Genomic DNA, 72,089 nt, shown 5'->3' with positions numbered 1-72,089 from the left:
TTTTCTACACAAAATTTTGGATCAATATAATATGGCAGTGTCTCATGCTCGTTTTTGTGATACAGAAGGTTTCTTTAACTCTGCTCTTAGATTTAGAATCAAGCTTCGTCCAGTTCAGCATGAATTCTATTTTCCTGAAGATGTAATAAGAAATGAATATTCTCTCCATGAGCAAGAAATAAAGAAAGAAAAATAGAGAGTCTATTCAAAAGTTTTGGAATTCATTAATTATTTTGACAAAGATTACAGTCCTCTTAGTAATGCTGCAACCAATGCAGTTAAGATAAATAAGCTCATGAGTACTTTCTCTGAGATAATGGAAGTAATGAATGAGAAGAAACAACATTTTATTGATTCTTTTCTAGATAAAGCCAGAGAGGTCATGAGAAAATTGGGTTTCACCCCCAACATTGGAATGGGTCCACTGGTGGTACGAAAGAAGACAGGATATACTATTGTTCGGCAACAGATGCCCATTGTACACAAAGAAAAATAGATAGTTGAATCCACCAATACTGTCCTGAAAGAAAGACCCCCTGAACCTTCTCCCAAAAGAAGAAAAATAATAAGGGAGGAAGAATCCCCTGATGAAGGTTACTCACCTTCTCAAACCCCAATAAGAATTGAGGAAGAACAGCTCACCAATGAGCAATTCGAACAAATGGGGTCGCAAGGAGAAATGTTTGTTACACAAGCAGAAATTGATGAAGGGAACCCCCAAGAACCTCCTGTGCCAAGTTTTGAATTAACTATAGCAGATTTCAAAGGAAGGGAATTGGACCCTGTTTTGGAACAATCTAGTCAGCATTTTTTGTCCGATAATAGTTTTGTAAGATCTAGGGCTTTCCATCAGTTTGCATGGAGGGTAAACATGCACATTTTTGAGCAAAGGTGTAAGAATGTGAAAACAAAACATCCAGAAATGGATGAGACCTCCATTCAAAATCAAATAAAAGAACAAATGGTGCAAGAGTTCAAAAATATAACCCCTAATGAGGGTAGATAGATGGTAAAAAATGCTAATGTTTTATTATTGCCCAATTGGGATATTGCTGATGCATTAATTTTTAATTTTGTATCAAATAATTTAGGACTCTAGGATCCAAATAAAGAGGAATTCTTGGGTACAACATTCAACAATGATCAAGCTTCCCTTGTTATGTGGTCCCTGAGAAGAGGATCTAGGACTACTTTTTCACAGCCTGATGATTCAGGACTAACAGGGAGTATCATTGTAAGGAGAGTTGTTGATACTTCAAATGTACAGGCACCCCACATGAATGTGGATTATTCTAAATTTGCCTTGGCTACTGCAAAAAGAGAAGAGAAGGAAATGATTGATATGCACAATAAATATGAAATAGTGGTGGATGCTTATAATCAAGAGGTAAAAAGGAGAATTGAGCTGGAAAACAGGGTATCTCAATTGGAGAAGGTACTTGGAAAGAGGAAAGTGGGAGAATCCAGTACACTGAGAATTGCATATCCTCCACAGTCGTCTGTGGGATTAACCCCTATTATTGAGATATCTGACACCCCTGAAAGACCCCAATTCTATACTGCAGAGGAATTTGAAGCAGAAAAAACCAAATTACATGAGTGGCAGATAGAATTTAGAAATCAATAGGAAGAGAAATGGAAGCAGGGTGTAACATATTTGAGGGATAAAATACAATGGTCGACTTTTCATGATCAGTTGACAAGGATTGTAACCCTCATGGATGAGTTGAATAAAGAAAAGGATGGACTAGATTCTCTTGCACAGAAATGGAGACAGAGAAATAATGATTTTACAATTATATGTATATCTACAATCCAAATGCCTTATCATCAAGTTGAAAAGATTTTTGATTTATTGAATAAATTAGATAATTTTGAGAATGAAAGAGATTCTTTACAGAGAAAATTGATACTCTGTTTTTCAAAATATCTTGCTGAAAAATTCACCCTATTTCCTTGTGCTTTAGAATTTGTTGATACAGTAAAGGAAAAAGAAAAATGGAAAAAGGAAATGGATGAATTATTCGATAACAGAATAATAAACATCATCAGTGAGACTGGCCATTGGTTTTGGGCAAAGACAAACGAGGAGCTGGTAAAAGTACAATTTTATTATACTGCTATAAGAAAAGAAAATTATGATTTAGAGGAAAATGCAAATTCTTTAATAAAGATACAAAGAGAAACGCTAAGTTTTGATTGGCCAGATGATGATACTTTTAATAGATGGAAGAATCAGTTTAGTGAACAGATGTCAGGAGATAATGAGGAAGAAGATGTAAGAGTAATAGTTACTTTTGTAATCGGCAATGATGACATGGAAAATCCCCAGGTTAAAGTGAGTTTGCAGGTAATAGAAGATGATACATCACTTACAGACCTCATGGGTATGTACTCTAAATATGAAGAATGATTGTAAGATCAGATCACAACAACTAAGAAGCATAACAGAAAGGGACCCGCCAAGAAATGTTGTTGTAATTAACCTTTCTGTTATTTTTGTTTTTATCTTTCTTTAGAAGGACACCTGTCACCTTCTTTAGCCTGAAGCTTGTTGCATCTCACACTATTTAAGTGAGATCCCAAGGCTAAAGAATGGTCTGAATCCTATTTTTACTAAGTATTGTACTTAGTTCTATTTTTGGTCCAAACTTTTGGAAAGCAAGTTTGTAGTATACTTTTCTGTCAAAATTTCTGAGATATAGATGAATGTAGAAAGAACTGTGCTTCTTTTCTGGAGGTCTTTTTGGGTCTATTGTAAAGGATATACCATTTTCAAAGGAAATGAATGCAAAATTATGAACTGTCCCCATATCTGTTCTTTCTGAATTTTGTCTCCTTTTAAATACTTAGCTACCTTGATGTTGTGTGAGTAAAAGCTTATGCAATTGATTGCAATATAGTAAGGTTGTACATCCATTTGTTATTGTTGTTAATTCAATGGATTAAATAAAGGCTCTGATGAATGTGATGAGGTTGCTCAGGTGTTAAAAGGGTTTTTGAATGATAAATTCTGGTAAGAATTGCTGATAAGAATTTGTTGCAAAGCAACAAATTAGATCTAAGAATTTACTATATACTCTGAATCCCCAATGGATTAGGCACTGATCAAAAGCATTTCAGCCAAAAGAGAAGTATATTATGACTGGTTTTTTTAAAGTACATCATAAAATCAATTTTTACTTTTATTTCCTGTAAGATATTCGAAGTTGGCCAGCACTTGCCTGCATGGATTGTTTTAGTCTCATTTAGCCATTGCTGTTGGAAACATTTGCAGAGCTATAGAAGATTTCTTGGCCATATCTGTTCAAGGGATGTGTTTATCAATTCGGTAAGATTTACGTATATGTTTGAGGATTTAGAGATGAGAATCAAAATGAAACTAAGAATAATCCTCATACAATTGTTCCATCTTTGAACCATCCCCGGGTACACCCACCCTGGTTTTTACAAAGCCAAAAGAGTAGAAAACCGTCTAAGGTTTTGTTGAAGTTGGGTCCTAGTACTTTGCATATGCAAGTGATAATGAGAATTGGCTATTCTTTAGGTTGTGTATCTACTGATATCTAGGTATTAAGCCTTTTATCGCTTAGTAGTTTTAGCACTTTTTTAACATCATAATAAGACACCAAGAAAATGGCGACTCCGTTGGGGACCTGTCTAACACATCTATAAAAAGTACTGTAGTTGTTTTTAGTCTTACTGTGTACGTGTGTGTCGTGTGATGTTTATTTTGCCCGTGGTTATAAGGGAATCTTTAGTATCAAACCTTGAGGATTTAAAGGAGATATAGCCCAAGTACTTTTGTTACACACTGATGCATCCAGCTTATTCAAGTGTCTTATCTAACAAGTAAGAGTTGCAATCTTACAACATCAGTGATTGGTCTGTCTGTGCCATATTTTTGTTCCTACTTGTGTATTGTTTTCTTTTTGCCAGTAAAAGTGTTATTATATTTTTCCCAAAAGAGGGTGGCCACTCAGTCAAGGTTTTGAAGCTAGTGCTTAGTGTAACAAAAGAAGAATATGGCTGACAAGAGAAAGAACACAAGGGCTTACATGAGAGCCAATCCCGATGTATCAATGTATACTGATCTACCCCAAGGTGGTAGGAAGAACTAAAATAAAAAAAGAACAGATCCAAATCATACTTGGAAGCCTAGAGGTAATGCCTCTGTAAATTCCCATTATCAACCAATAATAGCAAGAGAGTCATCTTCGCTTAGCTCTGAATCCAAAAATACAAGACTCTTACGAGGTATTTTCAGTACCCCATTACCAGATGAGAGAGTTTTTCAAGAAAAAGACGTATCTACTATGGGAATTGCTTCATTAAGACCAGAGCCTGTAGCAGATATAAATTGTAGGCTAGGATTTAGGAGTTCATCTGATAACCCTTTTAATCCTAGAGTAGCCCCGTATATGGAACCAAACTTTATAGATCTAGATGACCCTGCTGATTCTGAGGCAACCTCTACTGACTCTAAAGAAGTGCAATCTGAAATAGGATTTTTGAAGAAATGGATTGCTGAGGAAGAATCTAAATGCATCCGCCTTGAAAAGGAGAGGGAGCGAGCCACTTTGGATGCAATAATAGAAAGAGATACTCTGCTAAGAAGGATGGCTGCTTTGAAAGAGCAAAATAAAAAATTAGAAGAGAATACCCCCACTCTCCATCAAGACATCTTTGGAGATGTTGATAATCTAAGAGCTAAAGTTCAACAACAGGAGAAACGCCTAAATCAAAGGCAAGAACCAATTATTGCTCAAGTTCAAGCTTATAAACCCATTCAAGTTGATCCGATAGAGCCCACTGGAACAGTTCCAGATAAAGGGAAAGGCGAGGCTATAGGAATCCAAATAAATGAGCCTCAAGCCATACCGAGCAAACCTATACAACCCTCCATATCTAAATTAGACCTAGATCTAGAGAAGGCTCGAAAGGAGAGGGAAGACCTTACAAAAGAACTTGAGAAGGTTGAAAATGAAGCTCAGGCTGCAGAAACCAGAAGGAAAATCCAATTCATAAAGTCTAATTCTGCATTGAATTCATGGCCTAGTTTGTCTATCCCACCTACAAATCCTGCACCAGTTACTGGTCCTATAATCCTGACTCAGAGAGTACCCCAATCTGCTCCTACTTCATCTTCCTATATTGGCACTCAAGTCCCATTTGTCCCACCATAGCTGTCCCAAGCTGCTCCCCTGAGTCAAGCTAATACGGCTAGTACTTCTAATGTTCCTGGTTTCTAGGAGAAACCTATATACCTCAAAAAATATAGACAAATATCATTTGCCAGTATTCCTGGTGCCCCCCATCCCATATCTTTTGATTTAAGGGATAAAGTGGTTAAGTTTTCTGGAAATAATGCTGTTACTGGTGAAGAACATTTGAGAATTTTCATTGACATGCTGAACGATTATGAAGTTGAACATGAGGACATGGTGATGAAATTATTTGTGCATTCACTCACAGAGGATGCAAGGGATTGGTTCAGGAGGTTTCCTGATGATAGTATTACTTCATGGAGTGATTTAGAGAAATTGTTCAAAGAGAAAAATGGGAACAATACTAATGCAGGATTCATGTTGAATGAGTTCAACAATATCAAAAAGAATCCAAATGAATTCACATTCGATTTCAATGTGAGATTTCAAAAGGGGATGTACAAACTTTTTCAGTTTATGAGGTTAAATGAAGATGTCTGTCTCACAACCTATTTCAATGCTTTTGATAGCAAAATGGCCTACCAACTAAGAGATAAGGATCCTAAAACTTTAAGAGATGCCTATAGAGTTTTAGTGAACATAGAAAATAATAGAAAGGCATCTGGCAAACTAGGGAGGAGGGATGATCCTAAGCTTTTCAATCCTAAGAATAATAATAAAAGGGAGGGTGACAAAACTCCCATAGGAAAAAAGCCTGAAGAACCTACTATAGGCCATGTTTTAGAAATGCTCAAGAAGATGAATCCCACTATTTTCAATAAGACAAATGTTACTAAGAGAACCCCTGTGAATAACAAAAATTTCAATAGACAGCCTAGGATGCAAAATTACCCTTACACCACTCAGTGGAAAGATGGTAAACCAGTTCCCAACCAGACCCAAAATATGAAAGATAAGGGTACTCCAGACCCCTTGCAAAGGAACACTGTAAATATGAATGATGATGTACCATGGTGCATTATATGCCAATCACCTCATTCTGCTAATTATTGTGTTGTTGCCCAGTCGTTCGCCCAAGCTCAAGGAGTGCAAGCAGAAGAAGAAACTGAAGAGAAAAACCATGATGATATAAGCTGCAATATGGTGAACACATGTGATGATTTGATAGATTCTGATTTAGAAGAACCTGAGAATGATGTTACTAGCCAGAGAATTTCTTACTAGTTACATCATCAGCAAATATTTTTAGATGATGAAGAGAATGATACAGATAAGGTATGCAATACATTTTCTGACATAGGTCTCACCAATCTAAGAATCCCCTCCAAGGAAGAAATTGATAGAATTACATCCGAAATGATTTTACAAGTCCATAGTAATTATAATTTGAGAAATAGAGCAATAAATAATGATGCAGGAAGGCCATCTAGTGTGTTCATCAAAGACACCACTCATAAGACAAATGATCAACACAAGAAAGTCAGTATAGATGTGCCTAAGATCAAGGAGAACAAGGGTCAGAAATGGGAACCAAAGAAGAAGGTTCAATTTCAGATAGGTGAAGCAAAAAAGACAGTAGTGCAACCAGAAAAATCAGAACCGAATGTTGTCAAGCAAAAAGTGGTGCTTACTACTCAAAAGACTCTGATTCCAGGTACTATTATAAAACCTACTATGGTTGAACCTGTTGATATGATTGCCATGTTATCTCAAATTACTGTGAAAGTGCCCTTGTCTGAGCTTTTTAGAATTGAAGAGCATAAGAATAAGGCTTTGTCATGGTTGGGTGGAATAGCAAACAACAATAATATTGATGATCAAGCTGTAGCCCAACAGACCCCATTAATAATAGAGGACAATGGTATTATATCCCAGATTCCTTAGATGTTTTTAGATGATTCATCAGTTGCATTCATAGAAGATATTGATCATTTTTTCCTTAGTCTAATCATAAAAGGGAAAACCTTAAAAAATTGTATGATAGACTCTGGAGCTTCCAACACTATAATGCCTTTCAAAGTAATGGAAGCCCTAAGATTGAAGGTAGATACTAAGCAAGGTAGATGCCGAGGGATGGATGCTAGAGAGGTTCCAGTAATAGGTACTATAAATGCCTTACCATTCAGACTGGCTGCATTTCCTGAGGTAGAATTAATCATGTCTGTCCTTGTGGTGGATATACCTCCACACTACAGGATGCTACTTTCCAGAAAATGGAGTGCTGCCATGGGGGGAAGCCTACAATGTGATCTTACTTATGCCACCTTCCATATAGGGGACAAAGTTGTTAGGGTAAATAGGGAACCAAGGGTTAACCACATCTTAGGTGAAGAAATTGACAAAGATACCACTTGTTTCCTAGACACTGAGATTAATGCTTTCAGGGCTGAATTAATTATTCAGGAAGTGGAAAACTTGCCTGCTATCATTGAAAATGAGGTTGAATGTTGCATGAATTCACCAAAATTATGGACAATTTTCTTTGATGGGGCTAGTTCTAAAGAGGGTGTAGGGGCAGGTGTAGTCTTTGTGTCCCCTGAAAATAACACCTTCAGGTATTCATTCACCTTGAAGTTTTCCTGCACTAATAACATCACTGAATATGAAGCATTGCTGCTAGGACTCAAAGTGGCCACACACCACAAAATTAAGAAATTGTGTGTCATAGGGGATTCTGAATTGATCATCTCTCAGATCAAAGGAACCTACTGCTCAAAAAATAGGAGATTAAAACAATATAGAAATGCAGTCTGGGATCAAATAGAATTCCTTGATGCATTTGGGATCTCATGGAGAGATAGGACCCAGAATAAAATGGCTGATCTTCTGGCCAATGTAGCTATCAAACCAAAAGAAATATCATTTGCAGGAATCTTCCAGATCGACGTCCAAAACAAACCTTCTATACCTGACAACATTGAAAATTGGTAGGTGTTTGAAGATGACAAAGATATTACAAATTTTTTGCTAAATGAAGACAAATACCATGGTCAGGAGATGGACTGCAATGGACTGATTGAAACCATAAATGGGAAAGAAACCATTTTTGGTCAAGAAATCATGCAATTAAAAACAAATAAGATGCCGAAGGGGTTGGTAGTCTTGGAGAATATTTTTGATAACCAAGACAGAGTAAAATCGGGAGTAGATGACCCCAAACCCCAGGAGCTAGAAGAAATGAATTTGGGAACGGATGAATTTCCTAAAAGGGTTTACATCGGCCAAGATCTGCCTGTTCAAATCAGAAAAGCATTGATTGACCTACTTAGAAAGTACAGGCATGTTTTTGCTTGGTCATATGATGACCTTAAAGCTTACAGGGAGGATCTTTTCCAGCATGTCATACCGTTGAAGGAAAATGTAAGAACTTTTAGGCAAAAACAGAGGCCAATCAATCCTACCCTTGCCCCAAAAATGCAGGAAGAACTGACAAAACTGAGAGATGGTGGAATAATCAAACCAATTAGGCATTCCACTTGGGTTTCAAACCTTGTTCTTGTGAGAAAAAAGAATGGAGATATTAGGCTTTGTGTTGATTTTAGAAATCTAAACATTGCATCTCTAAAAGATAATTATGGCTTACCTAATATGGAAGCCATGTTACAACAAGTGACCAGCTCTGAATTGATGTCAATGATGGATGGCTTTTCTGGATATAATCAAGTTCTGGTAAAAGAAAGTGAACAATTCAAAATAGCCTTCACAACCCCTTGGGGAACATATGTGTATGTAAGGATGCCTTTTGGCTTGATTAATGCAGGAGCTACTTTCCAAAGAGCCATGGATGTAGCATTTCACGAGTATATTGACAAATTTATGGTTGTGTACCAGGATGATCTTACAGCGTATTCTAACAAGGCTGAAGATCACTGCAAACACTTGGAAATTTTTATTATAAAAGCCCTGGAATATGGGGTATCTTTAAACCCAAAGAAATGCTCATTTGGGGTCATAGAAGGAAAGTTATTAGGACACATAGTGTCTAAGAATGGGGTAAAAATAGACCCAGAAAGGGCAATAGCTATTGATAAAGTCTCCAAACCTAAAAATGTGAAAGGTATACAGTCTCTTTTTGGCCAGGTTAATTTTTTGAGGAGGTTTGTTACCAATTTCGCTGAAATTAGTAGACCCATTTCAAAAATGCTCAAGAAAGGAGCTGTTATAGATTGGAATGGTGAACCTTCACAGGCATTCCAGGATATAAAAACTGCAATAAAGAATGCTCCAGTGTTGAGGACCCTAGATTATGCAAAACCCATGCATATTTTTTCTTTTGCATCATTCCATACTATAGCTGCAGTTTTATTACAGAAAAATCAAGAAGGGTATGAGCAGCCTATTGCCTTTTTCAGCAAATCCCTGTAGCATGCTGAGCTGAAGTATGAAATAAATAAAAAACAAGCATATGCTTTGGTAAAGGCTGTAAAAGCATTCAGAAGTTATTTGGTAGGTGCTACTATTATTGCTTTTGTACCTAGTGCTGCAGTTAAGGATATATTCTCTCAGCAGGAGGTGTCAGGAAGGAGATGTAGATGGATCAATAGAATCCAAGAATTTAACATTGATATGCTGATAACTAAGTTAGTAAGAGGTCAAGGTTTGGCCAAACTCATGGCCAAAACTAACCTAGAAGCTAATCAGATAAACCTGGTAAATGATGATCTCAGAGCTGACTTCTGCGACATGGGCCAGTGTGACTGGTACACCAATGTTATACATTACTTGCAATATATGGAAGTTCCTCCCCATCTGCCTGATAATGAAAAAAGGAATATTAAATTGCAAGCCATCAGGTATGTAATTGTTCAAAATAACTTATGGTGGAGAAACTTTGAGGGAGTTCTGTTGAAATGTGTTGACAGAGAAAGGGCAAAAGAGATTTTGAAAGAAATGCATGTTGGAGTACGTGGAGGACATTACATGGCCAAAACTACTACGCATAAGATAATGAGGGCTGGTTTCTGGTGGCTTGCTTTGTTCAAAGATGCTTAAGTTATTGTTAAGAAATGTGATCCTTGTCAGAGATTTGCTGGAAAGCTGAAATTCTCAGGAAATACTCCACTGAAGCCAGTTGAAACTCAAGCACCTTTTCAAAAATGGGGTCTGGACTTCATAGGAGAAATTTTTCCCAAGTCTAGCATTGGCTATTCTTGGATTCTGGTTGCTACTAACTACTTTACAAAATGGGTAGAGGCTATCCCTACCAGAAATGCAACAAGTAAAGTGGTAAATAATTTCATATTGAATAATATTATTTCTAGATTTGGATGTCCACAGAGAATTATCTCAAATAATGCTATGTGTTTTAGGTCTGAGGAGTTCATCAAGTTTTGTGATAAATATGGAATGACAAGAACATCATCTGCTCCATATCATCCACAAGGGAATGGACAAGCTGAGTCCACAAATAAAAGCCTGTTGAAAATCATTAAGAGAACCTTGGACGATAATAAAAGGGCATGGGATTCCAAGTTACAGTTGGCAATATGGGCTAACAGAGTAACTGTAAAGAAGGCAATTGGGATAGCTCCATTTGATTTAGTGTATGGAATTCAAGCTAGAATGCCCCAGAACAACTTTATGGGACTATACAATTACATCCAGTCATATGATGAAGATACTACTGATGAAATGAAAGAAAGAATGGATGAATTGGTAGGATTGATCGAAGCTAGAAGAGAAGCATCTCTGAGGAACCAAAAGTTGCAGTTGCAAGTCAAAACACTCTATGATAAAAGAACTGTAAACAAGAAATTTGAAAATGGAGACCTAGTCTTAATGTGGAACGCTAGAATTGAAGATAAAGGAAAACATGGCAAATTTGATCCCATTTGGTTAGGCCCATATCTCATTAAGAATGCTTGGGGTAAAGATTCTTACATAATCAAAGATATATTTGATAATATTCTTGAATTGCCAGTTCATGGACAGTTCTTAAAGAGGTATTTTTCTTGAAAAAATACTTATTTTTCTTCCATGAACAATAGTTTTAGGGTTTCCTGTCGTCCTGTTTTTTGTGAATTCTTGTACAGTCTGGGTTTTTTGTTTTTGTGTGTTGCTTTGTGCTCTCTGCAGAAGTTGTCACCTTATCAGATGTGTGGTCTGCTCTCCCATAGATTCTAAATTCTTTCATAGACTCAAGTAGTCTATCATCCCCAGACAGAGCCACTGTTGGTTTGACTTTTTGTGTAGTAAAAGTTTTCAGTTAAATCATAGAAAAGTCAAATTTTCTATTCCTAAGTGAAGCATAGGGTTTTGGATAAATCATCCATAAGAAATAATCGTCATATAAACCCTATATCATTTCTATTCATAAATTGTCGGGCACGAAATTTTGAATTTTCAAAAGAGACGAATATGTTGTCATATTCCTTTTCTTTTCTCCCGAGTTACCTTTCTTCCTATTTGTCCCAACCGTCAGATCTGACTAGATCTACCGTTCACGTTACCTCGCTATGACAAGTTGCATGCTTATTAAGTATAGCGAGATAATGAGTATTGAGTATTTATCGCGGCGGGACCGTAAAGTGAAGATGCGGCGATCAGAGATTTTCTTATTAAATGATTTATTGTGCAGGTACACTTTGCAAGTCACCGTCCAAAAAGGATAGGGACCCACTAGAATATCTGACATTAGAGCCAGAATGATGGTTTTTCTGGATGTTTCGCCACCTCGCTATCGGAAAATTTAGGCACTTCACCATTAGCGAAGTAGCGAGGCCATGTGAAAATCTGAAAATGATGACATTGCATCTTGCTTGTATCATAATTACACCAGGTGGCATGACCAGTCATAAATACCGTTGTCAGAATCAGTTTTAATTAACAGAAGTGATTGCTGGGTAACCCTTGCATTTTCCAACACAGAATCCTTTTAAGTGCTAGAGCTCACTACCTCGCTATCGAAAAATTCAGGTGCTTCACCGTTAGCGAGTTAGCAAGGCCTCGTAAAGTGGTAAAAGATCGGCAAGATCTTTGATGACGTGGAATGACAGATGACTATGATAAATTTTGACATGTGCCAACTATGCAAAAATCCGATTCTCATTAATACCTATCTAACTGAATGTACAAAAAATCTTGAACGTCAGCTTGAAGTGGATCAACGAAGCTTTCTACCTCGCTATGACAAGTTGCATGCTTGTTAAGCCATGCGACATAGCAAATATAAATAAGGAGATCTTGTGTTTCTTCTTCACCTTTGATTTGGTAAGTGATCAGCGGCTATCATCTCCTCGCTATGAAGAGTTGCAAGGGAGATAATTATAGCGACATAGCAAGTTGGGCCTGCCGCCTTCTTTCTTAAGAAGCCCTGTAGCATATCTTTCTATCATTTCTTGATCTGATCAACGATTGTTACCGCTTCGCCATGGCAAGGTGCTTGTTCTTTATGCATAACGAAGTAGCGACATGCTGACACGTGTTCTCCGTCGTCAGTGGGTCCAAATATAAGCGCCATCAAAGAAAGAATTCTGTACGTGGCAAGTTCTCATTGGGTAAAATGACTGACATGGCAAATATAACTCCTAGTTGTTCTCTCTGTACCGCATGATCGTAGGATCTTAGAAGATCGACGGCGCAGTTTTAAATGAAAAATGTAGTGCCACTCTCTGTATTAATTAGACAAGAAAGCTTTGTCTATGAGGAAAAACAGAGTATAATACAGAGATATTTCATCAGTTTCATTTCACGCGAGAAAAGATTTGGAGCCATTCTTGTGCAGAAGCCATTACTGAAAGAAAAGGGTGCCAAGGTTTGATAAAAATTGTCAAGTTGTCTGTTCGCGGAAAATTTGCAGGAATACAGAGGAGAACTGAGACAGAATTCAAGTAAGTAAAACTACCATAATCTTCGTGAGCTTTTAAGTTCTAAAAAGATAGCCCAAGATGCCTCTGAAGAAGGGATTTACAGGTGCAATAAACTACTTGGATAGAAATGTGCATGATGATTTGCTTGAGTTACTTCCTGAGTCTACTGTAGAAATGGTGCAAGTTAAGAGGTTAACCTCACTGAACCCTAGGCTAAGGATAGCTGATGGATTGTATGATAAGGGTAATTGGGTTCAGGATGCTCAAACTTTTCAAACTGGTTTGAGTTTATTCAAAAAATGGTTTGCGGAAAGGAAGTTATATGCCCCTCATGCCAATATATGGAATTTTGATCTTGGAAATCTTGTTGTCCCTAGTGTGTTTATGGATTTTGACCTGCTTGAAGCTATAGCAAAAAATTATGACCAAGCCACTAAGGTAGTGAGAAGAATGGATGGTGAGGCTTTAGTTACCATCAGTCCCGAGGAGATTAGGAAGGTTTTCAGTCTGGGACCTCTCACCATGTATCATGTGCCCATTAATTTGATAGAGTTAGAAAAAGAATATATATCCAAAAGGGATGTAGTTAGATAGGGTGCACTAAAAGCCCACATAGGCCGGATTGGAGGCCTCCCAACCATAACATCATCTTCTAAAGAACCATTCAAGAAATCATGCTTTAATGCCAGGGCAGTAGAGATATATAGGACCCTGTGCAGAGTCTTCGGAGAGGGCGTAGAAGACTTTATTCCGGTGAGCTTCATGTATATGATCACCCAAATCTCCTCTTTTGGTGTGGAAATAATTTTTGATTTTGCATCTTACTTGGCTAATGAGATTCACCAGGGATTGGTGGGGATTGCAAAGGGCAAGGTGGAAAAGGTTTGGGGTCAATACTCCTTATTGATGCATATGTTTCTTTTTAAAGGGGCCACTTATTTTGGTAAAGAAATAGTTTTAAATAGGGAACAAGAGGGGGAGGCACTACCAGTCCAATTATGGAGTGCAGACATGACTTGGGAAGCAGAAAATGCTAGCTTTGTTAGATTTGATAGGCACTTTGCCTCCAAACTAAGATGCCTCATATTGAGTGATAATCCTAGAATTCCTAAGGCGTTAATGCATCTTGTTAGGCCTATGGACAAACCCCATAATCTAAAAGTTTCACATAATTGGGGTGATATTATCCCATATTCAGTCTCAACTGTCATCAGGGTCTATGGATTCAAAGGAACACCCCATGTACTACCATATCAGGTACCTTTAAAGGTAGGGGTAGCTAAATTTTTGTGGCAGTTGGGAGGAGTGGAGGAGGCCTTTTTGCACAAAAGGGGGACAGGATCAATTTTTCCTACTTGCACTATAGCCCACTAGTTTGTGATAACTAAAGAAGGGTGGATTTTTCACCACAAAATTTTGGATCAATATAAGATGGCAGTGTCTCATGCTCGTTTTTGTGATACAGAAGGTTTCTTTAACTCTGCTCTTAGATTTAGAATCAAGCTTCGTCCAGTTCAGCATGAATTCTATTTTCCTGAAGATGTAATAAGAAATGAATACTCTCTCCATGAGCAAGAAATAAAGAAAGAAAAATGGAGAGTCTATTCAAAAGTTTTGGAATTCATTAATTGTTTTGACAAAGGTTACAGTCCTCTTAGTAATGCTGCAACCAATGCAGATAAGATAAATAAGCTCATGAGTACTTTCTCTGAGATAATGTAAGTAATGAATGAGAAGAAATAGCATTTTATTGATTCTTTTCAAGATAAAGCCAGAGAGGTCATGAGAAAATTGGGTTTCACCCCCAACATTGGAATGGGTCCACTGGTGGTATGAAAGAAGATAGGATATACTATTGTTCGGCAATAGATGCCCATTGTACACAAAGAAAAACAGATAGTTGAATGCACCAATACTGTCCTGGAAGAAAGACCCCTTGAACCTTCTCCCAAAAGAAGAAAAATAATAAGGGAGGAAGAATCCCCTGATGAAGGTTACTCACCTTCTCAAACCCCAATAAGAATTGAGGAAGAACAGCTCACCAATGAGCAATTCGAACAAATGGGGTCGCAAGGAGAAATTTTTGTTACACAAGCAGAAATTGATGAAGGGAACCCCCAGGAACCTCCTGTGCCAAGTTTTGAATTAACTATAGCAGATTTCAAAGGAAGGGAATTGGACCCTGTTTTGGAACAAGCCAGTCAACATTTTTTGTCTGATAACAGTTTTGTAAGATCTAGGGCTTTCCATCAGTTTGCGTGGAGGGTAAACATGCACATTTTTTAGCAAAGGTGTAAGAATGTGAAAACAGAACATCCAGAAATGGATGAGACCTCCATTCAAAATCAAATAAAGGAACAAATGGTGCAAGAGTTCAAAAATATAACCCCTGATGAGGATAGACAGATGGTAAAAAATGCTAATGTTTTATTATTGCCCAATTGGGATATTGTTGATGCATTAATTTTTAATTCTGTATCAAATAATTTAGGACTCTAGGATCCAAATAAAGAGGAATTCTTGGGTAAAACATTCAGCAATGATCAAGCTGCCCTTGTTATGTGGTCCCTGAGAAGAGGATCCAGGACTACTTCTTCACAGCCTGATGATTCAGGACTAACAGGGAGTATCATTGTAAGGAGAGTTGCTGATACTTCAAATGTACAGGCACCCCACATGAATGTGGATTATTCTAAATTTGCCTTGGCTACTGCAGAAAGAGAAGAGAAGGAAATGATTGATATGCACAATAAATATGAAATAGTGGTGGATGCTTATAATCAAGAGGAAAAAAGGAGAATTGAGCTGGAAAACAGGGTATCTCAATTGGAGAAGGTACTTGGAAAGAGGAAAGTGGGAGAATCCAGTACACTGAGAATTGCATATCCTCCACAGTCGTCTGTGGGATTAACCCCTATTATTGAGATACCTCACACCCCTGAAAGACCCCAATTCTATACTACAGAAGAATTTGAAGCAGAAAAAACCAAATTACATGAGTGGCAGATAGAATTTAGAAATCAACAGGAAGAGAAATGGAAGCAGGGTGTAACATATTTGAGGGATAAAATACAATGGTCAACTTTTTATGATTAGTTGACAAGGATTGTAACCCTCATGGATGAGTTGAATAAAGAAAAGGATGCACTAGATTCTCTTTCACAAAAATGGAGACAGAGAAATAATGATTTTACAATTATATGTATATCTATAGTCCAAATGTGTTATCATCAGGTTGAAAGATTTTTGATTTATTGAATAAATTAGATAATTTTGAGAATGAAAGAGATTCTTTACAGAGAAAATTGATACTCTGTTTTTCAAAATATCTTGCTGAAAAATTCACCCAATTTCCTTGTGCTTTAGAATCTGTTGATACAGTAAAGGAAAAAGAAAAATGGAAAAATGAAATGGATGAATTATTCGATAATAGAATAATAAACATCATCAGTGAGACTGGCCATTGGTTTTGGGCAAAGACAAACAAGGAGCTGGTAAAAGTACAATTTTATTATACTGCTATAAGAAAAGAATTTGATAATTTAGAGGAAAATGCAAATTCTTTAATAAAGATACAAAGAGAAACCCTAAGTTTTGATTGGCTAGATGATGATACTTTTAATAGATGGAAGAATCAGTTTAGTGAACAGATGTTAGGAGATAATGAGGAAGAAGATGTAAGAGTAATAGTTACTTTTGTAATCGGCAATGATGACATGGAAAATCCCCAGGTTAAAGTGAGTTTGCAGGTAACAGAAAATCATACATCACTTACAGACCTCATGGGTATGTACTCTAAAGATGAAGAATTATTGTAAGATCATATCACAACAACTAAGAAGCATAACAGAAAGGGACCCTCCAAGAAATGTTGTTGTAATTAACCTTTCTGTTATTTTTGTTTTTGTCTTTCTTTAGAAGGACACCTGTCACCTTCTTTAGCCTGAAGCTTGTTGCATCTCACACTATTTAAGTGAGATCCCAAGGCTAAAGAATGGTCTGAATCCTATTTTTACTAAGTATTGTAGTTAGTTCTATTTTTGGTCCAAACTTTTGGAAAGCAAGTTTGTAGTATACTTTTCTGTCAAAATTTCTGAGATATAGATGAATGTAGAAAGAACTGTGCTTCTTTTCTGAAGGTCTTTCTTGGTTTATTGTAAAAGATATACCATTTTCAAAGGAAATGAATGCAAAATTATGAACTGTCCCCATATCTGTTCTTTCTAAATTTTGTCTCCTTTTAAATACTTAGCTACCTTGATGTTGTGTGAGTAAAAGCTTATGAAATTGATTGCAATATAGTAAGGTTGTACATCCATTTGTTATTGTTGTTAATTCAATGGATTAAATAAAGGCTCTGATGAATGTGATGAGGTTTCTCAGGTGTTAAAAGGGTTTTTGAATGATAAATTCTGGTAAGAATTGCTGATAAGAATTTGTTGCAAAGCAACAAATTAGATCTAAGAATTTACTATATACTCTGAATCCCCAATGGATTAGGCACTGATCAAAAGTATTTCAGCCAAAAGAGAAGTATATTATGACTGGTTTTTTCAAAGTACATCATAAAATCAATTTTTACTTTTATTTCCTGTAAGATATTCGAAGTTGGCCAGCACTTGCCTGCATGGATCGTTTTAGCCTCATTTAGCCATTGTTGTTGGAAACATCTACAGAGCTATAGAAGATTTCTTGGCCATATCTATTCAAGGGATGTGTTTATCAATTCGGTAAGATTTACATATATGTTTGAGGATTTAGAGATGAGAATCAAAATGAAACTAAGAATAATTCTCATACAATTGTTCCATCTTTGAACCATCCTCGGGTACACCCGCCCTGGTTTTTACAGAGCCAAAAGAGTAGAAAACCGTCTAACATTTTTTTGAAGTTGGGTCCTAGTACTTTGCATATGCAAGTGATAATGAGAATTGGCTATTCTTTAGGTTGTGTATGTACTGATATCTAATAACTCAATAGAAAGACCTTTTTAGGAAAACAATCTGCTGAAAATGTTGAATCAACTTATTTTATCTCATCAATATAAAATAAACTTTAATTGAAAAGAACCACTCAATTTTAATTATCAAGATGATCCACATATTTGAAAATTAAAACCATCGAGTAGGCAAATTGATAAAACTAATTTCTCACAGCATCCAAGTATGAATTGGCAATTGCAAAATAAATAACAGACACAGCTAAAAGCTTAAACAATATCTTCAAAAACATTGATTTAAATAGGTAGATAATAGTATCCACTTAAAAAGCTTTTAACCATAAATCAAACTGTAGAGTTTCATTGTATCTGCAGATATTCTAAAATGTTACTTCTAACTTGGAATAAAATCACAAACAAAAATAGTTTTGTCTATCAATCTGCTAGATAATTCTAACTCCTTCACCATACTAATTATTAAATATATATAGGCATGGGGCTGGACCATTGCCAAAATTACCCCGCCAGGAGTTAAATTTTTTTTGCCAAAGTAACTGATAACTGAAATGCAAGAAACATGAAACTGAAAAGAAAAAGAAACTAAGCGATTAAGTGTAACCGCCTGTCTTGATCAGATAGCATTGTCCCCTATTGCCACGCCTTTCGCCATGTTCCACATTTTGTAGGTAGTTAAAAAGGCTGAGATAACAGATTGATGTGGCAAACCGATGTATGGGAACCTTTGCTTCCAAATTTCTTTCATCTTCTTCAATTTGGCAACCTTTTCCTCATGCATTTCCAAATGTTTCAGATTAATGATTAACATAGCCTCTGTATGTGCCACGTTGGAAAAGTCCTACTTAGTTGGTGCCTTCTTGTCTTGCCACTCCTGAAACTTCTTTTGAACTTCTTTGATTATTTCATCTGATTGGGCAACGGAGTCATCTTCTTTTCCCATGAACTATTTGGCAAACCACTTAAGATCATTTTGAATGATCTAGTGTATGACCTTAAGCTCTTGTAACGCTTCTTTAATTTCAGTTACTTCTTGTGTGAGTGCCTCATTTCTCCATTCAATGCAATATTTGATGACGTACAAGGCCTTATCATCTAGACCAGCTACAGGACATTCAGCCTAGAATTTCTGTAGGCCAAGCTCTTGCACATCTTCCAACCACATCACCACTTTTGCCCAGTTGTTCCTTTCTTTTTCATATCCTTCATTACTTGATTCCACCTTTTTGGTAATGTTTAATATCTCCTTTGAAGCATGATCCAAGTGACATATGTGCTTTACGGTATCATGTAGTACATCCTGAACCCATTCACCTGCTACTTTAGCTACTGCTTTGCACTTATGCAGATTCTCCAATGATTGTTGATTGGTTGTAGAGGATACATCAATAATGGCTGACATCTCATGGATTGGCTTTGCTTCAAGGTGCAAGATAGCGTTAATGTAGAGTGCCATATTTTTTATTGTTTCCTTCATTTCTTGCTTATCTTGTCCATCTTTCCATACTCTGTGCGCGATCTTTTTATTAGAAACTTCAAAGAATTCCATATCTACATCGCGGTTTGCTTTTCCCAAATCAACCTTTGTTATTTGGAAGTCTTGAGGCACTAGAGAATCATGAGAGCTTCCATTTGGTGGTGTAGCTATCTCAGCTGCCCATCGACCTGAACTTTTATTTAAATTGATTCTTGCCTCGATCCTTGCTTTTTTCTTTTTAGGTGCCTTACCAAGGCACTTACTAACCAAATTATCAATAGGCATAGATATTGGGACTATGCTCCTTTTCTTCTCCATTGATGTCTCTAGCCTTTGAGGGATAGCTTGATCTTTTAGGGTACCAGGGGGACATTTAACTAAGGAGAGATTACTTTCCTGGTTCTCGGTAGCGATTGGCAAATTTTGGGATTCAGGTACATTATCCACCATAGGTAGGTCTTCTGCTATCTCCAAGTCCACTGTTATGGTGTTCTTTCTTTTGACAGCTGATGCCTTCTTCGTTCTTGAGTGGGTTACTCTCCTTCCTTTTGGAGTTTCTTATTGAACTTGAAGTTGAAGTCTTTCAGGAATTGCTTCAACTTCAACTTCAGCTAGACCTACAACAGAATCAGGAACACCTAGATTAGTTTGCTTCTAGCAGTCCTTTTATCTTTGTTTTTTGAAAACTTCCTAGAAAGATCTGGAGTAGCCATGGCCTTTAACTTTATCCACTTGGCAGTTCTAGCTATTACATCTTTAGTATGGGAATAGACATCATTTTCTTCCTTCTTTTCCCAATCAATTTCAGGAATGGGCATGCATTCAATCTGGTCGATGTAAAATTGATCAAGCACCTCTTCAAAATCATCATCTTTTATTCCATAAGTATTGAACTCCACATTAAACATAGTGATCTATTTAATGGTCAAGCAAGATCATGGTCTTTTCCTTACCTTGAGTTCATTAAGGCAGTTTGCCCAAAAATTCTCTAATTGTGGGGAGTGAACCAGGGATACTGCATTCTTAACATGGTTTCTGACAAAGCCAGTGTAGTCAAAATCTAACCAAGAAATGAAAGGTTTAAAGCATAAGTGGGTTAACAATTTTGCTGACAATATGGCTTCTTTCAAACTAGGGCATCTATAGTGTCCAATCTCAATTGGGAAGAATGCCGAAGATGATCTTTTTGAAATCTGAAAAGTCTCAATCACAGAAACAAATTGCCTACACATCTCGGAGAACACTATAGAATCTGAACAATAGTGTGGTAGCCTTAAAGGTTCATCAGAAAAACCACCCACTTTGATATATTTAAATCTAGGAAACTGAATGTAATAGCAACCATAGATTTGCACAACTTGCATAGCTTCTTCTGTCATCTAATCATTCTCCTGACCTCGGAGTTCAAATACCAATTTCCCTAGAATGACATCATTGACCCTCTTGAAGATCGTTGTAATATTGGTAAATGGGTATGTCATTAACCCAAGGTTCATGTGGAAGATAGTCCCATTATTTCGATGCAACTAGGATGTAAATTAGATAAGAAGACAAGAAAAATGGGCCACAGTTGTTAACAGCCATGAAACCCCTATACAGGTTTTCTGCTATGAGATCAAACCAATCAATGAATTTAACCCCTTCAACGATCTTCTGTATGAAAAAGTACATCCAAGATTCCCAGTGGAATGCATGCTCATTTCCTTTGATTCTATTCAGCAAAAGAACTATGTCCGCAATTTCTTTTATAAAATGCTCAATAGTCAATGGCTTAGGCAGTCTAGAACCTCCCTCTGCTAGTTTCAAGAGCCAAGACTGAGCTATCTTGTTATCATAGTTGTTCTTGTTTTTGGCATATAGGCGCTCAGCTTCCTCAAACGTCCATGGCTCATAAGGTTCCTTGTGGGGAATCCTAAAGGCCGAATGGACATTGGTTCTATTGATTCTAACAATCACTTCCTCTGAGGCTTTTTTGATACATCCAGAAATAGGGTCATAATGGCTTGCACATTCAAGGACAAGTTCTTGATAGGTGATAGCAGCAGGAAAAGTGGTGGCTTCTAATAATCCACTATCGACTAACTTTTGATAAATGGGGCTTGACTGGGTATTCTTGGCTCGTTCAATTAACTCAGATAAAATTTTATTTACCATGAATGTGTCATGAATTTTTGGTACAGAACTGAGCAAAGAAGGTTTCTCTAGCTTAGGCAATTTTGGGTAGAAAAGCGTCATGACTACTAATAATGAAAGGCTTTACAATATATGGCTTGAAATACCTCAAAACCAAGCAAACACAATTTGAAATGCAAAGGGTTATGAAGATGTACTTACAATTTAACAGAGACAAAGCCTGCTATTCACCCTTCTTACCCAATAATACTAGGAATTTCTTCGAAGAAAATGGAATGAGTAGAAAAGGGTTTAAATGAATGCATTTAAGGGACGATTTGTGTGGAAGATCGCAGGAATAGATTTAGCAAGTACACTAATTACCCACTCATGTGGCATGGGTGTGAAAAGATGCTGCGTGTGCTTTGTTTTAAATACTATATCAAATTCGCACGTATGCTGTTGCATTAGGTGATCATGACATGACAATTTTATCCCTCAACCAAATCTTGTCGTAGCCAAACATGTACTACCTTAAATCCTTTTATTCATAACTTCGCATGTCTATGAAATGTTGCACTAGGACCCACCTTGATTTGGTTCGAAGATTTAAAACCTTCATACAACTTTAGTTAGTGTGCAACACTGACACTGAAGTTGAAGTTGAAGAATTGGGTGACCGGGTTTCAACTTTGACTTCAACTTAAACTAAGACCAACTCGAGGAAAGAGATCGGACTTGACACACAAATACTGAGGCAGACTTGAACTTGAAGTTGAGGTAAACTAAAACTTCAAGTTCAACTTCAAGACAGGAAAAACTCTGGACTAAAAACATAATAGAGTGCAAGAAAAGTTATAAGCACTAACAACCATCAAGGACCCTCATTTACTATTCCTTTACTATAACAATAAGAATATCAGGCTTGTTCTATAACAAGTCAGGTTGATTTCTTACATCTAAATGTTGAAACATTGATTTTACATCATCACTCTAAAATCCATGAACTTAAAAGTCAAGACATAAAAATGAAACTTGGAGACCATTTTGAATGTGAGTTTGAATTTGAACTGCACTTCTGAAGTGGTTCATCATGAAACAAATGGGACCTTGAGGGTATGAGAACTTATACTTTAAATCAAAAAATCATTTTTGAATTTGAACTTATGTATTGCAATTGAATCCATTGAACCAAATATTTACAATCTTGATTTGCACTTCTCTACTTTCTTGAAACTATTAAACTAACAAAATTTGAACCTGAATTGTTGACTTGAGACTAAATTCTGGTATTGAACTAAACGTGGATTCTTAAATTCTCTTGTACACTTCAATCTTTGAACTTCAAATCATGGAATTTCTAATCTAATTAAACCATTAGAACCATTTGAACCTTTGTTCAATATGGTTCTAAAGTCACAAAAGACCCTAAACCTATGAGCTTGAATGTTTGGTTCATTGTCATAAAATTTCATTTAATATTTGACTTGTACATTAAAACTTTTATACAAAATTTTGAATTTAAATAATAGGAGAGAACTTAATATTTCTAAGAAAGGTCATTAGGAAGACTAAAAATCCAAGCATAAAATTTGGGAACTAACAAAATCTAAGAGGTAAGTTATGGGTCATTCTGATGTCTAAGGTACACTAAATCCAGTATAGTGATGCATCAACTGGAGCATGTTGAAGATCAGATAGTTGATGTAGTATTAACAAGGGCACATTGCAAATGAATCAGTACATGGAGTACATTGATATTTGCTGAATATTGTCTTTGGAATGAGAAGTCAAACAGGGAGAAGTTTATTGTCATATCTCACAAACATTTTCTAAACATGGAGAGTACATATTTCATAGAAATTCTATTACTTGAAGAGATATTAAAGAGGGAGAACCTAGTCTAATATGAAAGAAGAAAAATTTTCTATCAGAAGAAGATGTGAAAGATAGAGTTTTGCTAACGACACTGAAGGTAGAGGGAATTCACACTGATATAGGGAATTCTCATAGATGAGAATCAGAATGAAACTAAGGCTATGTTCCTTACTTTATTCTTGCTCTAAAATTTCATTTTATTATGACATGTTGTGTATCTCACTAAAACATGAAATTAGATGTGGTAATGATTATTGGGTTGAAGGAATAAAGAGTAATCTACTAAGTGTGGCATAGTTGAGTAACATTTGATTTGAGGTAGATATCATGAATGGATAGGCCAAGTTTCTAGATGGAAAAGAAAATCTAGTTGGGTCTAGAAACCAAATGAAAGGTAATTTATTCTACCTAGATCTCAGTGAAAGTTTATGTTTTATTGCTCAAGTAGAAGAAAGCTACTTGTTTTATAAAAGGTTATGTCATGTAAACTTTGAGAACCTTATCAAGATAAGCAAGAAAAAATAAGTAAGAGGTATTCCTAGTCTAAGGAAACTTGATATGGGTCTATGCAAAAATTGCTAAATTAGAACGATGGGAAAGACTAGTTTCAAAAGAGAGAATTATCATTCAAAAGAAGTATTGGATTTGGTTCATACAGACCTTTGTAGACCTATTGGAATATAATTCTTTGTGATTGACACTTTATTTATAGGAAATGATGACTTTTTCAAGGCATTTTCAAAAGAGATGAGTAAAGAATTTGAGATGTCCATGTTTGGAGAGATAAAATTCTTTGTTAGATTGCAGATCCAATAGAGAAAGATGGAATTTATATTAATCAATCCAAATATATCAAGGAGATACTAAATAAGTTTGGAATAGAAGATTCAAACTAGTTGGGACACCTATATCTACTGGACATAAGCTTTCTAAAAATGATGATTCCAAAGAGATAGATCAAACCACATATAGATCAATGATTAGAAAATTGCAATATGTATTGTACACAAGGCCTGACATTGCATTAGCAGTTCATATAGTGGCAAGATTCTTAGCAAATCCTTTAAAAAATTATCTGATGGAAATCAAGAGAATCATGAGGTGTCTAAAGGGTACTGAAGACTATGGTTTATCAGACAAAAAAAGAGACAATTTGGATTTGAAAGATTTCATAGATGTTGATTAGGTAGGAACTGTTGATGATAGAAAGAGCACCATTGGTGGAGCATTCTTCTTTCATGGTAAAATACTAGTGTCTTGGACAAACATGAAGCAAAATTGTATTTTTCAGTCCACAATAGAAGAATAATATGTGACAACAAAAATTAACTATTTCAATGTTTTTTGGTTCAAATAATTGTTGGTAGATATGAAGGTATAGATCAAGGATTCAGTGGTTATCTTCTGTGATAACACCAACGCAATTAATATATTAAAGAATCATGTGATGTATATCAAAACCAAGTACATTTCTATAACATATTTTTTTTGAGAGAATTAGTACAAGATAAAGAATTAAATATTGGAATATGTGAATACTAAATAAAAAATTATAAACATATTCACCAACCCATTACCTAAGGATGCATTTTTGTATCTAAGAGGTAAGTTAGGGGTCATTCCCCTATTTGAAGGTCACTAAATGTAGTTTAGTGATTCATCAACTAGAGCATGTTGAAGATTAGATAGTTGATGCAGTATTGACAAGGGCACATTGCAAATGAATCAATACATGGGGTACATTGATATTGACTAAATATTATCTTTGACATGACATGTCAAAGAGGGAGAAGTTTACTCTCATTACTCATAACAATTTTCTACAGAGGGAGAGTATATATTAGATAAAAATTCTATTACTTCCAGAGATGTTAAAGAAGGAGAACTTGGTCTGATATCAAAGAAGAAAAGTTTGCTATCAGAAGAAAATGTTGAAGATAGAATTTTTCTAATAGAACTAAAGGTAGAGGGAGTTTACACTGATAGAGGGAGTTCTCATAGATGAGAATATGAATGAAACTAATTCTATGTTCCTTGCTTTATTCTTTCTCTAAAATTTCATATTATTATGACATGTTGTTTATCTTACTAACCAATGAACTTAGATGTGATAATTCTTATTGGGTTAAAGGATTAAAGTATAATCTATTGAGTGTGGCACAGTTGAATAAGATTGGATCCAAGGTAGAATTCATGAATTTGATGGCCAAGCTATTGGATGGAAAACGAAATCTAGTTGAGTCTGGCAAACAAAAAAAATGTAATCTATGCTACCTAGATCTCAGTGGATGTTCATGTTTTATTACAGAAGTAGAAGAAAGATAGTTGTGGCATAAAAGGTTATGCCATGTAAACTTTGATAATATAATCAACATAAGAAAGAAGAAAAGAGTAAGAGGTATTCCTAGTCTAACAAAACCTGATATGGTTCTATGCAAAAATTATCAAATTGGAAGGACGGGAAAGACAATTTTTAAAAGCAAGAACTATCATTTAGAAGAAGTCTTGAAGTTAGTTCATACAGACCTTTGTGGATGATACTTTAGTTATAGGAAATGATGACTTATGCAAGGCAGTTTCAAAAGAGATGCATAAAGAATTTGAGATAACCATGTCAGCAGAGATGAAATTCTTTGTTAAATTGCCAATCCAGTAGAAGATAGATGGTATCTATATTACTAAATCAAAATATATTAAGGAGATATAAAGAAGTTTAGAGTGAAAGATTCAAGGCTAGTTGGGACACTTTTTTCAAGTGGACATAAGCTTTCCAAAAATGATGATTCCAAACAGGTAGATCAAATCACATATAGATCAATGATTGGAAAATTGTAGTGCATAGTGCACACAAGGCCTAAAATTGCATTAGTAGTTGTCATTGTTGCAAGATTGTCATTAAATCCAAAATAAAATCACCTAATTGCAATCATGAAAATTATGAGGTCTTTGAAGGGTAATAAAGAGTATAGATTTTGGTACAAAAAAGGAGGCAATTTGGATTTGAAAGATATCATGGGTAGGAAGTATTGATGATAGAAAGAGCACAAGTGGTGGAGCATTCTTTCTTGGTAAAAGACTAGTGCCTTGGACAAGAAAGAAGTAGAATATCTTGAAATTGTAGTTAATTGTTCCAATTTTGTTTGGTTCAAACAACTATTGGCAGGTATGATGGTAGAGATGAAAGATCCAATGGTTATCTTTCGTGATAACACCAGTGCAATTAATATATCAAAGAATTGTGTGATGCATACCAAAACCAAGCATATTGTTATAAAATATCATTTGTTGAGAGAGTTAGTATAAGATGAATAGGAAAGATTGGAATATGTGAATACTAAAGAACAAATTGTAGATATATTCACTTAGCCATTACCTAAGGATGCATTTTTGTATCTGAAAGGTAAGTTAGGGGTGATTCCTCTATCTGAAGTTCACTAAATGTAGTTTAGTGATGCATCAACCAGAGCATGTTGAAGATTAGACATTGATGCAGTATTGACAATGACACATTACAAATGAATGAGTGCATGGGTTACATTGATATTGACATGATATTATCTTTGGCATGAGATGTCAAAGAGGGAGAGCATATATTTCATAAAAATCCTATTACTTCTAGAGTTAACAAAGAGGGAGAACTTGGTCTGATATCAAAGAAGAAAATTTTTCTATTAGAAGAAGATGTTGAAGACAGAGTTTTGCTAACAAAATTGAAGCCAAAGGGAGTTCACACTAATAGAGGGATTTCTCATAGATGAGAATAAGAAAGAAACTAAGGCTATGTTCCTTACTTTATTCTTGCTCTAAAATTTCATTGTAATATGACATGTTGTGTATCTCACTAACAAATATTTAATTAGATGTGATAATGCTTATTGGGTTGAAGGACTAAAGCATAATCTAGTGGGTGTGGCACAGTTGAATAACATTATATTCAAGCTAGAATTCATGAATGGGAAGGCCAAGCTTCTAGATGAAAAAGGAAATCTAGTTGGGTCTAGCAAGCAAACAAAATGTAATCCATCCTACCTAGATCTTAGTGAAAGTTCATGTTTTATTGCTTAAGTAGAAGACAGTTGGTGATGGAATAAAAGGTTATGCCATGTAAACATTGATAATCTTATCAAGATAAGAAAGAAGAAATGAGTAAGAGGAACTTCCTAGTCTAAGGAAACCTGATAGGGCTCTATGCAAAAATTGTCAAATTGGAAGGATGGGGAAGACTACTTTCAAAAAAAAGAGCTATCATTTAAAAGGACTCTTGGATTTGGTTTATGTAGACCTTTTTGGACCTATTGAAATAGAAATGTTTGTGAATGACACTTTATTTATAGCAAATAATGACTTGTGCAAGGCATTTTCAAAAGAGATGAATAAAGAATTTGAGATGTCCATGTTTGGAGAGATAAAATTCTTTGTTGGATTGCAGATCCTATAGAGAAAGATGAGATCTATATTACTTAATCCAAATATATCAAGTAGACACTAAAGAAGTTTAGAATAGAACATTCAAGACCATTTGGAACACCTATGTCTACTGAATGTAAGTTTCCAAAATATGATGATTCCAAAGAGGTAGATCAAACCACATATAGATAAATGATTGGAAAATTAAAATATGTAGTGTACACAAGGCCTAACATTGCATTAGCAATTGGTATGGTGGCAAGATTCTTAGAAAATCTTGAAGAAAATTATCTGATGGCAATCAAGAGAATCATGATGTATCTAAAGGGTACTAAAGAGTATGGTCTATGGTACAAAAAAAAATGCAATTGGATTTGAAAGAATTCATAGATGTTGATTGGGCATGAAGTGTTGGTGACAAAGAGAGCACCAATGGTGGAGCATTCTTTCTTGGTAACAGAATAGTATCTTAGATAAGCAAGAAGCATAACTATAGAATCATAATATGTGGCAGCAATAGTTAATTGTTCCAATGTTGTTTGGTTCAAACAACTATTTTCAAGTTTGAAGGTAGAGATCAAGGATCTAGTGGTAATCTTCTATGATAAAAAAAGTGCAATTACTATATCAAAGAATCTTGTGATGCATACCAAAACCAAACACATTGCTATAAAATATCATTTTTTGAGAGAATTAGTACAACATAAAGAGGTGAGAGTGGAATATGTGAATACTAAAGAAAAAATTATAGACATATTCCCTAAGCCATTACCCAAGGATGTATTTTTGTATCTAAGAGGTAAGTTAGGGGTCATTCCCCTATCTAAAGTTCACTATATGTAGTTTAGTGATGCATCAACCAAAGCATATTAAAGATCAGACAATTGATGCAATATTGACAAGGGCACATTGCAAATGAATCAGTACATGGGGTACATTGATATTTACTAAATATTGTATTTCATATGAGATGTCAAAGAGCGAGAAGTTTTTGTCATATCTCACAGAAATTTTCTAAAGAGGGAGAGTATATGTTTCATAGAAATTCTATTACTTCCAGAGTTGTCAAAGAGGGTGAACTTGGTCTGATATAAAAGAAGGAAGGTTTGCTATTAGAAAAAGATGTTGAAGACAGAGTTTTACTAACAAAACTAAAGGTAGAGGGAGTTCACACTGATAGAGGCAGTTCTCATATATGGGAATCAAAGTTTAACCAAGACTATGTTCCTTACTTTATTCTTTCTCTAAAACTTCATTATATTATGACATGTTGTTTTGCCATCAATGCAAAAGAGGGAGATTGTTCAAAACAATTGGTTAATTATGTATTGTCTTTGATGTTACACAAAATTTCATATCATCTCTAGTCAATGTATGTCTAGATCACTTAGGAGATGAAGACTGTTTCCTATGTTTGTCAAGTATTCCAAAGTTTGCCAAGTTTAGAAGATATTTTCTATCAACTTCAATTAGGCATCAAAGGAAAGTTTGCAAAAGTTGAGTTTTAATTGAGCTCACTCAGTTAATAAGGGGAATGTTGGATGGAACTAGTGTTAAATGATCTCACTCAGTTATCAAAGGAACTTTACGAATATGTAGTGTTAACCAAGTTCACTTGGTTAACATAGGAAAATTATTTTTGAGTTAGTGTATATCGAGTAGTGTCAGCTAACGAAGGATTTTCTTGTTTTGTCATATTGAGTTCAATTTATTTGATCATTGGTTCTAGCCAATTGAGGAGATGAATTCTAAGTATTCTAAGTTGTATTGAAGCCAACTTGAAAATGTGTAAGATATAAATGTAAGGTAAAGATGAGGATTGGATGTGCGAAGCGGAACAAAATATTTGAAGATGCTTAGAGGAAGAGAATTAGAAGGATAAGCAAAATATCCTTGTCGAGTTGTAAAGATATATTCTATTAGAAAGGATCAAGTATACAATCTAGAATTGAGATCTATAATTAGAAATTCAATTGCATCAAAATTCAGAGTTGGCTCCTAATAGGGCTCACTTCAAAAGAGTGAAAGTCAGTTATAAGTTGTAATTTGTTGCTATCCCAATTTGGGTTTCTACATTAAATCTTGGTATCACTTGTGTTTATGTTATTTATTTTATTAGTATGAGACTAAGATAAATTTAAGGTTAATCACATTATGATCAGTTTATTTAGTTATAACTAAGTTAAAGTTGATTCTGAGGGTTACCAAGTTACAACATTTGCTAGTTTAAATCAAGTGCATATGTGATTGCCGAGTAATACTGATTAATCAGAGTTTATGTTTTGAATTGTATTGACATCTAAGGAATTTGAGATTTATTTTTGGAGTAACTGATTCAACCCTTCCCTCCTAGTTACTCATCTTATATTTCCAACACTGTGAATTTCTCTTCGTCACCTAAGTGAACTTACTAGATACTATCTTTTCATCTAGTTAAATTTTGGAATGCTCGACAGACATAGGAAACTTTCTTCACTACCTAAGTAAGATTGACATACACTAACTAGTAAAAATATGACATTTTGTGTAACATCAAAGACAATACACAATTAACCAATTGTTTTCAACAATCTCCCTCTTTGGCATTGATGGCAACACAACATTTCATAATAAAATGAAAGTTTGGAGAAAAATAATAGTAAGGAAAGTATCCCTAGTTTAATGTTGATTTTCATCCAAGGGAACTCCCTCTATCAGTGTGAACTCCCTTTGCCTTTTGTTTCTCCCTCTGTCCACAAACTATGTCTTCAACATCTTCCTTTGATAGTAAACTCTCCTTTGATATCAGACCAAGATCATCTTCTTTCTCTGACATCTTCAAACAATTTTTTTGTGAAATGTATACTCTTCCATTTTAGAAAATCTTTGTGATATGACATATGATAGTGTTAGTCATAGATAGAGTCACCATTTTTTAAAGAATTTCCCTTTCTCTTCTGCCTATCATCGATTGAGGTCTTTTCCCTTGTTGTCGAAGAATTCATCGTACCCTAGAGTGATCGGTTAAAGTCGTGAACATCTACAGTCATCCTTTCCTTCATTTGAACCACTTTGAACCACTTCAAACCTTGGTTCAAAGTAGTTCAAAGTAGTTCAACATAAGGTTTTGCTCTAATATCTTTCTTTGGTAGTAATGTTTCTCATGTAGCGGTGCTTTCTCTCAAAGTAGTTCAAAGCAATTCAAGGCAAAAATAATCAGCGTTTCTAGCCTAGAAGTATGACATATCATCATCTATTTATGATATTGTCAAAAAATCATGATTTGAAGGCCATTTCTTTTTTCGAGGAGTGAAAATCATCATTACTATGAGTGGGGTAAATCTTCAGTTTAAGAAAATGATTGAGCTAATTATTAATGAAGCGGCCACCAAAAGGGAAGTCATTAAATGAAAGGCTAATGCAACATGGCTTTCGAATGTGCAAAGGTAATCAAAGTCATATGTCATTAAGGCTTAATTATTATCCTGTACCTTCACACATAAATGCTTCCTTTTTATAAAAGCCAACTGGTTCCCTTTTGAAATCATCATGCGAAGAACTAGATTTGTAAAGAAGGAGTTGTTAAGGAGAATAGGGAAAAGTATTGGATTTTCAGCGAAAAATAGGTGAGAACTTAACAATCTTTGTTTTGTTCTGCAATCTGTATTGTTGTCAAGAGTTTATTTGCTCAAGGCTTTGCATGTTTGATTAACAATGAGGTTAGATTTATACTTCCTCGATAATGTTCCAAGTCTTGAATGTGAAAGACCAATTATCTATGATACAAATTTACAAGGGGTAAAAGTAGAAAATTTATAGGCTAAATTCCTAGAATGTGCCAATGATACTAATGGATGCATGGAGGTGTTAAGTAGTGGATTAATCGAAGCTGCTGCATTTCCTCCTACCTTTGTAAGCCTTGAGCTCTTGCGACTATGTATAGATCATTATGACATCAAAAGTAAGAGTATTGTGAACAAAGATGGCACAACTATCCTTTCCATTTCAAGAGAAACCATTTCCTCTATTTTACGATTAACAAAAAATACCTTTGCCTCATTCTCACCCACTTAAGCTTTAGCTAAATACAGGGAAGCCCCTAGTAAGTTTCAAAATACCATGGCCAGAAAATGGACTGAGATTAATTATCGAGGTGGGTCTAGTCTCCCAAAGGTCATTACCAATGATCACATGAAACCCCACATACATGATCTAGTTGTATTATTACACCGTGTGAAAGGTTCAACAGATGTGTTCTTATTTGAGGAATGGATGTTCAGATACATTGAGATTATTTTAAAAGGTGATCAATGGATGGATTGGGCGGATATTATTGTGACTTCTTTGAGATCCCAACTTAAGAATGCTAAAGAGTCCTGCAAGGATTTCTACATGGTGTCGTATCTAGCCTATTGCATTGCATATACATGTCATCTCCCTGCCTCATGGGATATGGAATGAAGAGATGACTATTTTTCAATATTTTCCTCTACAAAAGGATAAGGTTTTAGAGGATTTTTGCAAAGTGCATGATGTACTCTTAGACAACATTTGTTTGTCTTTGGAAAGGGCAAAGATGTCGAGGCTCTCCCCTGAGGCGTAGAGATTGGTTCAACAATATGGGAGCTTCTTTATCCAATTTCCTAGGTTCATGTATTTGAGGATCTATGGATTTGATGATGAATCTGTGAAGTTACCCCAGTATGCCCTAGATTGCTTTGTGCTAGTTGAGTTATGCAGACAACTTTTTCATGTTATCAAAGATAACCTACCACAGAAGAATTGGAAATGGCCTTCCCTATCAAATTGGGTTCATTCATTTGTAGTAGTGTGGATAATGCTTCCATCATTGGAAGCAATCTACTCAGGTTCAACCTTGGTTTCTATCATAGCAGGAGAAATTTCAACAGTAAGGGGTATGCAACCCAAATTTTGGGCCTTGAAGTTCATCCTCCAACCACACCACTTTTAGAAGATCTTTGTAGAGACTGCAAGAATGAGGAAGAAGTTCTAAAAAGGGATCATTCAAGGCTGACTTTGCAGTAGATTAATTCTTTCAAACTGAAATTCAATATAGGAGAAGTAGAGGATGATGGTTCAGACATGGTTGAACCTGGTTGGAAAGAATCAGATGAAACAAAGTCCGTAGCAGTCGATTGGTACAAGGATGAAGAAGATGACATTAATTGAAGGTCTAGGTTCATACTTACCTACATAGATGATTGGCTATAGAAAAGGGCTCCAAGAATCATCAATGAACCTCCTGCTGAGGTGACTTCTTCCCTTGAACCGCTTCATTCTGACATTTCATTTTCTCCTATTACAGGTAGCGCATCTATTTCGGATACAAAGGAAAAGTCTCCTCCCCATTTACAAACTTATGGCTCCTAGGACAAGGTCCCAATCCAAGTCAAAAGCCTTGAAATGGTTCAAAGCCCAGAAACAAGAGATGGCATCCCAAAGGCAAGATTCGAGTGATGGGCTACATTCCTCTGATGGAGGAGATGGCGATGTTTGGTTTATCAAAGCTCCAAAGACATACCAACCTAAATTTCTAACTCCGATTAGGGAGACTCAAATGATACCTGTGAGTACTAGAATTTCCTCATGGCTCTCAAGTTCAATTAGTAAGAAAAGGAGTCTGCAACCGGTGTCTACGCCGGTGAAGGATATAGTCACAAAATATGCAGCCAGAGGCTCAAAGGCAAAGAAAACAAAGACAAATGCTTATCTGACCAAGGATCCAGTGATAGGGAAAATCACCACAAAAGTGGCCACCTATAAGCAAAAGAAAGAATCTGGAGATGTTGACGAAGAAGGATTCAAGGTCATTTCAATTTAATTGGGTACCATCAATAGGAGCACTGGTAATAATTTCTTTAAGTTTTCTGCTGATCACATGCTCACACAATCCAAAAAGGATAGTAAGGAAAAGAAAGAATTGAAGGGGATGATAACAACCGTGGCTGCGTACATTGAATCTTTGATCAATCTTGGAACTTCACTAGTTGTACAAGTTTCACAACCATTTGATCCTAGTTCAGTTGAGAGTCAACAATTAATGAGGCAAGTTGCTAACTGATGCCATGGGAAGTTGGGAAAATAGTATAATTAAAGAAGGCAATAAATTTATCTTTGAATTCACTAATGTCTACACAGAGGGTGAAATGCTACTAGGAGAAATTCAAACCTTGGTCCCAAGATGGGAGACAGAGCTAGCGCGCTGCCAAGTAGTGGTTTTCCAAATAGCAGAAGTAGAACATTTTGGAGTTCCCAAATTCTTGAATGAAAATCCTATGAAGAATGTAGACCCTTGTATGCTATTTTCCCTGAAGAACAATATGAACTAGAAAGAGGCTATCTAAAGAGAAACAATCAAAGAAATACAAGGCATTGAAAACTGGATCACAGAAATGCATGAAGAGCTCATAAAAGATATGAAGATTATGAACCCAATAGGTGTCTTGTAGTTCGAAAAAGGGAATATAGATGCTGATGTGTTAACAAAGAAATTCAATGAAGTAGTTGAACAAATCAGAGATAGTGAGCTGCCTAAGGCTGAAGACTTCTTCGCATTAGCAAGTATTGAGTCCATGTTGCGCTGAGCAAAAATTTGATGCCACGTCAAAGCCTCAAGATGAAAGAATACAGGTGGAAAAAAGATGCGTGCAATGCTCGATTGATGAGCTTAAAGAATCCCCATTCACTTGCAACACAAGAATTCATGGCCACGTTACAGATTTGGAAGCTCATGTGCCAGACTATAGGAGAGGAAGACAAAATCGACGAAGATGTTGGAAACTGAATCGTTCACCTACCAGCGGGTTTTTTTTGTTTAACTACTCTTTCATTTTATAATAGTTTCTTCTTGTAACTGAAAGAGCTAGGTTTTCATGGAGGCTCTTTTGAGTTTGAAAAACTATAAATGTTGGTGCATTTGACTATTCTTTTTTTAAGGAAGGAATAGGAAGTAGCAAGAGATAGATAATAGTAGATGGTATAGATTTTGATAATTTTAAAAATAGTGATCTGAGATAGTATATGGATGCTTTTTACTTTCCAAGACTTTGTGCATGGATGTGTTATATACATGTATGAAGGATTTCGGGTTTAAACTTTGAAACTCGATGTTTAAAGTGTCAGATTATCATTACTTTGTGAATGTGGTTTGCCAGTTCGAAAATCTTGATCACTGTTCTCTTCTTGTAAGCTCAATTAGTTTAGTTCTTTAATTCATGTCGCATTTTGTGATGAAGATTCATTCTTTGAAGTGGATTTCATATGTTTTTTAAGTTTATTCTTAATCTTTTATTTCGAAGGTTTGTGATGTTTCTTACCTCATTGCCCAAGAGCAATTGAGAGATCCTTAGGCACTTTCAGGAAAAAGTGTAAAAGTAATATTGAATTCATTGTAAAATTTACAAGGGAGTTGTACCTTATAAAAATTCAGAGAGAAAGGTAGATAAAACGACACTTTCTCAATTGTTGTGAATGGTCATTGTTCCTATTATAAAGTTGGGCATAGAGTAAATCTGATAATTGGTAAAAAGAACAATCTATTCACTAACAAATAGAAAACTCTCCCACTTTGACATCTCATGCCAAAGACAATATTCAGTGAATATCAATGTACCTCATGTACTAATTCATATGCAGTATGTCCTTTTCAATATTGCATCAACTTGAATGATCTTCAACATGCTCTGGTTGATGCATCACTAAACTTCATTTAGTGAGCTTTAGATAGGGGAATGACCCCTAACTTACCTCTTAGATACAAAAATACATGCTTAGATAATTGCAGAGTGAATATATCTACAATTTGTTTTTTGGTATTCACATATTCAAATCTTACCTCTTTATCTTGCACTAATTCTCTTAGAAAATCATATTTTATAGCAATGTGCTCTGTATTCATATGAATCAAGGTATTTTTTGATATGATAATTGTTCTAGTGTTACTTGATCTCTTCCTTCATACCTACAAATAGTTGTTTGAACCAAACAACATTGGAGCAATTAACTGCTTCTACCACATTGGTGTAGGAGCACCTGCAATGAATCACTGTCAGACCTTGTAGACTAGGTCACAAACCTTGATCCAAATATCAAACCTCAAATCTCAAAAATAAACCTTGGAAAGATTAATCAAATAGGCATCTAGACCAAATTGTATGACCTAGTTCTAAGATTGGCACTGTCATAAGCCCTTGGTCAACTATGGTCAAAGATGTTCAAAGGGCCTAAAATCTTAGGATTTTGGATAATTCCATTTTTTATCATGTTTAGGACCAATTTGGGTCATTATATTTAAGTTTTCATAACATTTTGTTATAAAAAGAAAAAATTGCAAAAAATGCAAAATTGCTTGAAAAGTTGTCATGCAACTTCTAAGGAACTTTTTGCAAATCAAAGAAATTTTTTTTCCAATGGACATAATAAGTTTGAAATATTTTTATGACCATTGGAAGGCCTATAATAATCCCTTACATTTGGGTGATAGACAAAGATTATGTATTTTCAACTTTCAATCAATAAAAATACCTTGTTTTTACTTCAAACAACCTACTATCATGTGTTGTGCAGTTTCATACAGATTCATTTGGTGCTAAAACCTACATTTTTGGATAGGTGGATGAAATAAATTTCCAAATATTCTATTTTTAATTTTCCATCTATTCCGTAACTCAAGATATTCACATTTTCATGTAAGTAGGTCTGGATTTCTTACTAACCTAGGCTTTTGAAGCATTTTGAAGATTTCAGGATGGAATCCTAGAACATGTACTTTTTTTGTAAATGGAGGCCTAATTGCCCTATTTTCCTAAGTGAGAAAGTGAACAAAAGCCCATTTTTTGGTGTCATCAAACCTTAGTGCCTTAGTATCTTTTGTAAGTACCAAAATGGTGTCCAAAACTAAATTTTTTTCCCTAGGTTGTGTGGAGATATTTGCTTTAAAATCTTATTTTCATCAAAAAGGGATACTAGCATTTTTGGATGGCATAACAAAGAAAATATATATATAGAAACTTACATGGTTTGGTTTTAACCATTGTTTCATGTCATTGGTGACCTAAAAAGACTATTCTCATGTGTTGGAGTCTTCCTTGGTCATTTGAAAAACTCCAGGTTGTTTTCACAAAACTGGTCAATTTGTGCATTGTGAGCAACTTATGATAAATTATCTTGTTGATAGGGTTCCCTAGTGATTAGAGTTTTCCTTTTTTGGGTGTAGGGTTTTGATAACTTGGCATCATCATTGTAGCAATTGTGATTGGTTCTTGTACATATGATTGTCCTAAATACTAAGAGATTTGGTTGAAGGAATTTAATGAAGAGAGTTTTTGGAGCAATTGATCACCTTGTGATAAATCCCACTAGGCTCCATTAGATCAAGTGGTATCACATCCATGGATCTTACTAAAGAAGAGGAAGAAATACCTACCAAGGTAACAAATGTTGAACTAGAAAAAAATAGTAAGGGAGAAAAAAACAACAATGTTGCTCTTTCAAAGAGGTTGAAGGAAGTTGAAGGCAAGTTGGACAAACAAAGAGGCACACAGTCTAAAGAAGATCAAAATATAGAGATTGAAGATCTTGATAAAGATGATGAAGTTCTTGTTGAAAAAAATCCTCTCTTGAATACTCTTAAATCTATGGAAAAATGAACCATGGAGGGGAAGTTGGAATTGCCAACTTTCAATGGAAAAATGAATGTTGATGTAGAATTGGATTTGATAGAAGCCCTAACTAGTTTCTTTGAGTGTGAAGAAATCCTAGAGAAGAAGAGGGTAAAGATGGAAAATTCCAAGTTGAAGGGAGAAACCCTAACTTCATGGAACATCATCCAGACAGAGAGGATGAAGAAATGAAGAAAAATGATTTCTTTTTGGGATAGAATGATGGAACTAGTCAAGGAAACATATGTGCCTAAGGATTATGGTGTACAACTCCATAGGCGGAAACAAAGTCTAAAGTAAAATGATCTAGATGTTAGGTCCTATATAGAGGAATTCTTAAAATTTTGTATAAAGACCAACATAGTAGAGGATGAGAAAGAAAAATTGGCAAGGTACATGAATGACTTTAAGTTACCCATCTAAGAAGAACTCAACCTTCACACCCTCATTTTTGTGAAAAAGTGCTATCAATTAGCACTCAAAGTGGGAGAATTCTTGGAACAAGGTGTAGAATAGCATAAATAAATCTACTAATTAGGATAAGGATCAAGGAGGACAAAGTTATAAGGGAGACTATAGAGGACGAAAGTCTTTCAAAAGTAGAGGAAGAGGAAATGACCCTCTCACATGCTATAATTGTAATCAAGTAGGACACCATGTAGGAAAGTGCCCTAAATAGAGAAACAATAATCAAGGGGAAAGAAGAGAACAAATTACTGAGGAAGAGAAATTTGATTGCAAATAAATTGAACCTAAGGAAGGAGCATGTATAATGATGAGGAAAGCATTTTTGTAGATCCCTCACACCCAAGAGCCACCCCAAAGAAAGAATCTCTTCAGGACAAGGATCAAGTGCCAAGGAAAGGTATGTAATTTTTTGATTGATTCAGGTTGTACTCAAAATCTAGTTTCCTCTAAAATATTTGAAAAACTTAAACTACGTAAGAAACCCCACCCCTTTCCATATCATGTTTCTTAGCTAAAAAAGGGTCAACAAAAATTAGTGGCAAAATAAGCATGGATAGAATTTTCTCTAGCAGACTTCAAGGATAAGGTAATTTGTGATGTTGTAGAAATGAATGCATCTCATATACTTCTAGGGAGACCCTAGCAATACAATGTTGATTCCATCCACCATTGCAAGAAGAATACTTGTTCTATAACTAGTGGTGCAACTTTCACCATGAAGCCCATGCCTAATCCTAAAGAAGAACCTACTATTGTAACCATAGTGGAGAAACAAATGATTAAAGCCTTAAAGGAACCTGATACCCAAGGTTTTATTTTGGTCTCTAAGCAAAAGGAAAACATAACTTATAAGTACAAGGATCCTATCCCTCAAGAAATACAAGATCTGTTGCAAAAGTATAGTCTAGTTACTATTACTAATCTTCCCACAAGTCTCCCTCCCATTAGGGATATCAGTCACCAAACTGACTTGATACTTGGCTCTTCCCTACCTAATAAGTCACCCTATAAATTACACCAAATAAATAGGTTGAAATTGCCAAGTAGGTGAATGATTTGTTGGAAAAAGGTCTAAGACAAGGAGTTTAAGTCCTTGTACTATTTCATCTATCCTTACTCCTAAAATGGATAGAAAATGGAGGTTGTGTGCTGATAGAAGGGCTATCAACAAGATTACTATAACGTATAGATTCCCCATGCCCATAATTGAGGATCTATTTGATCAACTAGGAGGAGGTTGCTATTTCATCAAGATAGACTTGAAGTCTAACTACCATCAAATTAGACTAAAACCAAGTGATGAATGGAAGGCAACATTCAACACTACTCAACATTTTTTTGAATGGTTAGTAATGCCCTTTGGTTTAAGCAATGCCCCTAGCACTTTTATGAGACTTATGAATGAGATATTCATAGATTTTATTGGAAATTTTGTTTTTATTTACCTTGATGACATATTAATATTTAGTCATAGGAAGGAGGAGCATCTTGATCATGTGGAATAGGTACTAAGGAGGCTTCATGAGAACAAGTTGTGATCAACTTATAAAAGTGCATGTTTATGAAGAAGGAACTTGTGTTCATAGGATTTGTGATCTCACAAGGTACCCTCAAGGTGGACCCTAAGAAGGTTGAAGCAATCATCAACTACCCCCCACCAAAGAACCAAAGTGATGTAATAAGATTCCATGGTCTTGCTACCTTCTATAGGAAGTTTATCAAAAACTTTAGTCATGTGTGTGTACCCATACTTAACATCATCAAAGGAGGAAAGAAGACTAAATTTTCTTGGACAAAGGAAGCCAATGATGCATTTTAGTACTTGAAGAATAGAGTCTTCAAATACCTAATCTTGGTTCTACATAATTTCACTAATGTTTTCATTATGGAAACTGATGCAAGCAATTTGGCCATAGGTACAGTCCTAAGTTGGGAAGGTAAGAAAGTAGCTTTCTTTTCTAAGAAACTAAATGATGGTAAGAAAAAAATTTCAACTTATGACTTGGAGCTTTAGGTCATGGTACAAGTGCTCAAGAAATGGAGGCACTATCTAATCCCAAAGGAGTTTTTAGTATACACTAACAACCATGCATTGAGTTTCTTCAATACTTAGGAAAAGCTATCCATCAGACATCTAAAATGGATGGAGTAGTTGTAGGCTTATACTTTCAACATCAAACATAAAAAAAGTGTTGCAAACAAAGTTGTTGATGCCCTTAGCAGAAGGGTCATTCTAGTTGAAGAAGTACAACTACAAAGTGTGGGAATTGATTCCCTGAAGAACTTATATGCTGATGATCTTAATTTTGCTAAGATTTTTCAAGTTTTCATAGAGATGGTTGGAAGATACCATATAGATTTGTCTAAATATCTGATTCAAAATGGACTCCTATTCAAAGGAGCTTAGTTATGCATTCCCAAATGCTCAATGAGGACAAATATAATTAGGGAGAAATATTGTGGTGGTCTAGGAGGAAATTTTGGCATTGATAAGACAACAAACATGGTGACACAAGATATAGACAACATACCCACAAAAAAGGTGACACAAGATATACCCATGCAAGAGAATAGAAAAATTACCCACAAAAAAGGTGACACAAGATCTACCTTGGGAAACCTTCATTGAGGGAAAAACCCAACCTCCAAAAGCATCCATCATCATGTGTTATTTAGCAAAAACATCATTGCAATACAACCATGGAAGCCTTCAAAGGCATATCCACTACCAAGAAATTGATGTGAATAAGCATGAATCCACACATCCCATGCCATGCTTCCAACCTTCACAAATGCTCCCTTGGCTAACCTATCAAGCCTTGTCCTACTCGACTCTTGCCTTTTTTTCCTTCTCATTGTACAACAAGTACCCTTATGGTTTCTTATATAGTAGAAAGTCCCACAAAACCACCAAGTGGTATTACATAAACCATGTGCTAAAACCATGTGCTACCTAACACACTCACCCCACATTTAATATTGGATATTTAATTCTTTCTCCAATATTAAATAATTACATGAAATATTATCACAATGTTATAATACAACTCATCAAGAATATTCCATGGGAATCTTTACATGTTGCATGTCCATCTAGATACAACAATACATAATAAAATAAAATAATAAAATATAACAATATTATGCAATGTGTGCAACACCCATTATCTCAACAATCTCCCACTTGTATACATTGCATAGGGTCAATCCGTAGCCACATAAATGAACAAGGAAACAATTGCTCCCATCAAATCCACTGTCATGGATCAAAGTAGACCATGTGCTCCATCTTGGTACCCGCAACAAAATCAAAGTATCCAGCATCGCAAACATGAATGATCTCACCTCCTATTATGCAACTGCCACTGGACATACATAGAATCCATCTAAAGAGAAAGCCACCCAACCAGTCATAGTAGAAGATCATAAAATCCTGTACCAACTAAAATGCCAAGCACAAAAACCTAATCCAAAGGTAATCACATGTATCCGTAGTTGTCAAAATTATCCATAGCTGAAATAGCACACACAACAAGTGCCAAACCCATCCAACTATCCATACCTCCAAAGGTATACCAAGTGAATCTCACATCATCAACATTAGCCAATCTATAACCTACAATCAAAAGCCTTAAGAGAAATACCTACCACATATATACCAAGAAGCTCCCACTACAAAAGATAATGTCAAATCTATAACAATTCACTCACAACATCTCAAAGAAGTGAATCCATGTAGTATCAAGGACATCCACAATACCTAAACCAATAGCCTATAAGAATAACTCTCATAACAAGTCTCCAACACTCTCCCAAGCTCTCCACAACCAATAGAAGAAAGAGATAAAAGAATAACCATGTCATCTCTCACATAATATACATGAGCACAAACCAGTGATCACAATCTCTAACCAATCTCAAATCCAATGTAAGTGAAATTGAACATCCAAGAAGATAACCAAGACCAAAGAGAAACCATGCAAATCATAACCTATATCATGTCCTTCTACACACACCTCTAGATGTAAAATATTCAAGTATGATGTCCTCCATAAAACCCCAAAAGAAGCCTCAACAACACCCAAACCATACTATATAACTAATTATGGATGCAAGCCTCTCACAAGAAGATCAAACTCATAAAACATTCCTAATCCAAGGAATATGCCCAATATAAAACCATCTCTCAAATGAACCCTCCAGAACTAACTCATGTACCATAGCTCAAGATCCATATCCATGAAAGACAAGCATAAACATAATGCACTTGAGAAAAAAATATGGGCTATACCTCTCAAGTAGCAAAATTGTCGAGTAGACCAAGAATGGGGAATGAGAATGCTCATCAAGATACCCAAGTCTCCAACCAAGACTCATCTAAGAACAATCTCCTCTCAAGTCCATATCAGGTGACTACCCCTAAGACTTCCTGCTAAAACCGTCAACCGTCCCAACAAATACTTCTCTAGTCATGAAATTAGTATCACCACCATCTCTAAGTATCCATGAGAATCTATAACCAATCAATCCATGCCAACTCCAAATGCAACATAGCAATATCATGAAGTATCCAACTTATGATTAGTGTACTCAATACTAAGAAACTAAACCAAGATCAATGCCAAAGTTCCAACCATGGCCTTATGAACATAAACATGACAACATGATCTAACCATCTCAACCAAAGAGATAACATGCTCCATACGAACATACCATAACATCTCACAACTCTAAATGCGTATCAGGAGTATACTATGGCATAATAATGAAACCATCCTCATACCAAGGATAACATGCCAAATAAAAGCATAAACCACACCTTTACCAAGAACCCTATGTGTCCTCAAGATGCAACTATCTCCATACACCATGAAGAAAACCATCTCAACATACTATAAAAAATCATTTCCACATACAATGAAGATAACCAAGAACTCCATGAGTCCTCAAGATCTAGCCATCTTCACTCACCATGAAGATAACAAGTGCACCATGCAAATGTCAAATATGCTTCTATAGCAACATGATCTAAGACAAACATCCAACATCTGCAAACACTCAATAAATATCTATCAATTCCAACAACTCCCACTCAACTATGGTACCAAGTCACTTATGGCATCATAAAATCCATCTTCTACATGAATATCCTTTAGGTCTACACTCACAAAACCAAAGTGTCAATACCAAGTGAAACCAAGAAGATACAAACCAAATCAGGAACTAATTCTACACCGTCACCCCATCATTGTCACAAGCTCTCACTAAACCATGTATTGAAGCTATCCATGACATCAGGATGAAAACACCGTCCTCTAACCATAAGAATCAACCAAGGTATAAAACCATCAAAGTGTACATCATGAGCTCCTCAAAAGAAACCAAATAACCATGATTCTCAACCAAGAAGACATACCACCATAACCAAATTAGGAATCCAAACCAACATGAACATCAACGATGTACCTATATATCCAATCATGTCATGCCAAAATCCATAGCACCATGATCACATCCATGAATTGAGCATCTAACTCTCAATATGTCCAACCTGTTATCATAAAATAGTCAACCATAATCCTCCACCATGACTGTACCTAGTAACAAAATCTCATACCTTCTACATGAAAGAAAAAAATCAGCAAATCATGTGACTTAGGGTATAGAAAACCCAAATCCAAGCCACCAATCTGAATATGTATCAATAATGAAAGATCAATGGGCAAAGACAACCCATAACCAAGCCATAAATGCAACCTATAAGTATAGACCACTTACAACACTACACAACTTGTAGACTCAACAAGTCATCATACATATCCAAATCAAACACTAATAATCATATCATCATGAGACCAATCTGAAATATGAATTGAGTATACAATGACATCAAATCTTAAATCTCCAAACTTACAGTGTCATAAACTCATAATGTTACCATATTCAATATATATCATAAACTATTCAGATCAATCTATCACCAAATAAACCATGCCAAACCTACACCAAATTTTAACCAATGTGTAGAGCTCTCCAAGAGCTTTCTGTTGACTACTCAAAGTCCAAAATCTGACTTCGTATGCCCAATTTTTGCCCTAATTTGTGCTTAAAATAAATAACATCTGAATTTAGGGCTCTTAAAACCTTAAAAAAACTCAAAATATAGAACCAAACCTAGACCAAGTTGTAGTGCTTTGAATTAGCTTTCGAACACCTATAAGAACTCTAACATCTAATATCTTGAGAGAAAGTTATGGCCATTTTACTAAGACATTCTTTTTTACCATTTTCACTGTGATTTTTTCATTTTTTAAATTTTTGTGTGACGAAAATTCTGACAGGATTTAATTTGATGGCCATCACAAGTTGCAACCAATAAACTCTTTCATATCCTCTGAACATGGCCAAATTAAGGCATATTATATATCAAAATTTATGGAAACATCGACCCAGATCCAATGGTGAGGTCTATTTTTACCCTAGAGGTCATTTTTGCAATCTCCCCCCTAAAACCCTCATTAAAATGAAACATCTAAAAAAAAAAAATTGTCCAAAAAAATTCACATGCCGAAATCTTTTAACATTCCATCATAAAAGCAAACCCAAAGCTCTCAAATCTATAATAAACAACTCATATATCTTGCCCTTTCTTGTATCCTCTCATGCATTCAGATGGATTCAATGTAGGCTTACAATAATAAAACCATAGCTCTGATACCACTTGTAAGGAAACTCAACAAGAAAGAATATAACCATTTCCAATTAACCCATAATAGATCTAAAATAATCATGGAATTAAAATCCACATGCAAGAGAATAGACAACATACCCAAAAAAAAAGGTAACACAAGATATACCCTGGGAAACCCTCATTGAGGGAAAAAACCAGCCTCCAAAAGCATCCATCATCATGTATTATTCAGTAAAAACACCATTGCAATACTACCATGGAAGCCTTCAAAGCCATAGCCACTACCAAGCAATCCATGTGAATAAGCATGAATCCGCACATCCCATGCCATGCTTCCAACCTTCACAAATGCTTCTTTGGCTAACTTTTCAAGCCTTGTCAAGCTCGACTTTTGCCTTTTTTCCTTCTCACTCTACAACAAATACCCTTGTGGCTGCTTATATAGTAGCAAGTCCCACAAAACCACCAAGTGGTATTACATAAACCATGTGCTAAAACCATGTGCTACCTAACCCATTGACCACACATTTAATATTGGGCATTTAATTCTTTCCCCAATATTAAATAATTACATGAAATATTATCACAATGTTATAATACAACTCATCAAGAATATTCCATGGCAATCTTTATATGTTGGATGTCTATCTAGATACAACAATACATAATAAAATATAACAATATTATGCAATGTGTGCAACACCCATTATCTCAACAATAAAAGCATAAAAGATGCTTCTTATATTGTACATATTTTCTTTAAGAAAGTAGTTTAGATCCATGGTTTACCAAAATCTATTGTATCTAATAGGGATGTAAAATTTCAAGGCCTTTTTTGGAGAACACGTTTTAAGAAACTTGGTACTAACCCAACCTATAGTTTTGCCTACCATCCACAAACTGATGGGTAACCTGAGGTGGTAAATAGATCTCTAGGAAATCTCCTAAGATGCCTCAATAAGAAGTATGCTAAGAGTTGGGATCTAATCTTTCCCCAAGTAGAGTTTGCATTTAATGAATCCATGAATAGATCAACAGGCAAGACTCCCTTCCTCGTAGTGCATGGCCTTCATCCCAAGGGACCATTGGACTTAGTAGAACTACTATCTAATTTCAGAATTAGTGCTCAAGGAGAAGAGTTAGCAAAACTCATTACAGAGATGCAACATGATGTGAAGGAAGCATTTTAGAGATCAACATTGAAATACAAGAAACATACTAATAAGAAAAGAAGAAAAATCCACTTCAAAGTTGGAGACAAGGCTTGCGAATACTTGAGAAAAGAGAGACTACCTAAAGGTAGATATTCCAAACTTCAGATGAAAAAATTTGTACAATGTAGTGTACTCAACAAGATGGATGAAAATACATATGAGATTTCTTTTTCCCTTACCTTGAAAATTTCTCCAGTCTTCAATGTTATATGCCTCACCCCATAAAAAGGCATAGTAGATTAAACAAGTGAAAAAGGTGAGAAAGCAGACATCCATTGTGAAGACTTTGTAACTGATCTTCCTCAAAGAAAACTAGTTGAGTTAGAAGAAATTTTGGACACAAAGTTGCCAAAATAGACTAGAACTAGAGTCAAGTGGAAAGGGCTCCCCAATATTGATCCAACTTGGATGACAAAAGCATAGAAAAAATGACAAGGTACTTCTATGGAGCAATTGCCCTCAAGTATGAACTTGACTTTTAAAATAAAAGGAAAGTATGGTGTAGGAGCACTCATAATGAGTCACTGGTAGACCTTGTAAACCAAGTCAGAATCCTTGGATCCAAATATCAAACCTTGGATCTCAAAATAAAACTTCAACAAGATTAATCAAATATGCGTCTAGACCAAATTATATCACCTAGTTCCAAGATTGGCACTATTATAAGCCCTTGGTCAACTATGGTCAAAGATGGTCAAAGAGCCTAGAATCTTAGGTTTTTGGATTATTTCATGGCTTATCATGTTTAAGACCTATTTCGATAAGTAGAGTTAAGTTTTCATAACATTTTCTTATAAAGTGCAAAAAATGCAAAATTGCTTCAAAAGTTGTGAAACAACTTTTAAGCAACTTTTTTCAAACCAAAGAAAAAAATTCCCCAATGGCCACTACAATTTTGAAAATTTTTTATGACCATTGGATGGCCTATGATAAGCCCTTTCAGGTGGGTGATAGGCAGAGATTATGTATTTTCAACTTTTACTCAATAAAAATACCTTGTTTTTACTACAAACAACTTGTTGTCCTATGTTGTATAGATATGTATGGATTTATCTAATGTTAAATCCTACATTTTTGGATAGGTGGATAATTTTTTTTTCCAATTATTCTAGTTTCAAGTTTCCATCTATTTCCTAACTGAAGATAATCACATTTTTGTGTAAGTAGGTCTAGATTTTTTCCTAACCTGGGGTTTTGAACCATTTTCAAGAATAGAGGATGATTTTAGCATGGGAATTTAATGGCCTCTAGAAAAATCCTAGAATTAGATATGTAATTTAAGATGAAAGTGGTTTTAATTTTGTACTTGTAGGGATCCTTAAGAATTTTTATGCCCTAGGCATGCAATTCCCATGTGCATGCTAGGAAAAGGATGCAACATCTTCCACAACTCCAACTAGACTTAGCATCAAGGCTTGAAATCAAGTTTTTAACTTGCATTGGGTTTTACTCGCATGTTCCCATCATTTCTTTGTAGGATGGAGTACTTGAACATGTACTTCTTTTCTAAATGGAGGCCTAATTATCCTAGTTGCGTAAGCAAGAAAGTGAACAAAAGCCCATTTATTTGTGTCATAAAACTTGGTGCCTTATTATGTTTTGTAAGTCACAAATGGGTGTCCAAAACTGAATTTTTTTCCCTGGGTTGTGTGGAGATATTTCCTTTAAAATTTGATTTTCACCGAAAAGGGCTACTAGCCTTTTTGGATGGCTTAACAAAGCAAATGTGTGGAAAAAATTACATAGTTTCATTTTAACTATTGTTTGATGTCATTGGTGACCTAAAGAGACTATCCCCATGTGTTGAGGTCTTCCTTGGTCATTTGAAGAAGGTAAATTTGTTTTCATAAAATTGATCAATTTGTGCATGATGAGCAACTTGTGATAAGTTGTCTTGTTCATAGGGTCCTGTAGTGATTACGGTTTCCCTTGTTTGGGTGTAGGGTTGTGATAACTTGGTATCATCCTTGTAGCACTTATTATTGGTGCTTGCACATTTGATTATCTTTACCAAGAGAATTGGTTGAAGGACTTTAGTTAAGAGGGTTTTTGGACCAGTTGATCTCCTTGTGGTCAATCCCACTAGGCTCCATTGCATCAAACATACTTTGCCTCTATTGTAGATTGAGAAATACAATTATTCTTCTTACTTTTCCAAGACACTAGTATTTTACCAAGAAACAATCCTCCACTACTAGTTCTCTTCCTATCATCAACACTTCCTGCCCAATCAACATCTGTGAATGCTTAAAAATCCAGATTGCCTCCTTTTTTGTACCATAATCCATAGTCTTCAGTACCTTTCAGATACCCCATGATTCTCTTTATTTCTATCATATGATTTTCTTGGGGATTTTCTGAGAATCTTGCCACCATACCAACTGCTAATGCAATATCTGGCATTGTATGCACTACATATTGTAGTTTTCAATACATTGATCTATATGTCATCTGATCTACCTCTTTGGAATCATCATTTTTGGAAAGCTTGTGTCCAATATACATAGGTGCTCCATCTGGTCTTGAATCCTCCATTCCAAATTTCTTTAGTATTTCCTTGATATATTTGGATTGAGTGATGTAGATACCATCTAAGTTCTTCTATTGAATCTGTAATCCAACAAAGAATTTTATCTCTCCAAACATGGACATCTGAAATTCTTTACTCCTCTCTTCTAAAAAGGTTTTACATAAGTCATTATTTTTAGTAAATAATGTGTCATTTACAAAGATTTCTTCCAATACAATCTTCTTGTCTGGTCCTTCTTTTAAATATAGGCTATTGTTTTCATTTGTTCTTTGAAAACCAATCTTTATCAAGTAGTTATGAAGTCTTTCATTTCAAGCTTTGGGAGCTTGTTTGAGACCATTTAATGCTTTGTGCAATTTATAGACTATATCCATTTTTCTAGGATACACAAAACCTTCAGGTTGTTCTATGTAAACTTCCTCTTTAAGAATGCATAGTTGACATCCATTTGATAAAATTTAAATCCTCTATCTGCAACATAAGCAAGTAAAGTTATAAACCATTCTATTCTTGAAACAAGAGAAAAAAATTCACCATAATCAATACCTTCTTCTTGAAAATAACTTTTACATACTAACATTGCTTTGTTTCTAGAGAGTTCTCTATCTTCATTCAACTTATTTTTAAAAACCCACTTTGTGCCAATTACATTTTTATGCTTAGATCTAGGAACAAGAGTCCAAGTCATATTTCTCTCTATTTTTTCTATCTCATCATTCATAGATTCAGTCTAACTTTCATTATGCAAAGAATCTTTTGCTGATCTAGGTTCAAATTCAGTAAGAAAACATGCACCTTTCAATTTTTTTCTTGCCATTAACTTGTTTCCAATGATTTGATCAAGTGCATTATGCCTTGTGACATATCTTGTTAACACAAGTACTTTGAATTTAGAACTTGTTCCACTAGCCTCTCCATGATCTTCTATATTAAGCTCAGGTGCCACTATTGTGACTTGGGTCCATCAGACTCGGCTTGCTCATGCAATAGCTTGGTAGCTTCTAACTATGACTCAAATCCTTTAGACTATGGCTCATGTTGCACTATTTGTAACTGGGTAGCTATTGGAGATTTAGGGGACTCAGGACATGAAGTCCATTGACTTCCAATTAGATTAGGCAATGTATCAGGTTCATAGTAGACAAACTTTCTATAATCTTCAGGTTCTTTTCTACTCTCTTCTTCACTATTTTCTACAAACTTGTCAATTCTTACATGTGCACTTTCTATTATCTTATGAGTTGATAATTTCAAACATTTATATGCTTTACTTCTGTAGGAGTATCCTAGGAGTATTCCTTAATCACCTTTGACATCAAATTTACCTTTCTTAGACTCTTTCAAAATATAACATTTGCTACCAAATACTTTTAAGTAAGTTACGTTAGGTTTATAGCCATACCATAGTTCATAAGGAGTTTAGTTTGATTTTTTCTTTAGTTGAACTCTATTGAAGGTATGCACTATAGTACTAATTTCTTCTTTCTAGTATTTGATTGCAACACTCTTTTCTATCATCATAGTTCTTGCATAATCCATGACGACTTTGTTCCTTCTTTCAGCTATACCATTCTATTGTAGTGTACCAAGGGATGATACTTGTCCCTTAATTCCTCTTTCAATGTAGAATTCATTAAACTCATTGGAAATGAATTCACCACCTCTTTCTCACCTCAAATACTTCAGCTCATTCTAGTTTCTTTCTCTACTCTTGCCAATTATCACTTAAACTCTTGAAATGCTTCAGACTTATCCTTCAAAAATATTACAGTCATCATTCTATAATAATCATCAAAAAATATATATAATACTTATCTCCATTATAATTCTCAATTTTTATTGGTCCACATAATTCTATATGAATCAGCTCCAAGACTTTTCTAGAATGATAGTTTTTTTTCTTTTGAAACTTGTCTTTCCCATCTTACCAATTTGAAAAATTTTGCATAAGCCCATATCAAGTTTCTTCAAACTAGGAATACCTCTCACCCCTTTTTCTTTCTTATCTTGATTAGATTATCAAAGTTCACATGACATAAGCTTTTATGCCATAACCATCTTTTTTCTACTTGAGCAACATGAACTTTCATTGAGACCTAGGTAGAATAGGTTACCTTTTATTTGTTTATGAAACCCAACCAAATTTCCTTTTGCATCCAGCAACTTGCCCTTTCATTAATAAATTCTACCTTGAATCCAATGTTATTCAACTATTCCACATGTAGTAAATTATGATTTAGTCCTTTAACCCAATAAGCAATATCATATCTAAGTTCATTGGTTAGTGAGATACAACCTTTTCCCTTTATGCAACATGGTTCATTATTTACAAATCTCACACTTCCACCATCATAGTGTTCCATATATTCAAACTTTGTTTTTTCACTAATCATATGATGTGAGCAACCACTACCAATAATTCAATTATCATTTTTTCTAACATGAGAGATAATTTCCATTTTATCTCCTTCATCATCAGATTCATCTTCTATAGAAATATAAACCATCTGATCATCTTCACTACTATCTAAATCTTTAACCATAAAACAAGATTTCTTACCTTTTTCCTTGTAGTCCTTGAAGTTCTTGAAATCCTTCTTGCCTTTGTACTTTATATGCCTCTTTTCATATTTTTCTTCTATGTTTGGACATCTTGCAGCAATGTGTCCAATTTTTTCATAAGAGAAATAGATCAAAAGGATTTTACCTTTGTACTTTCCTTTGCCTTTGGGATACCTTCTTGTAAGAAATGCTTTAATGGATTCAAGATCACTATCAAAACTATCTTCCTCTTCACTTTCGGGTTTTTTTTCTTTTAGACCTTTTAACTTTTCTCTTAAGTGATACCTTGGCTTAAAATATAGACTCAAGTTTTCTAGAACTAGGACTATAATTATCATAGTTATCTAGTTCAAATGTATTCAATCTTTCAACTAGAGTATCCAAATTTATCTTGTTATTTGGATCACATCTCATATCTTGAATATCAAACACTCTGATTGCATAGATAGGAAGAACGGCTCTAACTACCTTGGTTACCACTCTCACATCTTCAATTATTCCTCCAGAGGCTTTAACAGTGGTGCAAGGAGAAAATAGGAAACTATAGCCAAAGGGCACACCCAGCTATCCAAACCACCCTACAAGAGTTAAAACTATAGAGAACACAACACCAAGAAGAGAGAGATAACAATATGTCTATATATTCATCAGATAATTAGCACACATGCCTAGCTATAAGTGTATCACCTAATCTAGTCATGCAATAATGAATACTAACTAATAATGAAAGTATTAACACAACTAAAGAAATTAACACTTATGATGGGACCAAGGAAGACACTATGGAGGAAAGTAGACTAAAAATGTCAAGTTCCTCAAGTGTTTTCCATGATGATGAAGCTATGTCCCTGATGGATAACAAATGTATGCTCAAAATAAGCTCAAGCTTCCAATGGATGAGATTTTATCAAGTATGAGGGCAAATGGAGGATTCAACAATGGAGATGAAGATGGATTTTAGCATGGTAAGGGCGTAAATGGGTGTCATTGTAGTGATTGATGGAGCATTATAATTTTAAATGAAAATGCGGATGATATGTGTGAAGGGAGAGGGTTTCATTTATAGGTCAGGGGGTAGAGAGATGGATGGTCAGGATGCAAGGATGACAAAATGGTGAGGGAGGGTCAAGATGCACACAAAGGGGAGCACATGGATTGGGCTTCTTTGGAGCCAATTAGGATGTGAAACATGTCATAGCGTGATTGGATGGAGGAAAGGGCAAGATGAATAGTCAAAAAAGGAGGCTCAAGAAATAGGGACTTCATAAATGTTCATAAATGCTTTGTAAGATCTTTTAATGCTTGTGTAAGAGCCATAAATGCTTGAGGGTAAGGGTGAGGATGAGATTGTTGACTTTGGCTTGGCTTAGAAAGTCTTAACCCTTTCTTAAAGTTGTGCACATGTTTTGGAGGGAGATTAGACTAGGTTTAGAAAGGGGGTTAGGGGCAAGTAGCTTAGCTTTGATGGGATGGGTTAGTTAGGTGGCTAAGTGAGGTTTGTATGGATCAATGGGTTGGCTTAGGAGTAAAGGTTGGGTTTAGTGATGTTTTTAAAGGTTTGAGATAATTTATTAAATAATTTATTTAATAAATAAGGGATATGGGATTAAATTAAATAGATTTTGGGATTTATTCAATTTAATAGTGGAATAGGGATTTAATTCATAAATTGATTTCGGGTTATCATTTGATTTTATCAATTGGACTATAGTTAATTTAATTAATTAATTAACTAGGGGATGATGATTAATTAATTAAATAATAAATGTTTAATCAGTAATGTCTTACGAGATGACTAAATATGATTACCTAGTAGTGTAATCAAATTTAGGTGTCTATAGAAATACTACTTCAAATTTGCAGTTTGAGAACCTACCTTTTATTCCCTCTTCTCTCTACCACCCATTTCCCTAATATCTCAAACCTATAATTCCTTAAATACTTGCCAAAATTTCTTATAGAAGATTCTAGAACATAGAAAGTCCACAAGTTGGCCTAATGCAAAAACAAACCAATAAACCCATACATTAAATGCATGCATAGCCACAAGTTGGCCTACATCAGATACTAACTAGTTATAACAAAATTAAATGCAATCAATTTTGGGCCAAATTGGAACTAGGCACAGATAAATCAACAAATGAAGACTTCACAAAATAATGGTACTCAGCATCCACATGAGCTCGGTATCCAAAGAGTCACTCAGCATCAACTACAAACTCGGCATTCCTTCAACGCTCAACAACCATGAAGCACTCGATAAACAAAGGATCACTGCGCACCCAAAGGATCACTCGATAACCAAAGGATCACTTGACAACTAGAGGAATTGCTCAGTAGCAACTGAGAACTTGGCATTAAGTAAATGCTCGACACCAACTAAGAACTTGACAGCAAATAGTAGAAAGAACAAAAGTGGAGGACTACAAGGAAACCCAGGATGCTCCTACATTAGACAACCAGGGTTGGAGAAATGATTCTCCTAAATAATGTAAGTGTCACAACCTGATTTGCATCCAACTCAAATTGAGAAATACATGTAGCATCTTCAACTAGTCTATTCTTCCACTTCAAAAAAAATTCATAGTAATCTCTTCCTCTTGTGCTCTTGCCGACTCTCTGATCCAATATATGTTCAACCTGTTCAATTTGCTTCTTAGGATAATCATCAAGTACAACTTTATCATCTAATTCATGATACTTATATAGATCAATAACATTGTATATAGGGGATATATCCATGTCATCAGGTAACTCAACTTCATAAGCATTACCACTATCAAACTTCTTCAAGGTTTTACAATGTCCAACCTTCTTCATCTTCAACTTACTGTATGTTCCAATAGGGAATCTTCCTTTTTTCAAAAGAACCATCACCTCATCACCAACTTGAAAAACATGATGTCTTCCATACTTATCAGCATTCTCCTTATACTTCTAATTACTTTGTTCCAACCTCAACTTCACTTCCTTATGCAAAGACTCCATAAAATCAAAAAATTCTTCCCATGTAGCACTTCTCTTTTCTTCACCAACAACATCCCTCAAATATAATACTCCTCTAGGCTGCATTCCATTAACAATCTCAAAAGGTGTCTTCCCTATATTCCTATTCATAGAATTATTATATGCAAACTCATCTTGTGTCAATACCATTTTCGAATTACTTGGCTTGTCTCCAACTACGCATCTCAGCAAATTACCCAAGCTTCTATTCACAACCTCCGTCTATCCATTTGTCTATGGATGGAATATATAACTAAACTTCAACTTAGTGCCCATCTTTTTCCACAAAGTCTTCCAAAAATAACCAACAAACTTACTATCTCTATCAGAAATAATGCTTTTTGGTAATCCACGCAATCTCGCAATCTCTTTAAAGAAAATTTCAGCAACATGCTTAGCATCTAATGTCTTCTTGCATGGAATGAAATGATCCATTTTAGAAAATCTATCCACCACAAAAAATATGGAATCATACCCTTTCACTATCTTAGGAAATCCAAGAACAAATCCATATTGATGTCACTCCAAGGTTTCTCAGGAATAGTAATAGGTGTATACAAACCAATACTTTGACTTACTACTTTTGTAGCTTGAACAACTCCACAACTCTTCATAAATTTATGAACATCCTTATACATTTGTGACTAATAATACTTCTCCTTCAGAAAACTTAATGTCTTATCAATTCCAAAATCTCCAACCAATCCCCCACTATGCTTTTCCTTGATCAAATTAACTCTCATAGAACTTCTAGGGATACACAACTGAATACCTCTGAACAACATACCCTCTTGAATGAAATATTCATCATACTTCCTTATGTGATCTATTAGATTTTATGCTTTGCACTATCTCTATGCCTCAAAATAATTAGGGCCAATATCATACAACTCTTTCATTTCATCAAAATCAAGAATTTCAACCTTCATTTTAGTCAATAAAGAACATCTTCTGCTCAATGCATCAGTAACTATGTTAGTAACTCCACTCTTATGCTTAGTGAAAAATTTGAAATTATACAAGTACTCAACCTATTTAATAGGTCTCTTATTCAATTTATGTTGACTTCCCAAGTACTATAAAGATTTATGATCAGTATACGACACAAACTCCTTAGGAACCAGATAATGTCTCCACTTGCTTAATGCTTGAACAATAGCATAAAAATATTGATCATATATAGAATACTTCCTTTTAGCATCATTCAACTTCTCACTAAATAAAGAAATAAGCTTTCCTTCTTGACTCAATACAACTCCTATTACACTACCACTCACATCACGTTCAACTTCAAATACCTTATTCAAATCAAGCAAATCCAAAACGGGCAACTTAGCAACCTTTTATTTCAAAGTCTCAAAAATATTATCAGCTCCATGTGTCCACTTGAATTCCTTTTTATCTCCTCTCATTGTCTTAGTCATAGCATTACAAATAGAACTAAAACTCCTTATAAACTTCTTGTAAAAACTTTCCATACCATGAAATGATCTTACCTCACCCACATTCTTAGGTGTATCCCATTCTAAATTTTCTTTTACCTTCTTAGGATCCATCTTCAAACCATCAGCTAACATCATAAATCCAAAATACACAATCTCCTCTTGCATAAAAGAATACTTTTTCAAATTAATCAACAACTTCTCTTTCAATCTTTGCAATACTTGTCTAATATGGTCAAGATGTTCTTCCTTAGTCTTATTAAATATTAGAATATCATCCAAGTGAACAATCAAAAACTTACCCAAGAATCTTTTTAGAACTTCATTCATCAACCTCATGAGAGTACTAGGTGTATTAGTCAAAACAAAAGGCATAACCAACCATTCATTCAAATGATCTTTTGTTTTGAAAGCAGTCTTCCACTCATCACCTTCTCTGATTCTAATCTGATCGTAGCCACTCTTCAAATCAATCTTGGTAAAATACTTTGCTTCACTTAAATAGTCCATTATGTCATCCATCCCTGGCATAGGAAATCTTTATTTCACTACGATCTTGTTAATAGCCCTAGAATCAGTACACATTCTCCATTTTCCATTCTTTTTAGATGCTAACAGAATAGGTACAACACATGGACTCAAGCTTTCTCTGATCAAACCTTTCTGCAATAGCTCATGCACTTGTTTGTTAAGTTCTTCATTCTCTATAGGTGTCAATCTATATGTTTCTTTATTTGAAAAACTAGCTCTAGGAATCATATCCATACAATGACTTATACTTCTCATTGGAGGTAATCCATCAAGTATATCCTCTGCAATAGTCTCTTTATATTCTTTCTATAATTCAACAATTTCTTCTGGTACTCAGTCAACACTATCAGTTGTCACTCTATCACCATTGAGTAGTACATGGTTATTGTTTTCTAGCACTGGGCTACTATTGACACAACTGCATTTCCTTGGAATTGTAACAAAATAGACTTGATTCATTTTCATTTCCTTTTCAAATTGTTTCCCATTAACCATGCAAATTTTTGTAGTAGTACAATTAACCTCATCTGCACTTTCAATCAAAGACAACAATATTTTTTTGATGTAGTGCAAGGCAAGAGTATCCCCAAAGGAGATGTCATAGACCCCAACTATACAACCACATAGCATAAACATAAACAACAAGAAGTAATAATGCAAGATCTGATACCAAATCACAACTGTTTATTTATAAAATATAACTAATTACATGTAATATGCCTAGCTATAAAGCCTTCTATGATAGGACCAAATACAAATAGCAATTAAAAAATCAGTTCTATAAGATCCAACAAGATCCAACTTACAACCAATCTTAGCTAGTCCAAATACCCAAATGGATAAAAAACCCAAGAAGAATCCACAATTGTACCCTTAAGTCCACCAAGCCATCCTCTAGTTCCTAAGCCGCAACTCTAGCTTTTCAAATTTACATCCATCATTCATTCCGTCTCAAGTCACTAATCCAAGATCCAAGTGTAGACTACCTCACATTTGGTGCTCTATCCATACATTCTCAACTTCATCACAATCCTGTTGTAAGCTGCCTTACTTTCAACGATCCGCTCACAAACTTAAGAAAACTCGCCCTTCAGCTGCTTCCACATGAATTGTTCCATGAATGAATCATTAAAAAACTTCCACAAGACCCATAATTATACCAATATAATCCACAAGTTTTCCTAGAACACAAATTAAATACCAATACATAAATTGAATGCCACAAGTCAGCCTGCAACAATAATTAAATGTCCTGAAATCGATGTTTGAGAAAAATCATGATATCTCCTAGCTCCGATTGAGTTAGAAATTTCACTTCAAAAAATAAATATAAATCTTGGTCCTCTACAACCCTTTAAATTTGAAAATTCTGATTCCTCAAGAAAAAGTGTGCATCCATCCTGAAAGTCACACGTAGTAGATTGTTGCGCAAAATTGTCAGAAATTGATACTCTGGGAGAATTACCATATCTCCCAACATATAATGAATTAGGACTTGAATTCTAGAAAATAAATATCACTCTCAGCCCTCTTCAATCCCTAAATTGGAAAGCTTTTCATTCCTTAAGGTTAATTTATTACATACTCTGCAACAAGCACCCAGAAATCAGAAAAATGTAGTTCTAGCAGCAACGTAAAATAAGTTAAAAACTTCAACTCAATCCATCTAATCTCTATAAAATCATGAGGAAAGGTTCCAAAATGTGTGTCCAACACATAAATAACCATGAAAATAATAGGTCCATCAAAATATAAACTCAATTCTCCTACATTAGACTCCCCAAGTAAATAGAAAAGTGTGTCCCAAACTTGATGCCCAAAGAAAGATCTATAACCAACTTCATATTTGCCAAAGGCTTCCACTTCATCAAAGTCAATAGAAAAAATCTAAAAATCAACCATCTATGCTCCATCCATTGAAACATCAGAATCAAATACATATTAGCAACCCAATGAGCATGCTCACATCCAAGAAAAAATTGAACACAATGCTTCAACAATAATCTCTCATCCACATCAACAACTAGTGAATCCACACCAGCAGCAACTAACTCTGCATCAGCAGCAATATGTAGATCTCCATCAACACATTCCAAACTATCAACACCAACCATCTCATTGCTTACAATAAGATTCTCTACAATACATAACTCACCACTAACAACAACTAGATCATCCATGACCAAGTGCTCTACAATTTCCATGTCAGACTCAACCAACTAATCATGAAAAAAAATCTCTATCCCAACATCAACAAGGTTAAGAATATCCTTAGAAACAAACTTTAGCTCCTCTACAAGCTCTCTATTATACTCCACAATCTGATCAACAAAACCAAACTCAACATTGCTATGCGATCTTCTATCATGAATAAGTCTCTTAACCAACCAAACAACTCTCTTTTAGATCGGTATACTCCAACTCCACAAACATCTACAAAATGTCTTCCTCATCTTGTCCTTATCTAAATTAATTAAACTAGTTTCAAACTAGCCAACCTCCTTCTTAGCTTGATCAAGAAAACTAGCTTCAAACCAAGCAGAGATCTTAGAAAAATTCCTCTCCACTATATCATGGAGATTTGCAATCATCTCAAGGTCCAATCCTCTTAGAGCCATCTCCCAAGATCTTCAAAAACCCTCTATGAAAAATCCTTCCTATGCACCTTGTGAAAAAATTCAATTATTTTCAAGTTAGATCACAACTTTCCACCTCACATGAATAATTAGGAACCGCATCACAAGTCTAGGACCACAGATCTACAATCCACAAACTCTCTACAATCATGCCTCAACAAGATCAACCTTCCATATTTGCATCCATCATTCCATTTGCAAGACCGCTATAATTTCAAGTTAGAACCATGATCTAAGACCTCACAACCAAGAGATCTAGGAACCTAGAAAGAATAATACACCATTAGACCAAGATCAATTCAGATCTACTCCTCCAACCCAAGTCCTGGTGCAAACTGCCTCAACTTTGGTGATCTATCTACACACTCAAGAACAACCTTCACTCTAATACCACCTAATTTAGTGCAAAGCAAGAGTATCCCCAAAGGATATTTCCTATCCCCCACAATGGAAACACAAAAATCAAGAAGTAATAATGCAAGATCTGATACAAAATCACAACTCTTTATTCACAAAATATAATTAATTACATGCAATATGCATGGCTATAAGGCCTTCTAGGTTAGGGCCAAATACAAAAAAAAATTACAAAATCAATTTTACAAGATCCAAAAAAATCCAACTTACAACCAATATTAGCTAGTCCAAATACCCAACTAGATAAGAACCCCAAGAAGAATCCACACTTGTACCCTCAGGTCCACCAATCAATCCTCTAGTTCCTAAGCTGTAGCTCTGGCTCTTCAAATTTATATCTATCCTTCATTCCACCTCAACTCCCTAATCCAAGATCCAAGTGTATACTTCCTCACGTTTGGTGCTCTATCCATACATTCACAAATTCATCACAATCCTGCTATAAGTTGCCTCACTTTCAGCAATGTGCTCACAAACTCAGGAAAACTTTCCCTTTAGCTACTCCTACATGAATCATTCCATGAATGAATCATTAAAATACTTCCACAAGACCCCTACTTATACCAATCTAAGCCACAAGTTTTCCTAGAACACAAATTAAATACCAATACATAAATTAAATGCCACAAATCGGCCTGCAACAATAATTAAATGTCCTGAAATTGATGTCCGAGAAAAATTGTGGTATCACCTAGCTCTAATTGAGTTATAAATCACACTTCAAAATTTAGGTAGAAATTTAGGTCCTCTACAAGCCCTTAAATTCACAAAGGCTGATTGCTCAAGGAAAAGTGTGCATCCATCTTGAAAGTCACGCACAACAGACTGTTGTGCAATACTACCTAAAATTGATACTCCAAGAGAATTACCATATCTCTCAACCTATAATTTATTAGGACTTACATTCTAGAAAATTGATATTATTCTAGGCTCTCTTCAATCCCAAGAGTTTTCAACTTCTCATTTCTTAAGGATAATTAGTTACATTCTCTATCATAGGCACCTAGAAACTAGAAATATGCAGTTCCAAAATTCAACTCAATCCATCCAATCTCTATGAAATCATCAAGAAAGGTTCCCCAATGTATCTCCAACACATACCTAACAACGAAAATCATAGCTTCATCAAAATCCAAACTCAATGCTCCTACATCATTGTTTCTTCTCATTTACCCAAAAGTATAATTATTCAATCTTCCATCATGTATAGCATATCTATATCATATTGCCAAGGTTTATCCAACAGAATATGACAAAAATCCAGAGGCATAATATAACACAAAACTTCATCAAAGTAATTTCCAATTTGGAACTTCACAAGGCATTGTGCACTTACCAATATCATATTCTCATCTTTGATCCATGAAACTTCATAGGGCTTAGGATTCTTCAGCCTCTGCAATTGCAACTTTGTAATCAACTCTTTTAAAGCAAAATTAGTAGAACTTCTACTATCAATGATCACTTTGCACCATTTTCTAGCCGTCTTACATCTTGTCTTGAAAATATTTCTCAAAATAGGTTCCTCTTCATTTCCTTTATTACAAAAGGTTCTTCCCACGATCAAATTTTGTCCAGCCTTAGGTCCACTTGGAAAACACTCATTATCTCCTTGAATCATAGTATTTTTGTTACCTTGTACACTTTCAAAAGATCTACATTTAAAAGATCTATGTCCCTCTTTACCACATCTGAAACAATTACCATGAAAACCATGTCTAGAATAAGAACTAGTACCTCCTTCATAAGAATGACCACCTTTCAACTTGGTCTTGCCTTCATCATCATTCTTCTATTCAGATTTACCTTTATCTTGGACAAAATTATCAGATCTACCACCTTCACCATAGGATCTACCTCTACCTCTCTAGAATCTACCACCTCTACCTCTTTGTCTTTGTTCATGTTTTTTTATCAAGATCTCTTCAACTTTCAAGGCATATTGGTATGCTTCTTCTGCACTCTCCAATTTCACAAAACTTATTTCATCTTGAATTCTAGATCTCAATCTATTTATGACCTTACAATTTTCTCAACATCATCATCCACATGTCCAAATATGATGTCCAATCTATCAAATTCCTTAATATACTCCTTCACACTCATGTCTCTTTGCCTCAAATTTTGCATCTTTCTCAACAAGCTAACTTGGTAATCAATAGGAAGGAATTTGTTCTTTACTTTGCTTACCATTTTCACAAAAGTTTTGATCTTCTCCTTTCCTCTCCTTTGTCTATCAGTTTGTAAATGCTCCCACTACAATGAGGCATGTACTTTTAACCTTGTAACTGCAATCTTCACCTTCCTATTATCAGGAGTGTTTTCTTACTCAAAGAACTTCTCCATATCAAAGATCCAATCTAATACAATATTGGTATCCAATTTCCCATCATAAGTAATAACTTCTATAGTAGGCTTTCAATTTTTCCTAGATAATACTCTCAACAACCTTTCTTCATCTTCATCTTCTTTAGGTTCTGGATTAGGGTTTGGTTCTATTGCTTCATCATCACTTACCTTATCAAGATGTGCTCCTCTCCTTTGGGCTATCTACATAGCATCTAATATGGTTGCAATTTTTATCAATGTATCTAATATTGCATTATCAGCATTTCATCTACCTCTAACCATCTTTACAAATTAGGTTCCTACAAGATCATAACCCTTTGCAAGTTATAGGTCAAATCTATAGATCTGCAACCCTACAACCCAAATTCGCTTAGGGTTCTACATGATCCAATCACCACAAGGATAAACATCAAGCTCTGATACCACCTGGTGTAAGGAGAAAATAGGAAACTAGGGACAAAGAGCACACCCAGCTATTCAAACCACCCTGAAAGAGTTAACATAGTAGAAAACACAACACAAGGACAACACCAAGGAGAGAGAGAGAACAAAATGTATATAAACTCATTAGATAATCAACACACATGCCTAGCTATAAGGCCTTCTAGGTTACAGCCAAATGTAAAGAAATACAACTTTAAATTCATAATTCGAGCACCTAACCTTTATTCCCTCTTCTCTCTACCACCCATCTCCCTAAAAGCTCAATCCTAGACTTTCTTAAATACTTTCCAAAATGTCTTACAAAATATTCTAGAACATAGAAAGGCCACAAGTCAGCCTCATGCAAAAACCAACCAATAAACCCATACATTAAGTGCATGTGCATCCACAAGTGAACTCACATCAGATACTAACTATCTATAACAAAATTAAATGCAAGCAAGTTCAACCCAAACTAGAACTAGATGCAGATAACTTGACAAACAAAGACTTCACAAAATACTTGTACTTAGCATCCACATGAGCTTGGCATCCAAAGAGTCACTTGGAATCAACTATGAACTCGACATCCTTCAATAGTTGGCAACCATGGAGAACTTGATAACCAAAGGATCATTTGACACCCAAAGGATCACTCAACAACCAAAGGATCACTCGATAACCAAAGGAATCACTTGGAAAAAATTGAGAACTTGACAATAATTAAATGCTCAGCACCAACTAAGAACTTGATAGCAACTAGTAGAAAGAACAAAAGTGTAGGATTACAAGGAAATCTAGGATGCTCCTACATCAGATAGTACTAAGACTGGCTTTGATTCTCTCAACATATTTTTCAATGCTTTCATCCTCTCTCTTTTTCATTTGATCAAATAGACCACTCAAACTTTCTACCAATTCTCTTTTTACATTATCATCACCTCCATAGATATCCTTCAAATTGGTCCACATGTCATGAGCAGTAGAAAATCCTTTTGCATCATCAAACTCAACATAGTTAAGAGCTAATGAAATGTCAATCATCATGGTGTTATGATTTTTCTTTTCAACAATCTCTTCCATAGTCAGTGTTCTAGTATGAGCCTTGTAAGCATTTTCTAAGTATTTCAAACTTGAATCACTGATGGTTGCTAAGTCTAGCTACATAAGTTCTTATCATGCCATGCCTAGAAGTTATCTTTGTTCATCTTGGGAATATCTCTCTTGTAAGACATCCTGATCTTGAGCTTATGTCCTTGAAACCTTGTCTGCAAGCACCAAGAAGCTCTGATACCAATTTTTGGAAGTATAAGAGGAGTAACTTAGAGGGGAGGAGTCAAGAAATTACTACTGAAATAAATCCAAGACCACTTAGATGTCAGTACATAACTTCAACTTCATTGAGAATATGGATGCTCAGTAAACACATGGCCACTTGGTTTACACTAGTAAATGTTGTAACTCAATAAGCATTGAAATATCAATTGTAACTTGGAAAATTCTTAATATTAAAATCTTAATATATCATCTATGATTAACCTTATTTAACAAAAGAAATGCCATAAACACAAGTGACACCAAGATTTAACATGGAAACCCAATTTGGGAAAAACCACCAATTACAACTAGTTACTAATTTTTACTCTTCTAATGTGAGCCCTATTAGTAGTCAACCCTATTAAAATTTATAAAGCGCACTGTTAGGTGTGATCCTATTAGAGGATTTAATCACCCTGTTAGGAGTGTCCTTGTTAGAGGCCTTTAGACACTTCAATCTAGAAATGCTACATTGTTAGAGGATTTACAAATAGCTATTAAGCCAACTCTATTAATATATTTAGACCACTACTAAAATGGTTAGAGAGTAACAATAACATGACTTGATTTATGATGCAATCTGAATTTCTGATCTTATAGATCTCAATTCTAGCTTGTATACTTGATCCTTTCTAATTGAATTTATCCTTGCAGCTCCACAAGGATATTCTACTTATCCTTTTAATTTTTTTCCTCTAAGAATCTTCAAATGTTCTATTAACTTGCACATAATCAACCCTCAACTTGATCTTATACTTATACCTTACACATTTTCAAGTTGTCTTGAACACAACTTAGAATAATTAATATTCATCTCCTCTATCGGCTAGAACCAACAAACAAGATTGTTAAACTCAATATGCCAAAATAAGAAAATCCTTTGTTAGCCGACCTTGCTTGGTAGACACTAACTTCAAAATAATTTTCTTGTGTTAATCAAGTGAACTTGGTTAACATTGCATCTTCACAAACTTTATTTGGTAACTAACTGAACTCAGTTAACACTAGTTCCATCCAACTTTTCCTTCATGAACTGAGTGAGCTTGATTAAAAATCAACTTCTATGAACTTCTCTTTATTACCATAGTGAATTCGAAAGGCACTATCTTCTGATCTTGGCAAACTTTGGAATGCTTGATAGACATAGGAAACTATCTTTAATATTCAAGTAAGCTCAACATACCCTGACTAGTAAAGATATGACATGTTTTGTAACATAAAAGACAATACACAATTAACCAATTGTTTTCAACACAGGACTTTCTCCCTAACCAAATTTTACTTCAATTCATTCCTTCTCAACTATAAGTTAGGTTTTCTTAAGTAAAATGAATGGAACTATAGGTAATGCAACTAGTGCTATAATAACACCTTGTTATTCAGTGCTTGCAATTTGTTCTTCTATAAGTTTTACCTCTAGGGGAAGACTAGATGTGTTAATTTTCTTCTCCCCTATTGATGCCACTTTAATTATTTTAATTTCTTCCATTCTCACTAGTATTGGATCTATGCACAATTGAACTTCCATGGTGGAATCCTTCAAAATTAAGTTTAAGTCATCACCAGTCAAAGGATTGATGTTCTTAGTAGAAATGTTAGGAACATCCTTGATTTTTATTGAGTCCTGCTAAATCATTTGGTCTATGTGTGGGGGACTATTACTTGACACTGGTACATCTTGTACATTTTTCTCATATTCCTTCACTTCCTTAGTTGTGGCCTCTTCTTCTTCTATTTCCATAGTGTCTCCCACACTGCCATCTTTGATTGTCTCATCTTTTGCAATCTATGTTGCCTTTTGTTTATCTTTCTTAGGATTTTGCATGTCTTGCTCACATTTTTATAGCACGAATGGGTAAATTTCAAATAGATCTCCATAAATCTTTTCTCTTAGTTACCACACCCTCTATATTCTTCTTCAAGATATGAAATGCTTTGTATTTGGGTGTAAATTTACCTTTGTGCAACTCCATAGCCTCATCTATCATTTTCTTGGGCAATTCAGGAAAGACTTGGGCTAATGTGGTTTCCCTTATCTATCTTTTAGTTTGCAAAATGAATTTCTATTTTTGCTCAACTCTTTCATATAGACTTTTGGGTGATGAGTTGGCAATCTCAATAGGAGTGTTCTTGAATGTTTCCATTATTTCATATATTGCTTCCTCCACCTTATTAATATCTAACTTTCCTAACTTATCAAATTCAACATGTGTTAATCTTGAGAAATCTACATTATGCTTAATATTATCACAAAAGTTGTCTAAGTTAGAGGAGGGATTGTGGCTTACCACATTGAATTGACTCATGTCATATGATTCTATCTTCTCCTCATTTGACTTAGTAGGAGCAACATACTTTATTTTTGACCTCTTCTTCTTCTTAGGTTCACTCTCCTCTAAAGTAGTAATAATCCTTTTCCTCTTAGGTTTTTCAACTTCCTTTACTTATTTTGTAGCTACCCTTGTGTTAGCCCCGGTAATAGGTACTCCTCACTTATGTTGTGTAGACTTCACAACTTTCTTTGGCTTTAATCCTATAGGCTCCTTTGCCTTTCTTTTCTTCTTCTCAAGTTTGGGTGCTTCCTTAGCTTCTTCTTCCTTGGCACCTTCTACACTTTCTTCTTGATCTTCTCCTTCACCTTGTGTGAGTTCTAGTGGGGCTTGGCCTTGTTCTTCCTCATCTTCATCTTCATCTTCTTCTCCTTCTCCTTCCTCCCCTTCACCAAATCTCTCTTTTATTTTTCTTGACAAGCTTTTTTTTTTTGTCTCATCACATTAGTTATCTTTAAATCAATTGTGATCCTTGATTTAGCTTCCTCATAATTACCAAATTAGGAGGTTCTCTTGTCAATATCCACTAGAAGTAGAGCTATGATGATTTTTAATGCCTCATCCACATTACTTTCATAAGGCAAGGGATTAATCCATTTGAACCTAGTAATAACTACCTTAACATATCTCTAATCAACATCAAATATAAAAAAAACATCATTGTAGTATTATGCTACTAGTGACACTAAAATCCTTAATATTTCCTTCATAGAGTTCTTGAAATATTCAAAGTAACTAGTCATAACTAGCTCAAAATTCTTACCAAGTTGCTCTATCAATTCTGAAATCTACATTTTCACTAGCCTAGTTTTCTTCCATGCTACCTTTTCAATTGTGGGAAATGTAATTTTTACATAAAAGAATATGCAAACAAGTAGAGAACCAAATTTGCATGATGCACTTTTTGTTTTCCTAATGGCCTCCAAGTTTTTAGATAGTTGCTAAAGTTTTAACTTGGCAAGGTCGTAAGTATGGTCTCTTGTCACAATAGTGTATCCTAACTCCATAGTCATACATGATAAACTTGTTAATGTGCTAGATTGAAAGAACTTGGGACCTATCACTCTCACTCCAAATGCAAGTAGGGGGTATGAAATTGAGTCTATTGACCTGCCTCTCTTATTCCATACTACACCTAAGTTCCTCTATGTCACTTCCTTCGCATTACTTCTCGTGCTCTTAGATCTGTCAATTGTAGAATATCCTAACACTTGGTGGATGATCCTCTTTGTGATCTTAAAGGGTCCAGTTTCTAACCATATTAAGTCATCGTATATTATAGTAAGTACAAGCTTAATCCATTCTATTTTGAATACATTAGGGAAATCTAGGGCACAAGTTAACCCTTTTCTTTTTATGATTTTATTTTGTTCCATCAAGACTCCATCTACACAAATTTTACTATAAAATTCTCTAATATCTATGTCTGTAATACTTCCAACCTTACAAGTGTAATGACATCTAACATCCTATATCATCAAAACTTTTGGTGGTATCATCAATAATGCACTAAATGAATCTCCTTTATATGCTATTTTAGGAATACCTTAGAAGGGAGATTATCTCACTTCATTAATTATTAATTATACATTAAAAACTTATTTTCCTTCCTTCCTAGAAGTTACAGAAGAGCTAGATGCCATTTCGACTAACTAGGGTTCACAAAAATTCAAACAACATAACTTGACAATCAATAAATTCCTTATGAATCTGGTGAATGATGATGAGTAATAGCTAAATTAGTTTTAAAATTCTTGAATCTTTTTTTTAAAATACCTTCATGCTCTCTTTGATCTTTGATGAATGTAAAATATAGCTATTGATATTTGGCAATAAATGCTTAATGCTTATATAGCTGTAAACTTGGCTGTCATAGGGTATCCCTACTCACTTGACATGATTTCTACTACACTCGGCTCCCATAGAGACGTTGACCCATACTAACATAATTCCATCACTCAGAAACAACTATAAAACTTTTCATGCTAGGCAAAAACATGAAAAAAGACAAAACTATAGATTTCTTCCAAGTTCAATCTATTTCATTGCATCTTAATTCATGCAAATATGATCATTTTAAATATTAAATTCTTGGAACTGATGTGAAAAATAACTTTGAGTTATCAATCCCACACATACCTTTTGATTGCCTAGTTGGGGTTGATGCAATCACCTGATCCATTGGATGAAGTGATCTCATTTGCACTTGATGTACCACAATCTTCTCTTTTCTTTCATGTCTTGTTCATTTGTACTTTGAATTTTTCAACATCAACTTTTTGTTTACCTTTATTGAATCCATTGCTTGGTGCTTGTGACATTGTTGGACAATTTCAACTTAAATGACTAGTCTTCAAACAATTAAAGCATGTAGTCTTACTCATCCATTTATTGTAATCACTTCTAAAATTTGTTCTAATGTAATTCTCACGAACATGTCCATACTCTTGACAATAGTGAGAACTATATCTTATGTTGTAATCCCAATTGTAAGAGTTTCTATTATGATTTACCTTGTCTTATTTGTTTGATGACCATTTTGGCTTGGATCTAAACTCATATTCTTTATGTCCACACTTCTTACAATTGTACCAGTATCCTTCAAATCTTTTAGTGTTCATGGTCTTGGTCATGCATTCATGTGCATGGTGCCCTTGCTTGTTTTAGTTGTAGCAATTTCTTCCATATTTTCACTTAGAACATTGATTAATAGATTTACTCCTACAGACATTACCTATATGACCTAGATTTCCACAATTATGAAAAGTGGGTTTGTTGTTCTTACCTTTGTTTCTCCTTTGTTCACTACTTCTAGATAATTCTCCTTATTCAGTAGAGTTTCAAACAAATCTAGTAGTATCATTTTTAGGTCTTGGTGCCTCCATCAATTTCTCAAAGTACTTTATGGCTTTACTAGGCTTTTTCAACTTTTCTCTTTAAGCTCTCAATTCACTCTATAGTAGATCATTCTATGATTTCAAAGTTGTGATCTCAATATCCTTTCCATTCAATTCGAGATTAGAAATCATCAATTGATTCATTGTATCCAATTTTATGTGAGTAATATTTTGCACATCTGATGTCTTCCCCTCTAGTTTGTTAGACAATACCCTTTTGTCTTCATCAATCATGACGTTGACATCCTCATCTTTCTTTTTATTTTTTGTTATCTCACATAGAAATATTGAGTGCATTTCTTGTTCTCTTTTGAGACTCTTGACTTCTTCATTTAGAGTTCCATTCTTTTCCATCAGATCTATAATGGCTACATCAGACTCTTTAGAGTTTCCTTTTACAAATAGTATAGTTGTGTCAATCTCTTTGTATTGTGTGTCATTTAGTTACATGGCCAAATCTTTTCTTTTCTTTAGTGATTGTTGTAGCACACTCCTTGCTTCACTCAAATGATGTAGAATAAGTTTTATTCCAATCTTCTGATTGCCAATGTTCTTTTCCAATAAGTAAACTTCCATCTTCAAGATCTTTCCTCCAGAGCTATCAAACTTTCCTTCAAAAAAATAGCACTCGAATACCAATTTTTGGAAATGACAATTAGAAACTTAATAATGAGAGTGGGGGGGTGGGCGGCGGGGGGGAGGGGGAAGGGGGAGGGGGGGGGGGGCAGGGGGTGAATCAACACTTAAAAATTCTATCCATAAAATGTTCACCACACATCCCTCTCATCATATAGCATGTAAACTGAAATAGCTAACAATTTCATAGCATCCATAGCATAAAGTAAATGCAACTCATGACACAAGATATTTGGTTATCCAAAGAGTCTCTAATGAGGAGGTAAAACTAGGGCAAGGTTGATAGCCACAAATCTTCACTACTACAGTTGTAAAGTGTATGTAGTTAATGTTACAATTGTTTGATGATAAACTATGATCTACCTTGTGAAAATTTTGTCATGTTAAAGGCTTACAAAGACTAATAAATCTTATTGTGTTAAAGGATTTCAGAACCCTTCTAAAAGTGTGCCTTGTTGGAGGATTTTAACTAACAATAAAGTAAGCACCATGTTAAAGGATTTGCAAAAGCCTATTAAGGCTACTCTATTGAGATATTTTTACTGATTCACCTATTAGAATGATTCAGCAATGATCCTTATGTTAACACTCTACTACTAGATATCATATCTCATCTTTATAAGTATATCATTGATCCTCCTAATTAGATATTTCTTCTATGTCCATCTTCTTTTTCCTTTAACTACTCTGCTCTGTTCTCTCTAACTAATTATGCAATTCATATCTCTATCATAGCCTTCATAGTCACCATGAATGCTCTCACTCTACACTTTGAATTTATCCTTTTCCTCTTATTTTCACACATGCAAACCTCTTACTTCATAGATGAACTCTTTAGGGTTTTCCCTCCTTAAGAAGACTTAGGTGAACTAGGGTTAGGTAGGAATCAATGATTGTGATTCGTCCATTTTCTCACTTAATAGGTAGGAATCTTTGTTACTTAAACCTCCACACTTTAGGCTCTACTAGACACAGGTTTTTGTACCTTTTATTTAATGAAGGGAATAGTGAATAGAATGAAAATTTAATGATGCTCTTGATTTGGGAAAAAAATTAAAGGGTAAGTCAATTATAATAGTCAATGTTTGTAAAGTATAAAGGTGCAATTTTAAAAGAAATATCTATATTTGTATTATAACACATGAAAGTGGGTTGATACTCATAGCTTACCTTCCACAAAGTCATTCTCAATTTCCAAATTACAAATATGGCCAGTGCCTTCCTAATTGGATAAGAGAATCAACTTTGATAATTATTGAATATATCTTATTCTTTAGAGATAGTTGCACCACCGTCAACTAATAAATAGACAAGCTAAGTGTTAGTGTTTTAAAACCTAATGTTTCAAATTATCCCAATGAGAATATAATACATCTAGGGGTAGCTAATTCCCATCTGCAACATATCCTTTCAAACACTGGACTAACTATAAGGCTAGACCCTTCTTCTACTTCAACCTCTACAAAACCTAGGTGAGTGGACCTATAGATTCTTCATATGGTATAGTGTTAAAAGCATACAATTGAATTTAAACAAAATAGATAAAACCCTTATTTCTCCTATACTTATGCAATAACAAGCTATATGGTAGAAAATTGTAGAACCTATGAAATCCACAAGTTGAGTGAGGACATCATTTCAGCTCTTAAACATAAAGGGAAACTATTTTGATTAATGATGTTGTATATCAACATAAACCAGGTATGAACAATACAAACATACATTCCCTAAGTTGATCACTCCCTAATCTATTGGGCATAAGCTAAGTCAGAACATACACATGCATACCCAAAATATACTCATATATTTAGATATCAGATTTATTTATCTACCTTGTAAATAGACATCTATCTTCATAAAAAATTGCATACTTATTGTAATATCCTCTTTGTGAAACCTATAACCCTGTCAAGGTAAATAATCATTTTCTTGGCTCTTTGTTCCAATAGAAAACCTATCCAGACATGCAACCTTGAGGGATTGCAAATGGGTTTAAGCTCATTGTTCTTAAACACAAAATATTGCAGACAATAGAGGAAGGAGATGAGAATTAGAATGAAACTAGGAAAATGAAGCTTTGTATTAATCTACATAAAACCAATACATCATGGGATATGCCAAAACCTAGAATATACACAACAAACAATTGTTTAATCTATTTTCTTACAAGAAAATACAATTATTGTTCATAATAGAGAGAAATATTGAAGAATTTGTGGAATAACCACTCTGGATCCAACCTTGTGGTATCACAGTCAAACTACCACCAACATGGTATCATAGTATTGAAAAATATCCAATAAACTAGAACCCTTACAATCAGAGAGAAAGAGAAAGATATAGGAAAGGAAGAAGAAATGAGTTCTGATCTAGAAATGACATGCGTTCACTTGAATCTTTATTCCCTGCTATTGCAAAACATCTCTCTTCTCTCTACAACCAAAATCATAATGGAATCTCATCATTGTATCTCAAATAACTCAAAATATCTCCTCTAACTGATCAAAAACCCTTGTTTTGATAAAATATTAGGTGCACATCAGAAATATTGATAAAAAATTCTACTAAATAGATTTGGTGGTGAAAAAACCATCCCTAACTACATTCTTACTACCTCTGGCATTCACCCAATTCACCATTTTTGCCAACATTCAAATTTGAACTACCTTAACCAAATGAGGTTCAAAAATAGGCACCTAGTACAAAACCATGAATAACTCAAATATATGGATTCTTATGCAAAAAGAAACCTCAAATACTAAAAGTTTGTTCTCTCATGATTCCAACAGTATTTGATAGTCCTATACCCACTTACCGAAAATTCCCAGAATCTCCATCTGAAAATCAAGCTCCTAAATTGGTTCATAGGTCTATATCTCATTTTAAAAAATTTAACCTATTTCTAAAATTAAAAATTTAGGTTATCACCTTCCTTTTATTTAAAATGGTTGTATGTATTTCAAAGGAAAATGTTTTTAAAAAATAAACTTTATGCATTTTTGAATTTTTTCTCCAAATTTAATTGGGGTCAAAGTTGTTTGACTGAGCTATGACATGTGTCACACTCTTATTCACTAACTTCTACTCTATTACTACCACCTAGGTGTATATGAGCATTGTTAGTATGCTAATAGAAACCAAATTTAAATAAAAGCTCCTACAAACTAAACAAAATTC

Source organism: Cupressus sempervirens, chromosome 4, assembly GCF_028749045.1.
Source record: "Cupressus sempervirens isolate cs-2001-9-10 chromosome 4, ASM2874904v1, whole genome shotgun sequence".
NCBI classification, from domain to species: Eukaryota; Viridiplantae; Streptophyta; class Pinopsida; order Cupressales; family Cupressaceae; genus Cupressus; species Cupressus sempervirens.
Note: the sequence above shows the minus strand (reverse complement) of the source record.